Below are 72,089 nucleotides of genomic sequence, written 5' to 3' on the forward strand. Positions count from 1 at the left end.
TGGAGGAAGAAATGGAATGCTAAGATATTGGATTATTTATCACATAATTTGTATTACAGGCTGCCGTTATCAGAAACCAGTATAGATATCAGACCATACCAGCAAGCAGTCTATATCCCTACAAAATTGATTCCTGGTACAATATCCTAGTTCCAAATTTCCTGAACTTGAGGGACACCTGCATTTGCTGCCAAGTAGGTTATTATATGAGAAAAGGGTTCAAGTTAGATCATCAGATATTTTCTGACATATCACCTATCTTTGGATTGAGTCTCCCAATTAATATATTCTTTTATTCAGCATTATTTACATTTCAATAAATGTTTTAAGCATTAAAGATAAGTCAAGGACAAGACAGAAATTGACCCTGTCCATATCAATTTTATGTTCTAGTGGGAGATATGAAAGCACATACATACGTACATGTCAGAATGATAAGTACTATAAAGAAAAATGAAGTAGGCTGGGGCATGACAAAGCGCTACTTTAGACAGGGTGCAAGGGGAATTTTTCTTGAGCAGAGAGACATGAGAGAAATGAGAAAATGAGCAATGTGAGGAACACAGGCAAAGAAAATTCTGAGTGAAAGTTCCTGAGTTAGAAGCAAGTTTGGCTTGTTTAAGGAACCACAAAAAACCAAAGGGACTAGAGTTACATAAGCAAGGAAGGAAATTCTAGGGGAGTAATTCAGAAAGACATACCAGCGGTCGGCCATGTAGGAGAGTGGTTTTCAATTCTGGGGAACCATGAAAAAATGACTACTCAGGCCATTCGCCCAGAGTTTCTGGTTTATTTGGTCTTACGTCTTGACCATAGGTACATTATCCAAGCAGTTCAGGTGAATTTAATGTAAATCTAAGTTTGAGAAAAATTGAATTAGGATATAAACCTTTCTCCTACCTCCTATCCCCCCTCCCCACTCCCATAATGTGGCAAAAACTCTCTGTGGATTTTGAATGAGAACAGGAAAATATCTGATTCATCTTCTGGCTAGAAATTTTTGGAAAGTTTGCCAAAACCGCAAATATCAAAAAGATAATCTTGTGAAAACTGAAAGTAATCCTGGAAATGGTTGAATTTACTCTTTAAGTTTTTACAGTATACATTGTTCAGAAAGCAATAAACAAGAAAAAAATTTCACCGCGGACCACTATGTTTGTTGGAAGAGTTGGCAGAGAAAATTTATTTCTCAAAATATTGGCTAATAGTATAATTCATTTAATCTTCTTCAACTTAGATTTAAATGGAATGATTTCTTTACTCATTGATGATAACTGTTGTTGCTATAGGCATTATTTGAACCTTTTGCAGAATAAATTAAGAATTATAAGTCAGGCATTAACTTGTTTTTAATTAATTACTCATTTATTTATACTAACATAAGAAGCTCGTGGAAAATTATCTCCCACAGCCACACAATTAACTCTAGACAATCATTCATTAATATACATCTAGTGAGAAAATAAGACCAAAATACAATTCCCTCCAATTTGCATCTATGTTCCCAAATTTAATGTCCCTGAACCCTTCTTTTCAATTTTAGTTCCTTTTCTCAGACAAGAGAACCTCGTTTAGACTTAATCTTGATTACTTCATTACTTGAGCATCTTGAGTCTCCTTCCAGTGTAGCATATTGAGCTAACTCAGCACTCCACAGTGCTTACATTGAATAAGAGATATCCTACAGAACAGAACTAATAAATGTGTCTTAATCATTGATTATTTTCTGATGGAGTTTGGACATCTCGCCTTCATATGTAATGACTGCCATTAAGAAAGAATAGTTCCCGGAAGGTTGTGCTTGATAATACTCTCTTTGAATAGCAGATCCACATGATCAAGATTGAAAAATGCAAGAAGTTTAATTCATTTGATTTTAATTTACTAGATATGACGGGTAGAAGGAGAAAACTCTAGGTCACCTCACTAGCAATACAAAATCTACATGGCCCACATTGCTGTTGGTCAGGACCCATGACAAAGGTAAACTTACTGTTGTTGGCAGAAAGGAAGGAAACAGAGACAAGGGATAATTGCATTCCATTCACAATAAATTCATTTGGGCTTATGAACTCCTTTCTCAGTAAATGGTTTTTTAAATGCTTCTTTCTCCTTATGAATCTATAAGTTGAAAATGTATATTATTGGTAGCTCTGGTCTACAAATCCTAACTATGGTTCTTTACTTCCTACAGTTGTTTTTCAAAAACCTTTAAAAACTTCCACATTTTATCTTCCATTTTTTCCTTTTGTGTTTGTGTGTGTGAAGTGCTAAAATGAACGTGAGTTCAAGGCAGAATATGCTCTCTGAGCAGGGTCCTCAAAAAGATACATGTAAATCCTCTATACTAATCAGTCAAATCTTTTCACAGCTCATGAAACTGCACATTATGACTTTTAGGGATTTAAAGGTATGTTTCCCCATATATTTGTATCTATTTTTTCTTTTAAAAATGTGAATGGCTCTTTGGATCAAATAACTGTTTATAAATATAATTTAAATTCATTTTTTAATCCCTCTATTCTCTTATCTATATGTGCCTCTATGTATTCTACCTATTATCTATCTATCTATTATTTATCATCTATCTATCTATCTATCTATCTATCTATCTATCTATCTACCTACCTACCTATATCTTTAGGCCCACTTATCCTATTTGATCCAAAATTAAATAGAAATTGACTAAAACATTTTTAAAATAAGGTAGATAATAAGGCATATCTATTCCTTGTTTCAAAAAATAAATTTCTACCCTAGACATTTATCTTAAGATCTTAAGCTCTCAACCAGTTTACTTCTGTATTTTAAATCTAGATAGATATTTATCTTGATAGATGATAGATAGATGATAGACAGATGATAGATTTTTTTCTATTATTGTGTGTTATAACTCTGGCAATTATCAATTTTTTTTTCTCAACATTAGCTGTTGTAAAACTTAAACTCACTCTGTATCTCATCTCAAGCAAGTCACTTATTTACTGCATAATCAAAATAAATCCTTTATTTGACTCCCCCCCACCAAACACACACATTTTATTTTGGACCATTATTTCAAGGAAAAATTTTTTGTGCCCCTGATTTATCAAACTTGCTCTTTTGTGCTCCAGAACTAAATCAGGGCATCGAGAAGAGTAGGATGTCTCAGGTACATGTCATATTGACTACCCTTATTTATATTTTTTATCATTGTTAATTCTCCCTTTTATTCAATCCCCTGAGTTAAGAATTTATCCCTTTAAGTCTCCTTCTCATCCTTCCCATTTTTCTCAAGATAGAAAAACCTTCCAACTAAAATGACAAGCCTAGTTCATTAGATTCTATCTCGTGTCTGAGACATTTTTGTATTTTGCAGCCTAAGCATGTGCTAAATGTCATCTGCTTTTGTTCTCTGTGTAATTTCTAATGGCTCAGCAAAGAAAGTAGGGAGAAGTCATCAAAATTACAAAGAAGTGAGGGCTTTCCGCAATAGACTGGCATTTATTTCTTCGCCAGATACCCAAATTTAAATAAATTCGCATTGCTACCACGACCACTAATTTTTTTCAAATTCTTTCATTTGGCCTATCTGACAATTTCAGAATTCTTTCTGAGATATTACAATGTTACGTGAACTGTTACTGTTTCTTGTTAAATAAAGAAATCAGTCTCCCCACCTTCTCATGTGTGGTCTCACGATGAGGAACCCTCACAGTAATAGATAGTAGAGAGTATCATGCTGAAATTTGGAAGGCTTGTCTCTATTGATTAGATCCTAGAAATAAGCATAGTTAAATACTAACCTAGGTTCTCTTATCCCAATAATAACAATCCCATAATCATTTAAACTACTCCCACTCTCCTCTCAAAACAATTGACAGAATTATCTAAACCAATACATATCAACTAAAAGCGAACTGAGAATGTCGAGCCTCTTAAACAGGAATCTGGTATATCTTTTCTTTTATTTTCTTTTAATGTATTTATTTAAATTAGTTTCAAGTATACAGAACATTGGTTAGACATCTATATAGTTCATAAAACGATCTCCTCAATTGCTCCCTCTTTCCCCTGGCCCTCTACCTAGCCATCTTATTAATGCTAACTACATTCCCTATGCCATGCTCCCCACCCCCGTGACCATCTATTAACTACTAATTTGTACTTCTTTAACCCTTCGCTCCATTCTTCCAGCCCTCCTAACTACTCCTTCAATTGTCACCAAATTGTCCACTATATTTGTGAGTCTGTTTTTGATTAGTTTGTTCTTTTTGTTCCTTAGATTCTACATATAAGTGAAGTTGTATGATACTTATCTCTCTCTGTCTGACATATTTCACTCAGTATAATAACCTATAGGTACATCTACATTCATAAAGATCTATGCACCCCAGTATTCATGGAAGCACAATTTATAATAACCAATATACGGAAGCAGCAACCTAGAATATCTTTTCTACCCATACTATACCACCTTCCTTTCCTTCTCCTCCTCCCTTTTCAGAATGGTTGTAATTCTTCCCTTCTCCACAATACTGAACTACAGAAACAGGGACCTATAAGTTTAGCAATATACTCATGAATGTCATCAGTATACAAATTGAAAGTAAGTGATTTTCCTGGTATTTTCTCTCTTCTGATATCTTTTACCAACATTCTACCTAGAACAGGCCCCATAATTAGCAGGGCCCATTGCAAAATAAAAAAGCAGAGCTTTTTGTTCAAGAATGATTCAGATTGTCAATAGGGAGATATCGAAGTCTTTCACTAACAATGAGGTCATTCTGAGGATTGGGGCCCTATGTAGACTGCACAGGTCACTCACCCAGACGTCAGCTTCAATTCTATCACCTTTCTTTTGGAGCTTTTACTCTCTCGACTTCCCTCTCCCCCCTCGTTATCTCCCTGCTTTCGCCTCTTGCCTCCCTTCTTTTCAATTTTTTTCTCTCTTTCATACCCCTTTTATTTTTTTCTTTCTTTCTTGTTCTTCTACCTCAGAGAATAATTGTGAAGATAAATATATTACATAAAGTTAAAATGTTTTGCAATCTAAAATAAATTTAGTAAGGATATTTAATATTACTATGCTTTCCCTTTCCACAATGGTTAATTTTCTGATTTATTGTTCTTCATTGATTTTCTTTTCTTTTTCCTCCAATTAGTTTACCAGGTTTCCTTGGAAACTCTCAACTTCTACAGTGGCTTTCCATTTTACTTTTTTTTCTCTAACTTCTCTCCTCCCCCCCAAGCCCTCTTGTTCCAGTAGATCTATGGTATGTAAACAAGAGTGGAAATTATAGAAGAATGACAGAATTGGAAATGTCTCCCCACCCCCGACTCCTTTGGAAGCTGAGCTGTTCAGTAATTGTTGGGTAGAAATACAAACATCGAAAAAAGAAAAAGAAATATTTTAAATGTCAACAAAATCAATATAAGTACAAACCGAACTTTATTCTGAGAAAAAAAATAAGTGAAATCCAGAAATAATTGAATCCTATTGTTTTGCTTCTAGAGCTCTTAAAACCACAAAGTCACTTCTTTCCTTATACCTGCCTTTACATTTTTACATAAACCTTAATCATTCTTTAAAGTTTAAATTTGTTTTTATTTAAACATACTTTTGAGACTCAGATACAAGATTAATTATTCGCAGTAATAAATCCAGTCCCTAGAATGTAGGAAAAGGAAGTATTTGCATTTGGTGTGTATGTCTATCTGTGTATACATACAGAACTGTGTAGTTTAAGAACTAGGACTTCAGAAGTGAATCCAGACACAAATAATTTTTTTAAAAAAAGCCCTTTAGCATGCTGTTATTGAACATACAATGTTCTTTACGTAAGTGTCATATGACATGTCTTTCATTGTATTGAATTGCATTTGCATTTTAATGATAAATACATATTTCATAGGTTACTGGCTCAAAGGCAGTTGACAACTGTATCCTCTGGCCACCCAGAGGATTCAAAAGAGTCCAAAACTCAGGTAAGGAGAGTAACTTTTAAGATATAAAGTTTTTTTAAGATTTAAAAACTTCAATTTATTTAAGATTAGTGAATGAAGGAGGCCCTCCCAGAAAGAAGTCTATCATTTGATCCCACTCACTCCTCATTCCCCAGCCGAAAAGGCATTCAGATTAATTACAGGCATGAATGGGGCTAATTCTTGCACTCAGACAAGAACAAACACTAAGGCTCCCTGCCCAAAGAAAAATAATGCTTTCTCAATACATTTTGCTTTTAAATTTTACTTTTTTAAAATGAAGAACATTTATAAAGTATACCAATTACAAATATATAACTCATAAAATATTTTTAACCTGGTAGCTACAGGAAAAGAGAATTGCTACAAGAGTCAGCTTGTGTGATTTTCCTGCTTTTGAACTTCCCTTCCTCAGTTGATTGATAACTAGCAAAATGCCAAAAAAAAATTAATATGAGCACTGTATTATAGATGAGAAGAGACTATGATAGTTTGAAACTTGTGGGCAGCATCAGAAGCAGCAACAAAGAAATTATATCTGAAGTTAAAAGAACAGTAGAGGACAAGCAACAGCCATATGCTGCCAAGTGAATACCAAAATAATGTACTCACTTATTTGGATGATAGTATTGAGGTTTCGAAGGTTCTGCCTAAACTCCAGAAAGTCATCTATAGTATTCTAAGCTACTATCACTTACTGGCACGTGGCCTAAAAAACCTTTACCATTATTTTATATCATTTATTTTATTATTACAATATTAGATCAATGACAGTACACAAAAAAAATTCAAGAGAACGAAGTAAAAAAAAAAAAAGTGACATGAGAAAGAGTGTGCCAATGGAGATAGAATAAAACATGAGACCCATAATGGACAAGATAAGCATGGCAAGAGCAAAAAGAATATTGCTTAACTCTATTTTCCTACCTAGTAAGCACAGTTTTCCCATTGAAAGAAGCCCCTCTAACTAAGAAAAAAAACAAAATTACCATTCTCCTGTAACTTCACCATTTGAGCTTTTATGAAAGTTAATTAGAGAAGGCAGAGAAAATCCCTTTACTTTTATCTGTTCTTATACAAAAAGCACCTCTAGTTGTTTAATGGAAATAGGCACTTACTCTCTTGTCATTATTTTTCTTTCAATAAAGATTTTTTTTTCTGTTTCTAAACAGTGATCTTGAATTAAATGCATGTGCACACACACGAGTGTGTGCGCACGCGCACACGTGCACGCGCGTGCACACACACACACACACACACACGTTTCTATTTCTTTAACCAGATATGTTCTTTCATGTTCATTTTCCAGTAAGATGATTATGGTGAAGCACATAGAAAATAAGAGTATCAAGAGCTGCGCTGTCTGCTTGGCTTGCTGAGGTCAAAGTGTGTAACCCTGTGGAGGAAAGCCTTTCGCAAGAGTACATAGGGTCAGGAGCAGCAAAGATCACATTAGCTTCCCTCCCAGAGCCTTTATGTTATTCCCCTGTGCTGGGAAGGGATCATCTGTAGAGGACATCGCTGAGGAAGTTAAATCAGCTTTGGCTTGTTTCATTTGTACTGGCATTCAGAATAAGATGATATTGTCACTGATGAGTTTCTTTTAAATGACCATTTTCTCCAGTAGTATTTTATAAATAGTTGTTGCATTAAATAGTAAATAAAACTTCCTTGAAGAACACACTCCACCATGCCTTTAGTGTCTTTACTGACACATCTGCAAAGATGGATGGACCCTAAAGAGCTAGCTGCAAACTAAGTGGGTCATTTTTGTCTCCTAGGAATGTTTTATATGCTGCAAAATGTGGCAAAGGCCATTACAGAAATTATATTTCCCAGCAATGAATCCTCTGTCCATCCTCCTCTATTCCAAACTTTCAGACAATTGCTGTGGAATTACTCAGGGCCCAGAAAGCAAGCAGTCATTGACATGCTGCCCTGATATCTTCCCTGAAGATAGGTCAATGACAGTAAATTTCCTAAATTGAGAGTTGAAAATATATTTTAAAACAATAACTTTCTAAATCCTACTTCTGTAAAGTTAAAAAAATGTTTTTCAGAGTTTATGTCGATAACTAAGTACATTTTTGATGATCGATTAAATAAAATTTTTTGATTCCACAAACTATATGTTGTTAATTTTCCCCTGAAATAGCATCTGTGAAACCTATTTTTGTAGATGCTAAATTGGTCAAGTCAACGAAAACCCTTTTACTATTTGTTGAGAATTTCTAAGCTGGAAACAGGGCCTCTGACCTTGAGGAGATTATGATAGTGAAATTAGATTACACATATGCAGCAAAAATGTACAATCGAATAATGTATTATGTGATACATCTGAAAGCGTTCACAGTAATACACTTACCACATGCAATCATTATTAATGTTTCTGAGAAGTAAGTTTACTTCAGGGTTGTTGTTAAAGAATAAATTGGTGATTTGACAATTGGTGATTTGACCTCAGAAGGCCAATCAACAGTGTGAAATTGGGTTGTACTTTTAAGACACCTGGATGCAGTAAAAATGCATGCACTATTTATTAAAGCCACTTAAAACTCAAGCATGAGCATTGCTATTTGGCCCATATGCCTTTCAGCTCAGACTGATTTCTCATGCTGTTAGTGGCTCACATCCTGTGTCTACATTCCCAAACCCCTCAGAGTTTTGGCATTTTCTGAACTGTGACTCATAGCATCTTCACAACTTTGTCCTTTCTATCTCCTATGAAGTTTCACTTTGTAGCTCTCTTAAACTCGGTTGGTTAAATCTTGGACAGTCTCCTGTTTTCATTTACTTTTGGTGCTACCTTTATGTGCTCCTGGAATAGGGCCATGTTGTACTAAGGGAAGCAAATGATAAGTGGTATTTTACTCAGAATAGACTCCAAAATAACAAAACAAAACAACAAAACAATGACAGTAATCCATGTTTTTTACCTGTGCACTTATTCTCCTGAAACTAATTGTTTGTACATATTAGAATTACTGTAAATCTGATATTATGGTATAGTTTATGTTCATCTTTTGAATAAATAACTGAACCCTAGCATTTTTATCTGACCCGTTGCCACTTAAGTAAGCTAAGAGAAGCCATAATGCTCAGTGGAGAATGTGATGCACTCCCACCAGGAAAGTTACATGAAAACAACAAAAAGTAGTGAATGAATCTACTTTCTTTCACCTCAGAAGGCCAATCAACTTCTTTCAGGAACATTCTTATATTCAAAGAATTTGGGATCGGCATGGCAGACAGGGGGAAACTTAAAATGGTAGAGACGGGATATAATAGAGAATTAGTCTTTCATTCCTGTGAAACCTCTAGCTCCTATGTGTTCCCTTAATCTGGGAAAACTTTGAATTTATTGCTGCTACCTCAACCCAAACTCACTTGTTATCATGCTGTGTAGCAGTTACTTAGAAACAATATGATTTTTTGTAATGTATTTTTTCTCACCCTTAAAAAAGGTATGTGTGTGTGTGTGTGTATGTGTGTAATATGAGCATAATATGTAGCTATTCACCTTCATTATACAGTTTAATTAATTATGATAAGTAACTAAGAGAGAATTAATAATTAAGGCTTGTCGTGAGTGGTGAGAAAACAATTTATCTTCCAGGAACTAGATCAGGAACAAAGACCAATTGACTGAATTGACTTGGAACAAAGCAGAACACTGGAAGTAATGCCAGAAGCTCAGGAGAGCGAAGTCAGGTTGATAATTCAGAATCTTGAATATGAAACATAATTGTCATAAAGAACACTGAAAAGATCACAAAGTGTATAGATAGAACTATATGAAAAATATTTAAACAGGAGCTCTGGAGATCATAAGTTGTCAAAAAATATACCCTCAAAAAATATAGGGGAATTGTCCTACTATCCAAGAATGCTGTGGAGGAAAATAAGGCATAATTCTTATGTTATGTTTAGAAAATATTCATATCCATGTTTTACCAAATAGTTATATAATATCAAAATATTTGCATCTATCTTATAATTACTAATGTGTATAATCTATTTCTTTACAATTAGAGAAAGAGAAAGGAAAAGTATGAAATTGGGGAAGTCTGAAACATTTTGAAAGGGGTTATGTGGGAAATACAAAGAGTAAATGTATCCGAAAACAATTAAATAAATTTAGAAGAGATAAGAGATCCACATCAATGGTGGGCAACTGTATCTTCTTCTAGGGTTGAGGAATAATCAGATATGCCTTTAGAGATTGTCTCTACCTAGCACCTTCTTATTATCCACATACTTTTATTAATACCACTAGTTAATAGTGAAGGAAAACTATACCTATGAATTATTTTACCTGTGCACTTATTTTGTTACATGTGCTTAGCATTATCTCAGCAAGTGACTGCCAAATAGCTTTCCAATTTAAATCTATGTTATTCATTTAACTGTGGACTCTAAAGAATAAAATAAACAAAACAGAAATAGACATATAGGTATAGAGAACAAACTGATGGTTGCCAGATGGGAGGGGCTTGGGAGGCTAGGTTAAAAAGGAGAAAAGATTAAAATGTAAAAATTGATAGTTACAAAATAGTCAAGGAATATAAATTACAGCAGAGGAATACAGTCAATAATATTGTAATAACTATGTATGATGCCAGGTTGGTACTAGACTTATTAGGGTAGAGCACTTTATAAATTATATAAATGTCTAACCACTATTCTGTACACCTGAAACTAATATAAAATAATATCAAACATCAACTGTAATAGAAAAATTTAAAAAAATTAAATCCCCATTGTTCATTATTCTTCCAAACTTTATTCTTAGGATTATAGAAGTATTCCAGTGCAACTTCATTTTATAGTCGTTCCCACTTAGGACAGATTGCTTTTAATTATGTTACAATGATTGAAGTGGAATCATCTAGTATATAATGTCATTATGTCACCACTCTTTAGGTCATTTTATCTTACTTAGCATAACTGTAACTTCTTACAAGTAAATGCACAAGAATATGAAATATTTGTCCCTAGCAAATAAGGATTACAGGAAGACATTCAATTTTATTTCACAAGGAAATCTGAATGTGATGTCCCTGAATAGGCAATAAACAGTCTAGAACACTGTTCTGGAGGGTCCAATAATGAGCTCAATTGATGAAATAAAGGTCAAGCTTCCAAAAGAAGTTGTTTTACAATCTTCACACGACTTCTTGTTTTGATTTTCTCTGTAGCGTCCCAAGAGAGGAGCCCACTTCACACTTTAGGGTCTCTCTAAGGGATGGAACTCCCCCTTTTCTCAGCTCCTATATTGTATTTATAGTCATCTACTTAGTTTAACTCTGGGAGAGAAGTGATGTGTTTTAGAGAACATAATCATATAACATTATAGGATTTTAGGAATTCCTATAGTTTTTGAGTTATTGATTATTCTATTGTGCACCTTTTTCTCACTCAGGAGTTCGCTATTAAAAGTATTCCTCTTCAATTTATGATTTAATTTTATGCTAAAATCCAAAAAAAAAAAAAGGTCCCCTAGATTATACAACCATAAGGTGTCCTTTATTCACTATACTGCATAGTAATTGAAAGACATGAAAATTATTATTTATAGGAAAGTCAAACTATTTTTTGTTGTATTTACTCTCTCCATGATAGTGAGGGACAGACACCCATTCATCTTATGCATTTAATCAAAAAATAATACTTTATGAAAAATTGCTAAAAAAATAAGTGTAAAGCAGGCATCCAAAGTGAGCAATTATAAATACAAAGGTGACTGGTATTCTTTGCATTTAGCATGTTAAACTATAACTTGCAACTGATAAGTCTATTTAAGTAGTTGAAAAATTAAGTGTACTACAAGATAAAAAATAATTTCGTGTTCAGGAACCGAAAAAAACTTGGCCTTCAGATTTGACCAAAGCAGGATTGGAATCTCAGTTCTCACAGTGATTTTTTTTTTTTTTTTTTACCTTGAACATATCACTTTACTTTTCTTAGTCTCCTTCTCTTAGCCTATAAAATATGAGGAATGATTGATAAGCCATAGTCCGATGCAATGAATTTGGTGTATTCTGTAGTATATGACAGGTGCTCAGTGAGAGAAAATTATGCTGGAAGTATCCCAATGGTGAAGGTTCAGAAAACGTTTACAGGGCATCATGAACTGCCGAAAATCAGCATGTTAACTACAAACTATTATCTGCACTTAATCCCCTGCAATGTCTAAATTGCCCCTCTGGAGACAAGAAGCGGAAGTCTCTCTTTTTATAGTTTCAATTAGGAAACTATAAAAAGAGTTCTTAAGAAAACCATTTTACAGTTTCAAAGAAAACATGCAAAATAACAAAATAGAGTCAGCCATTTGAGAATCAAATCAAGAACCCAGTTGCTAAAATTAAGATTTAAGTATTTTTTGCTTAATCACAAGAGACAGAAAACCCATTATTAACTATGATGATGATGATGATGATGATGATGATGGTTATCTGATATTTTAGAAAATGTATTCTTTACTAGGCAATGTATTAAGAAATCTTTACTCTCACAACAGTAAATGTAGACATAGGATCATCTCTGTTTTACAGATATACCTTTGAGGCACAGCGAACAAACAGATTTCCTGTGAATATGTTGAATAATTAAATGAGCATCTGAATGTTGGAAATATTACTCAGCGTGCACAGTTTGAAGTTTGGAAACACTTAAAACTAGGATTCTACGTAGGAATTAAACCAGCAGTAATATTGACTCAATTTAATGTTATTGGTCAGTGCCATTACTAAAACTGAACTTAAATCAACCTGGACCTGTGTCAGACTTGGGCCTATGTGTGTGCAGGGGGAGGATTTGAAGACAAGAGCTGTCGAGGACTTTGCACCCAATTATATCCAGTTCCACAGAAATTAGTGCCTGTGATGAGTTGGTACGAGTGTTCCTGTCCTACATTTGGAACACTTAGACATACTGATTCCCGAGTCCCACCACGAAGCACGAAGGCAAGATGGCAGGACGTTTCCCCATGCTTAGCCAGAACTGGAAACAGCTGAGATTCATCCCAGACCTGAGGATAAAGGAGAAAATTAAATTTTTCTTCTTTCTTCCCCATGCCTGGAGAACAGAGCTCTATTACATCTTTTGAGTAAATATTGAAGTATTGAAGTAGGTGAATTAATAAAATATTCCTGACAGACTTCCTAAGTTAGCATTCGCATTTACATGTCTGAGCTTAAACACACTCATGGGCTTTCTGTAATCGCTCTGATCAGTTTTCTAATCTCTCCCCAACTTGGCTCAGCCTCAGACGTCTTAGTGATCACTGTCCCTTAAATCTTTTCTCTAGTCGGTATCCCACAGGTAAACAATAATAAAAGGTACTATTCCTTGATCATTGTAATTATTTGAAGCACTTTAAAATCTAAACACTGTATATTTTTAAAGTCTCATTTCTCAGTTACAACCAACAAATCTACGGTCTGCTGATACCATAATATTCACCTGCTGACGTACAGCCTCACAGCTTCTTACTCAAGGCTTTTGCTCATGTTGGTTCTCTGTCAGCCTTTATTTGCTAATAATACAAGCCAAGGTTCTCTTTTCCCATTTCCAAGGGACCAGTATGTAAAAGCTAAAAGGAGTTGGCTTCATAGTCTTTATTAATCTTGATCATAGTCATCTATCATTCAGATAGACTGCCATTGACCACATGCCTTAAGAAAATGCTATCTGCTCAGGAAAACTCTCAACTACCATGGTGAACATTCTAAAGCACACCGGTGAATACACAATATTTAACAGACATTTATTAATTCTATGTTCTTGGTCACCTCTTATTCTAGCTAAGCAGTAACATTTTAGGAACTTATTTTAAGAGGGAAAACGTGACTTAAATTACACATCTATGATGCTTCATCTCCAGTAATGCTGATGCATTTTGAGATATTCGATTGTTCTTTCTTTTTCAGTATTGATTGTACGAAGCATGGTAAAGGATCTCTACTTACATGAAAGCAGTAGAGTCTGAAACTTTATACCAAATTAACAGGATGGATATCACAGAAGAGATAAAATGTAGGGCTAAATTAATTTAAGATCTGAATCCAGGTGTATTTCCTACATATCTTGCATATCCTACATTAGTGGGGAAAAAAGCATTGCTATTTAATAGTGATGCTGCTGCTGATGGTGACATGATGTCAGTGACAAAGACATGATGATGATAATATTAATCACTGTAATTTTTGCCTTCTGAACTAAATTCTTTTAAGTCAAATCTCAACATAATTATATATTACATAATATCATTTTATTGTTGAGTCGAAGATTCACTAAGGAAGTTACTTCATTTAACTAATACGACTGAGTTGCTTGACTGACTCCACGGTTTGATTCAGATATGTGGTACTACCCAAGATGACCTGCCTCCTATTAAATGTTTCACACTTCTGTGGGTAGAAAAAATAACAGTATTTTATTCTAAAAACCCTCATGGTTTCTAATCATATATAATCGAAAATTTGATAATTAATTAATTCTGAAATCTAGTTGTTACTAAAAATATTTCAAAAATACTGTATTAACTAGAAAAATAAGCTAATGTCAAACATTGAAAATAACGGCTATATAGAGATTGTTTGAAATGTCTCTTTGGTTGTAAGTCTTTCTCGTTTTGGTTTAAATCTTTGCTTATGTGCTTAATTTGGACAAATGTCCTTCAGCTTTCTAAAAATAGAGGAAGGCAAAATATAAACTTTAAGAAGAAAGTCTCAAATACAACAAGTTCCTTAAGGTAGGAATAGGAATTAGTTATGCTCTAATTATCTTAGAAAAAAAGAAAAATAAATCCTATTATGGTTTGTGTATATGTCAAAATAATGTGGATAGAAAAAACAGTTTCACATTACTGTTTACCTTTGTTTAAACTTAGGCAACATCAAATATGAAAATATGAATAAAAATTCTTGTGGTTCTGGGCTCACTGAACGAAATAAATACGAAAATAGAACAGAGCAGAATCTTACTAGTCTCTCAAAATAATTTAACATGAATTAAGAAGAAACAATGAAAATAATAAACTTTATGGAGAAGAGAATTTTTTTTCTAGTTTGTACTCTGCTAGCTCTCCAATGCTGAGAAGAATGTTTGGCACATTTTAAACAATAACTATCTGATAAGCGAAGGACTGAAACAAATAAGCTTATTTGTTATAGCATGATAAAAAAAAAGTGAGTGTACTGTTAAAGATAAAGCAGAAAATATAATTTAATGAAAATAAGGCTGCCAGACAAATACATATCATGTTGGGCTTTTGTGGTTTCTTTTGTTCTGTAAGGTTAATTACACTTTCCTGAAGATCTATATTCTTACATACTTGAAAGAGAAAAAAAAAACCTGAACTGACATAATCTTGAATCAAAGAAATGAGCTTTTAATTCACATCATCAACTGTGACTTTTAATGCCTTCTGACAAATGAATTGGTTAAAATTGTATTTAATTCTAGTTAATTTCATTCTTTGTTAGAATCAACTATTTTCCCACTTAAATGGCTCAAAAATATACCTAATTCTAACAGAAATCCTCTGAACATAAATGTGTATCAGCAAGTTTATTGGCATAAACAACTCTTGCAAAAATCTAAACCTTATGTGGTCTCTACTACTTAAAGTTAGAGCTGTTCAGTGATTAAAAACATGAATATTCACACTGAGAATATATGAGTTTGAATGGAAACTTCCTGACAATGTGACCTTAAGCAAATAACTTAAAAACACTAAATCTTGATATACTTAAGTATTAAAAATGTAGATAATATTACCTTAAATATTTTTTGTGTGAAAATGAATAAAATTATGCATATGTGGCACATATTAAGAGTTTCATAACTGGTGCAATATTAAAATCATCATCATTATCAACATAAAAGGATATATTCAACTTAAGTATCTACTACATACTATTCTTGACATTACAGATACAACTATGAACACAATAAATTAGATTTTCTACTCTTGTAGAGCATTTCTTCTTCTGGAAGAAAATATACAAATAAAAATTAACAATAATAATATGTAGTCTATTAGATGGAGAAATAAAACAAGAATTACCATCCAAGCTTTAAGATAGGAAGAGAATAATCATGATTTTAAATGAGTTGAAGAGACAAGGCTTCATTTAGAATGAGCTATTTAAAAATATATATCTTCCCAAATTTGAATGTTTGTCAAAACATAAAAGTTTAGATATAGGGCATTTCCCACTCTATTTTATTTTTTATTTTGGTGTGGAAATACATATGTCTAATATAAATTATTACATATTTACTTCTATGCTACATTGGTCCTCTTAATTTGCACAAACCTAAGCACACATATTTATATTTATATTTTTGCATTATTATTTTATTTAAAATTATATATTTCATATGTTTATATATTTAAACTTTTTGTTTTATACATAACTCATATATTTATAGGTATTCATGTACCCTTTTTATATGTGCTTCATATTTTTTATAGCATTTTCACAAACAGTTTTGAATATTGGTTGCATCAGGAATGGACAAACCGATTTTACATTTTAGCTTAGTTTTTCCTAGATAAAGTTGTTCTCTAAAAGTAAGTAATATCAGCATTTTTCCACTAGCATCAAGGAAATTCTAGATGTGTAATGGTGCATATGGCAGATACAGGAAGGCCTAGGATGGCATTCTCTGAGAAGCAAAATTGCACTGGGCTTTGAGCATTGGTAAAATGGAAGGATGAGTATCTATCCGAGCCAGTTACTGGAGGTCTAAGACAAAAGTAGGCATAAAATTTTTGGGAATTCCAGAGAACATCATGTAAAATATTAAATATCAAGTCAGTCTAATTCAAGATAATGCTCATGATATTAAAAGCAGAGGGTGAGAGAAAGTCAAAAGACATTTTTAGTGCAATGATCTCTATCTCAGTCTCTTGTGTGACTTTCACTGAATCTTTGAAGCCAAGGATTTTACCAAACACCATCCCAGGAGGCTACTGCTTCCCACAGCCTGAGTGATTCCATGACTGACAGATGGAGTCGGGGAGCCCTTGACATTCATTATCAATGCAAAATTGTACTGAGTAATTGCTCAATACAAGAAAAACACATCTGCTCTTTCAAATTAATGAAAATTGAAAAAGAAAGGAAGATCTAGATAGCATATTTTTTTCTTCAAAAAATGGTAATCAGCATTTTGCTCAGCAATACAAGTTTAATTATGTTAGTTAACATAGAAGGTGAAATGGAGGATTAAGGTCTTCTGTTGAATTAAAATTGATTGACTCTAGAACTTGTCCTTAAATTGAAGAAAAGAAATAACTTGACCTTTGAAGCCATCGGAGCTGAAAAGCTTCCTTTAAAAATATAATTTTCTCTTGGGGATATTTGATTGATCGCTTCTAAGCGGGCTGTCAGCAAATGTTATAATTTTCCAATAATTTGAACAGGCCTCGTCTAAAGATGGAGACAGTTGTTCAGACGAAAGTGGAGGAAACATTATTTGCAATCCCAGGTAGAGGAAAGGAATAATTTCCAATTTATATGCAAAACAACAAATATGTATAATCCATTCTGGCTCAATTAGTTAAAAAATAAAAGAGAATGAGAGAGACTGACTTAGCAACAGGGTATTCCATAGGTTTTTCTAAAGGGAGCCAACTAACTGGTCACATTAGTGCTTTGCAAGCCTAGCAAATTACATATGAGCTATGCCATTTCTCTGACTGAAAAGCATACAAGCCAAAGCTCAGAGAAGACAATGAGAGTGGAACAGTGGAATATATTCCTGAACATGTACTTGGAGACTTATCCGATGCAGGATAAATCAGACACTGGATTGGCAAAAAAATAATATTGATTTAAATTGCATTTTCCATTGTACTTCTCTGAAAAGAATAAATATCAGTTTCTTAATTTTTAATTAAATCTCATTGAAGCTTTCTGTTCCCTAGTTCCTGATTCTTGTTCAAGCTTATTCTTGTTCTGCTCCCACCCTCCGCTCTCTCATTCTCTCTCTCTCTCTCTCTCTCTCTCTCTCTCACACACACACACACACACACACACACACGCACACACAGACAAACTAAACACTAAATTTACACTAAAGCAAACTTAATAGAGAAATTAGAGAAACCTTCCTGCTCTTGCATTCATACAGTTGAAAAATATCAGTATAATGTAAACTCACTTACTCGTATGTAAATATCAGACAGTTCAATCATTGCAGAAAGAGGACATCTTTGCATTTTAATGCAAAACTGAGCTTAGCTATATTGTAATCAACTGGGAAAAGAATGTAGGAAAGCCACAGTTGGAAAAATGCAAGTCTTGGCTAAATAGGAAAATGTGTCTTGTGCAATGGATATCTTGAAATATTCAGTGGCTCCAAAATTCTGCCAAAATGTCCTCATAATTTTTGACCAGAATGGCTTAGGTCAGTTCCAAAACTCTGATATCCAGCACTCTTTTCTTGATGTCCATCCTTTATTCTTAATGTGTGTCCTCCCTTAATAGATAGGTCCGGCCATACCATACTTCGCACATTCTTGATCTCTTTTTGCTTCTCTTACATGTGCATGAATGTTTATATGTGTATGTGGCTATCTATGTTGAGCACGTGGGTAGGTGTAATAAAAAAAAAAGTCATAATAATAATTGAAGAAAACCTGGCTAGACTGAGTGTCTGCAGGGGACAGCATATCTTACTCTGTAGCTTTATTTATCCACCTCGTGTGATACTAATATATACGCTATTGGCTTATAAGCATCCTGTATTTTTGCCATTTTTTAATGCTCTCACAAACCCTATCTAAATTCCCAAGAAGCCTTGTGTAATAGAAATAACAATAAACTCTGAGAATAATATCATCTAAGAGTTAATATGGTTTGTTTAGGAAAACAAAGTTTTTTAACCATAAAGGTTAGGAGTTAGAGTTCTAATTATGTCAGTTGCTTGATGTAGTGGAAGATAAATTTTCGTCATGTGTAAAATGAAAAATTCTGAGTAATCGTTAAGGGATTCAATTGAAATGCATTTAGAAAGCAAAGAATGTGTTATTAAATTTATTTATTAAGTGGAGAAAACTTACAGAAATGTCATTTAATTCCTCATTTTGTTTTACCTCTTAACAAATTCATATAGACAATAGTATCAAAATGCATTTTACTTGCAATTATTAACCATTATCATGATCACCTTTATATGACATTAACGATACAAAGAAACTTTAGAGTTTTAAAAAGCCTTGTATATTTTGATGTTCTTCAGCAATGAGGCAAGATTTAAGATATAGTTTCACTTAATTTCAATCTGTTGCCCTTGATATTAAACACATTATTTATAATGTCATTCTGTCATAACTCCTCGTGGCTAAGAGTTCCAAGTCCTTGGAATGCAGCTAAAAGTTTCCAGAATACAACATGCATTCTGAAATGGAATCTTATTAAACACATTTGTATTTGCTGTAAAGAGCAAGTACACTTTCAAATGTTCGCATATTATGAGTACATTTCTAGGAGTAGTATAATTTTCTCATGGCAATGTTAAATTAAATGGTTTTATCAGTAAATACTTATCCGAGTGCTTCCATGAGCATCAGACCATATTTACTGTAGGAATTACATAGAAAAGCTGTGATTGTTGCTATGGAAAGTGTGAAGAAAATAGTGTAGTTTCATTTGTATAAATAATCATTTACTAAATGCCTACAATATTATAAGGCATTGTAACAGGCATTGGAAAAGGAAAGCAGAAGGTAAGAAGGCAGCTCAGGCTTTCAAGAAGCTTAAAATAAAAATAGAAAATATATTTAGAATAATTATATTAGGTAGTAGTGAATAAAGGCCACCTTCCAGACTACTACTTCACAGGCATAGTGTTGTGTAACATCACAACTTTCTTCACCTAATGCCTTTTTTGCCAGGAAATTACTTTACTCTCATCTTCTGTTTGGAATTTTTTTTTCCTTAATTTCTTTCTTTCTTTCTTTTTCTTCTTCCTTCCTTCCTTCCTTCCTTCCTTCCTTCCTTCCTTCCTTCCTTCCTTCCTTCCTTCCTTCCTTCCTTCCCTCCCTCTCTCCCTTGTTTGTTTGTTTGTTTGTTTCTTTCTTTCTTTCTTTCTTCTTTCTTTCTTTTCTTTCACCATATTCTTTTCTTTTCCTTCATTTCCTGACATCCCCTAATTTACATCCTTTTATTTCTAGAATCTCTCTTCGATGCAACAGGGCATACTTTGAATAGAGCTATATTTTCTCTAATAACATACTTGCTTTAAAAATGCACTTATACATATACTGTACCATGTTGTGCATCTGCAAGTATTTTGCTTTAATGGCAGTTTGCACTCAAAGTGTTCAAATTGGGTATTAACATTTTAGAAATCATATTTACTCTTCAAACTTTTTAATATACAATCTATCTAGCTAATTATCTTAACAAAAATAATTTTAGAATTACATTTTTGTGTGAAATGAGTAATTCTCAAGAAGAGTCTTTGAAAACATAGTAAGGACTCCACCACATTTTATGAACTAAGCATAAAAATCTAGCAAATACAATAATTCATACCATTGGGCAGTCACACTGGTTCTTTAATCTTGAAAAACACACTTTTTTGATCTTCCTACAAAGCTTGCTTCTCTTACCATTGGAATTTTGTTGTATTTTCCTGGAGTGAGCCCTTCAAACTGTGTGCTATTTTGAATGTCTAGTGATGTATTCCCTGTGATACCAACACATAATATACTTTTTAGTGAGTCCTATTGCCTATTTGCTAGAGTTTGGTCTAAGAACTGCCTTTATTGTTGTTTACCATTTATAATGAAATTGAAAAAAGAAGAGATTTGTAATCTTCAACTACCTGCAATCATGCTGTATAACCAGTATTTATGAAATTCTTTGATATTTCCTGACAACTAAAGGAAATTAGTTACAGAAGGCCCACCAGCTTGGTATGGAACATTTTCTTGTCTAGAGCCCCTCTACTCCTCTCCTCTCCTACCTAGAGAAAAGGGACCACTCTGACACAGTATCTTGATCTGGACTCATCACTGCAGGACTCCAGTTATATAGTTGGTTCTATCTAAGTTAACTATACACTATACAGTTTAATTTTTGTAATTTTTTTTCAAATTATATTTTACATTAAAGATCATTTTATATTAGTTTCAGGTGTACTGAATAGTGATTGGACATTTCTATAATCTATAAAGTGATCCCCTAATTAGTCTAGTACCCACCTGATACTATACATAGTTATTAATATATTATTGACCATATTCCCTATGTTGTATTTTATGTACCCATAACTATTTTGTAACTACCAATTTATACTTCTCAATCCCCTTACCCTTTTCACCCAGTCTTCCAACTTCCTCTCATGGGTATTTACCTAAAAAATTCAAAACACTGATTCGAAAAGCTATACACACCCCTATGTTCTTTGCAGCATTATTTACAATAGCCAAGATATGGAAGCAACCTAAATGTTCATCGATAGATGACAAGGTAAAGATGTTGTACATATATATAATGAAATATTACTCAGAATGAAATTTACCATTGGTAACAATAACAATATACTTTTGTAGTGAAACAGTTAATGAGAAGCAGTAGACAGTTTCACGGATGAGTTTATTTGAGATGAGCTTTAAAACATGAGTATGATTACTGTTAGAGTATCACTACAGATGATTTTGGACAGAGGAACTTGCTTGAAAGAAGGCATAGAAGCCTGCAAGTGTTTGATTACCTCTAAATTTGGATTAATACAAGTTTGGATATATTCGAAGATGTGTGTTGATTCTTGCTAGATTAAGTGGACGGTGTCTAAATCCTTAACACTGCTTGACAAATATTTTCCTGTATTTATAAAATATATAATAAAGTTAAATTAATGCATTTATTTTAGTTTTATATCACATAGAAAATTGGCATATAGGATTATGAGGAACTGAAGTTAGTAGAGAAAATCAATGGGCATTTTTTTTTTTAATGGTAAGAAATAAAGGAGAGATTTCAGAGACTCTATAAATTGTTACCGTGTAGGAAACCTATATATTCAGTGATAGAGAATAACATGGAGAAACCCACTCTGGTTGTTCATGCTGTTCTATTCAGTATTAAATTCCTAAATCTCTCCTGTTTTTATTTAAACTTTATCTATATCTCAAGGACCCATTCGATCTTACCTGTTCTGAGCATCATGCCCTTTCTAATATTATCATTGTGTCCTGAAAATTACTTTTAGCATTCCTAAGGTATCTATTCAATGTATAACACCACGTGTTATCACTTAAGAATTTCAGAGAACACCTTATTTTTACAACTGCACTATCAACTATTAAGGTGGTAGTAGCAATGATTACTTCAAGTATAATCTTGTAGCATATTAAGTCTTTGTCAAATATTTGTTTAGTCATGATTGCAGAGATATTAGAAAGTAATATAGTTCTTAGTCTACTGCACCTTTTAAATGCAAGTAATTTTAAAATATAATGATACTTCCAGAAAATTGATGTCAGAAGAATCCTTTAAATAGCATATTTAAATAAAAAATATTTGGAATATTTTGGCATTTTGTTCAAGAAAATGACTTCTTAGAACTGAGAAGAGTCAAAACTACAACAGAGTACAGCCTTATCTATTCTCATCCCCCATCAGTTAGAATGATGCATCTCCCACATTTCTTCCTTTTTAGTGTGTGAAGGCCATTTTATTTGATGAAAACAGTTACTTTGAGAAGAATTTAGGACAGTTACTGTTATTAGAATTTTTAATATGAGAAAATCTGTTAGTTCTTTAAATCTATATATCTAGTGAGAATAGCACATTATAAAACAGAGCCCAGGTCTTATGCATCATGTATGATTTCCTTTCTAAACAAAAGAGTAGACTCAACATTTTATAAAGATTACTAACAGGAAAAACTATTTTGAATTTAACTCTTGGCTGGTCCTATCTTTTGATTAATCAAGGTCCCCATTCATTAAGCCATTCTTTTAGTTAAAATGTTCTTAGCTAAAATAGATAACAATATATTTTCTTAAAAAATAATAAACATTGAACTTTTAGGCTATATTATTTCCATGAATATAGCCTATTATTTAGGCTATATTATTTCCATGATTTTCCATTTCCATATTCTATTTTCTAAATAAAGGAGAGTTTATAAAATAGAAAATGAATTCTTAGAAAAGATATCACAATTTTGTCTTCATGTTTAATGCCATGAACAAGCATTGCGAGTTTTATTTACTTCTTAATGTAATGAAATTTATTATAACTTTGATATTCATCATAGTAGCTTAGTATTTCCAAATTTTGATGGCTTGTTAAGTTCATTTATAAAGAGCAACATAGGTAATGCTGTTAAAAACATATAAATCATCTCGAAGATTATTCGTCTAACACATATATAGTGAATACTTACGAGTGAGAGGCACTATACTATGTGTGTGTAAAACAAAGAAAAGCAAGTCTGAGATGGTCCCAATCCCAGCAGAACTTCATTTCCTACCATTTGAGTATATACATATATTTTTCAACTCTACTGTATTCAGTCTTATTTATCTGAAAATACCACATGCGCAAATTTAGGGAGAAAGTGTAATTTGACAAACTAATTGGTATTTTGTGATTATAAACCACACATTCATAAATAATTTCATAGGTGGAGTTTCTTCTAATTAGCAATAATATACATTTTTTTTTTATTGATTGTGTCTCTGGAAGTAGCTATTGGTTGACCAAAATGTTAATCCATGTAGTATTGTTGATTCAACCATTCTACTGTAAAATAGTTTTTGTCGTAAAATACAGTCACAGAATATTAACCAGAAGGAAACCTCATTCATGTAATCCAAATCCCAATTTTACTATAAACTATTCTCCAGAAAAACAAAGTGAATCATCAAACATTGCAAACAAAATGATGCAGTCATTTTGATTCACCATAGTGGAATGCAGTGAGAATTCATTGCATACCTGATATTTAAACAGCAGATGATATCAATTTATATTCTTGCCATTATGTTTTATAGCCCTCAAGTAGGTTATACAGAATTTAGTACTATTTTGAGAAGTTTACTTTTAATCATCAATGACTTGACTTGTGCTTTGTATGACATAAGTATTTTATTTAAATATTTATTTTAAATTAATAATTGACAAACAATAAAAACTAAATTCACCATTTACTTTATTTTAACTTTCTAACATAATAAAATGAATAATAAATAAAATAAATAACAAAATATTTTTATAGCTTTTTACTAAATGAACACCATTGTATTCTTTAATGAGAAAGGAAATCGAGACATAATATGTACATTTATTTTTCTAGTGTAACATTAAATAATAGTTTATTATGATTTCTTGGTTCTACAGACTCATGATTTTAAAAGAATGCATCTTCTTTGAGCCAGCTGTAATATTGCTATAAAGTTTCTATGAGAGCAGGTAAGAGGCACACACACCTCTATTTTCTCATCCAATGTCCAAGTCAGAGACATCTTAACTCATCATTGTTCTCTCCAGTGCCAAATCAACCCCAAAGACTCTCCAAGACTTACAACAGAGTAGACTTGGTAGCCACTGTTAATTAATCAATTCTGACAAATGAAGTAAAATCTATCTGATTTCCCTCAGAAAATCATTTTAACATAAAATTATCCCCTAGATAATCATTTTAACATAACAAGTTTTAAATTTTTTTTGTTTAGCTTTTATTTTTTTATTTTTTGTAATCTAGCACTTAAGTTTTGATATAATAGTAAATCATATACCATTTTTGTGGCCATCATGGTGCAATATAAAGTAGTATTTTATGTCCAAAATCGATATCTAAAAAATTCAAATTAACAGGTTTTCGTAGTGCATTTTGTATCTGCCAAACACGGTTCTATTATTAACATCAGAGATCAGATTCTGGGGGAAAATATACAAAGACACAGTATGTAATTAAAAGGCTGAAACAAATTTTAAGGTCTGTAAATTCTATAAAAGTTCAAAAATGGGGAAAATACTTTGGTTTTAATAGTTTCAAAGCCTTTATAGAGAAGTTGTCACTTAAATTAGGCTTAGGAGAGTTGGTAAATTTTTAATTTTCTAAGTTGAAATATCATAAGTCAAAATGCTTTTAATTCATTTAACTTACAAAACATCATAGCTTAACCTAGTCTACCTTAAATGTGCTTGGAACACTTATATTAACCTACAGTTGAATTTTTATCTTGAGTTTCACTCTAGAGTAAGTGCCTTCCTCTTCTCAGCAGAAGCAGGACACACAGATGGGCATTTTTAGACATGATGGATGTGCATCACAAAACACAATATCAAGAAAATACTGGCAACACAGTATATTGTAGAATATTGGTTGTTTATCCATGTGATGGCTGGGAGCTGCTGCTTGCTGCCAGTCCAACATCACAACAGAGTATTGTACCATACATGGCTACCCTTGAAAAATTCAAATTCAAAAGTTGAAGTATGATTTCTATTGATTGTGTATTGATTTCATTTCATCACAAAGTCAAAAAATTGTAAGTCAGACCATTGTAAGTCAGGGAATATCTGTACATTCTAGTAGGTGAAATTAGAATATACAGTAGTCTCCTCTTACCTACAGTTTCACTTACTGTGGATTTAGTCACTTACCTATAGTCCACGGAAGTCTGAAAATATTAAATGAAAAATCCCAGATATTTTGAGAGAAAGAGAAAAAGAGACCCCATTCACATAACAATTATTATGGTATATAAATATTTTTAATATTTTATTATTAGTTATTATTGTTAATCTCTTACTATGCCTAATTTATAAATTCATCTTTGTCATAGGTATGTATATATAGAAAAAAACATAATATAATAAGGTTCAGTACTCTTTCTTGGTTTCAGGAATCCATTGCAGGTCTTAGAACATATTTCTCAAGGATAAGGGGGGACTACTGTGTAAAGCAATTTATTATTTTTTTTAAATAAGAGGAAATAAGATGAGCACTTATTTCACATTTACTTGGGGATCACTATTGTTACAATCTAGAAGGTAGGGTTTATCTCATTTACAGATTTTTGAGAAAATTAGAAAAAGCATTTTCTTGAGTAGAAAGCAACTCACTTCTATACTATTCACTTCTTCTTATCTACATGTAATCTGAAAGTATGGATTTAGGTAAACCTAGATTAATATGAATGGTAGCCTTGAATAATTAAAATAAAAACAAAATACTTCAAATGATTACTCTTGACAAGATACATACATTATTTTCATCTTCATAGAAGATGAAAACTTTGAAGATTATAAAGGTTATGATCACCTAGTAACTACCAAAACCTGGGCTGGATTTCGTGTTTTAGTAATTACAAAAAGAAGATACTAAGGGTTTGGCTTTAAACACATTAAAATTTGTATAGAAAGTTAAAATTTTTATGAATATTTTAGAAGTCATTAGTTTTTATAGAAATATCCTACTTTAGGAAAAATCAGATCAAATCTATGTTTCCTAATTGTAAGACTATGGTATTTTTTAAAGGTATATTTATAATAATTATACTGTAAGACTGTGTTGAAAACTATGCCCAAAGGGAGGAAAAATTAAAAAACATAAAAAAATAGTTTTCTCAAAAGACCAAAATAAATAAAATCTCAATTTGAGAATTGGTTTTATAACAATATCAGGGTATATGTTATAATGCTGTGCTTAAGTTTAGTGGTATCAGTCTCAAAATTAAGAAATGATTCCTAAAATTCATGTTCATAATGTTTTGCTAAAGAGAAGACTCCATTAATAAAAATAACTTTTATTAGAAAAACCTTTGATGAAAATAATTTCTTAACTTTGGACATTATTTTTATTTGTTTTTATTTTTTTCCTTTTATCATCATATATTTGGCTTTATTTTTAATTTAAAACTTTTTACAATTGCAGATTTTATCATTTCTTAAGATGCTGAATTCAATAAGGCCATACCTACTTGGTATGTAAATATTTGTTTAATTGAGCTTTCAATCTTCTAGGTGCTTGAGGTAGAAGTCTATTTAAGATAGTTTATTCCAGTAAGAAATGGAATCATGTTTAATTTGGTAAATGTCAGATGAATGACAAAGATGCTAAGAGGTATAAAATTTCAGATGTCTAATTAGTGAAAACTTTCATCTCATTAATATACTAGGCTAAATGAAGTCTTATTTACCAACTAATTATTCTCTGACGTTTATCTTTTAAATGATAAATAGCTTAGAAAGATAAATAGTTGAAACTATCTAAATTAAATAATTTCTAGATAAAACTAAGCAAAAAAGTTGAGATGGATTAAATGAATAATACCACATTAGTGTATGATTACAGCGAAGCCCATAATTCAATGATCCTAATAGTTTACACCTCAATTTTGCAGTTTTCAGGATAACCAAAGATTCTTAAGTATGTAGCCGGTATTTAGCAGCATAGCTTTGCTCATTTCTCAGGTCATTTTAGTGTTTAATTATGTATGTATACATAAATATAAACATAAAGTATAAATATACATTATATGTATATACTGTCCTCGCAGAACTCTCTTGAGCCGAGGTCACCAGAACAAAATAATAAAGATGTGCAATTTCACGATGTATTTTTATTCCCTAAAATTCTGCATAGCATAAAATAAATATTTAATTAAGAAGGTATTTCTTGCATGAAAAAAAAGGACAATTTATTTTATTGCAGTTACCTTTGTTCTGTTTGAAGATGTAAAAGAAAAGAATGCAAGATTTCTTATGAGCTGTCTGCTCAGAAAACACAGTAAACTATTTTATTCAGAAAGACATGAATAGATTATTTTGAGATTCTAGGAGCCATAATACCATAAAAGGAAATGTCCTCTTAAAATTACAGATTATTTTTACTTGTACTAATTATAATTAAAAATATCAGTTCACAAAAGCGGCAGGTTTATTACACATTTATTTTATAGTCTCAAGGACTACTTATTAAGCATTCTGTTGTGCAATGCTTTTTAAAAATTCTTAAATTAGATATGTACATAGTTGCTTTGTATTAAACAATGTTGGTATTTTAAATCTATAATTTTTCATTAAGAATCTATTTATGTAATAGTTAAGAAAATTCCAATAGTAATTTTCTTAAAATAAAAACAAACTCAATAATTTTATTTCATCTCTTCTTTGGGCTCCATGATGAAATAATTATGCATTTAGTAGTTAATCATGCCTAGCCAACAATAATCGTAATTCTGGAAAATAATGCATTCAGCTAAAATGGTTGGATAATAACCAACTAAGCTTAACACAAACATTGAGATAATAGAGAAGAGACATTGAATATAAGCTGTACTCTTCTAGAAAACCAAAGACAAATTAAATTAACATGCACATATGCAAATTAGTGGATGTGATTCCTGAATGTACATGAAAACAAAAGTAACTTAAAAAGTTTTACTTGAATTTTCACAGGGATAGTCTCCTTCTTTGCCTATGCCTGTTATAGATTATTAATACTGACTAACAATTTAAACTCTCAGAAATATTTTGGATGGTCAAATACCATAGGCTAAAAGAAAATAAAAATATGTAACTAAAATTAAATGACTTTTGATTTATAGTGACTATCGTGATAAAATAAAACATTACTCCATATGCACAAGCAATTGCTATTTTTCTGACTACCAGGAAAAGGTAGCTTCGCTTAACTACTGCATATTCTCTTTTAGAAACAATTGGGAAATAACAAAAGAATAAGGAAATTCTACCTCTAATTCTCATTTACTCATTTACTTGGTATCTTGTATAAATTACTAAGTCCTCAAAATTTTAAAAGCTATTCCACAGTGTCTTTTTTAGATCAGGTGTGATCATTTGTAGGTTGAGCTTTATGATTAGATAGACTAGTTAGATAGAAGATAGATAGATGATAGCTAGCTAGCTAGCTAGATGGATAGATAGCTAGCTATAGAGACAGATGATAGCTAGATAAATAGATATTTATTTTTCTTACTTACTTCTTCTATAACTCTAACCATTAAATACTTTCTCACCTACTATGTTTACCTTAGCATAAATACTTATAACTTTGAAAATTAAAAGAAACCGATGTGTATTTTTAGAGCTAATTTTCTTGCTTTCTATAATTATATAAATTTTTAATGGGCAAAGATAATTTTTAAGCTTTTTCATATCCTGAGCATTACATATATATTTTTGGTCATATTCTCAGATGTAGTTATATAGACAATGTTGCAATTTCATAAGGAAATAGAAACATATAAGACCCACTGTTAAACTAAATAAATAAGATTTTCAATAAATAGATTCATTTCATGCAAAATTACTTTGATAATGCCAAAGGAACTCAAACCTGTCTCTTTTTTCTTAAGAATATATTTATAGAGATTTTTGAAATGTCATTTTTTCTCCTCAAGAAAATTTGGTGCTGGTGGCTTTATAATGATATAAAAATTCAAAATTGATGTGAATTTGAAAATATTTTGAATAAATATGTATTGACTGACATTGATGTAAGAAATATTTGAGGTGCTTTTTACAAATAAAATTTTCAGAATGCTACACTCATGTTCTAGGAGTGGAGTCTAGGAGTCACCCTTTGGTGACAATCAGCTTCATGAAATTTGAGAATTCTTAGTCTTGCTTCAAACATAATGTCTTGTGAGTCTCATTGAATTCTACATTTTCCAGAGGAAGAAAAGGGAATCCTTATAAGTCACCAAAGAACACTGGGTCACACCTAATTATAATAGAAATAATCTATAGTTTCAAAAATTTATATCACATTCCATCACTTAAATGCTGTGTTCCCTTTGTTAGCTCTCTATATGGCCTTTCTTTCATTCATAAAAAAACTATGATCTAAGTTGTTTTTCTAATGACAAAACAGCAGGTATATGCACACACACACACACACACACACATCTATGTATACATATACATAGGTATAGGTATAGGTATGGGTATCAAAATAGGTATAGGTATATATATGAAAAGCCAAGCACACCTTTGGAACATTTTCTCAAAAATACCAAACAAAGGCATTGAAATTTAAAACAGCCAAGTTGTTGAAGTCCAGGCATTGACTCTAACTGCTTCACAACAGATCTTCTCATTCCCTTAGTACGACATCTTCAACAGACATCTATTTTAAGTTGTTGGCTTCTGATAAGATTCAATATCTTGTTTCCAGGGTAATAATGGTGAAACTGCCTCTTTTGAGTTCACATCCAAAAGAGAAAATTACTTGGAGAAAAAATATATCAACTTTGTGTTGCCAAAAAAATTATCAACAAGCATATTTATGTAAAGTGGAGATTACCACTAGAAAAATATGAGGTAACATTTGAGGGCTAGAGTTACAGGGAATGAATTAAATGAGAACTTATGATTTAGAGCTATATGAAGCAAAGACTTTTCTTTTCCTTTTTCTCATAATTGCTTCCAAAGTTGTGTTCAGTTATCTATTCCTTCATCCAAAGGATTTATTGAAGACAACTATGTCAGCCCCTATTGACTGCTAGTTCCTTGTAGATTCTGATGCTCAGCTTGTGCTCAGTTTTCTTCCTGAACTAAATTACTAATGTTGCTTTCACAGTTAAATGTAATCTGTTAGACATTCAATAAGATTATACACACACACACACACACACACACACACACACACACCCTATATTTACTTAATCTGCATTGGAGAAAATGTAGAAGTTAGTAGTTAGAGATGGGAAGTGAAGGGAGGTCTCTTTGGATCTCACAAAGACACGAGGCCAATTAACTTCATGGCTGAGGTGAGACCCTGGGTTCCTGATTGGTGGACAAGGTCTGGCCATAAAAGATTCTGAAAAGTTTTCAGGCCATACAGTGGCTTATTTGAGATTGATGTTTTTTTTCTTAACGTTCCATTAAGATATAGACTATTTTGGTAGAATTGTGGGAAAGAGAATCCTGAACTCTAATGCCATGTTTTCATTTGAAAGAAAAAAAAAAAAAAACTATTACAAAGTTGTGTGATAGATATACTGAATACAATATGTTGTAAGTATTACTTCTTTTGGTTCATATCCCACATAAATTATTTAAATATTTGCATTCCATTTAAAGATTTAGTCTCTAATGATGCTCCTTGAGCTTACTGGTCTGTAAAGTAGAAAGAGGATCAAACCCACATCGAAGAGATAACTGAATAACTATGAGTTTCCAAAACAATAAAACAGATTTGAAAACTTCGATAAGATTAAGACTTCATTCTAGATATTAAAATTCAGACTTCATGAGTATAAATTCTAAAAATTTAGATAATAAACTAAAAACCTGAATCTTCTGTTCCCAAACAGAAGAAAGTTTGATGAATATAAATGGAAATGATGAAATGTGAGGCCTGATGAATCTGGACCTTCTGTACCTACACTATTTTTGGTAAGGGGAGGGTAAAGCCAAAAGCAGAGGATTCTTTGATGAGCTCCTGTCTGGACCCCCTGGTAAAGGAGGGAGACCCCCATGGCCAGGTAACTCCACAGAAATCTAAGGAGATTATGTAATTAGGCAGAGAGTAAGCCCATATCTGTATTTTCAAGTCACACTGACCCCAGTGAGTGGACTTCAAAGAAAGAAATACACATGTCCAGGTGTCCTATTACTGGGAAAGAAAAAAAAAAATCTCAAAAAGAAGAAAGATCAGTATCTTGACTGGATCTAAGCCCTCTTACAACTGTAAAACTTCTCAAAGAATAAAAGTTAATAGGGTTCATTTTAGTCAAGTAATATATATAACTACAGTCATTGAGATGATCAAGTCACCTTCTGATATTCCATTTCTGAGTAAAATTGCAAAAGCTTTGGAATCAGTACTACTAAACTCTCAGCTTACTTGAAATACAGTTCACAGATATGTTGCGAGTGGAAAGAATAGACAATTGTTAAGATAATAAAAGGATAGTAGGGACTGAATGAGAAGTTCTGTGGAATCAGAAATCTTCCCAACAGCAGAAACAAGGCTCTGGAAAAAACATGCCTTAAAAAAGGAGCAAAATGAAAATGAGAATGGATTTCCTTCTGAGATGCCATTGGTGTAATTTTTTTTTTTTTTCTGACAAAAGGAAATTCTCATTATCTGATCCCAGGAATCTTGCTTCATGAGAACAATTTTATTGCAATTAAATATTAAACAAGAGAAAATGGATTTTTTAAAAAAATATTCATCAAAACTCCTCATCTTTTCTCCTACCACTATCAAGCCCTATGAGAAGAAGGTGTGGTAAAGGCCATTTGAAGAGAAAAGAAGGGGAAATTTTTCTCTACATCACATGTATATTCAGACAAAAACACTGGGTCTGAATACTTATCTAGAAATATTTGGCTTAAAAAGCAACAAAGATAAACTCTTTTCCTATACAAATTTTTAATTGATATTTCATCGATAGGCAGATAGAAGCTAAATAGATGATGATAGATGATAGATAGATGATAGATGATAGATAGATGATAGACAGGCAGACAGACAGATAGAGAAAATAAGGAAGGGAGGGAGGGATAGGGAAGAGAAAGAAAGAGAGAAAGAGAGAGACACAGAGAGAGAGAAAGGGAAACAATCAATCATTTTTCCATATTGAATCACAAAAAAGAAAGAGCTGGGAGAGTCTGTACACCAATTAATATCAAAAAGAAATCAATATCAGGCAACACATGTCCTTCCAAGCAGGTGTGAAGCTCGTAGGAGGATTTAAAAATAAGTTAACCTGTTCTTGAGGCAGTTCTTAAAGCATGAAACAAGAAGTAAATGTTTATCAGAGAATGTATTATCTGATACGACCTCACTAAAAAGCAATCAACCATTCATGCAACAAATATCCCTGAACACGTAACTTCCTAGCACAGGAGCTGTAGTCCTGACATGTGCCTACTCTTTTTCATCTGAGCACTTTTTCATCTGAGCATGACCTTAGCTCTGCCCTATTATTCCCTTTCCCCCAAATTCGTGCATATCTTGTTTGATCACAAAGATATATTTCTAATCTTCTTCATCCCAAGACAGGGGCCTGTAATTAATGATGTTTTGATCAGGTGTCAGTTTCATCATCTTAAAGTATAGAAAATGCCATTAAATGGTGACAAATTGATAATGTGGTAGAGAAGTTAAAGACAAGGCTTAAATATTTTAATTTATTTGGTAAAAATTTGGGTTTCTAATTGGACAACTGATTGATCATATTTGTGTCCTAGAAGAATAAGGGGAAGTGTTCAGATTCCACTCTGAATAGCACCTCAGAAAGAAGTACTACTGCCTCTACTTTTGCAAAAAAGGGAATCTGGTGTTCAGTGAATTTATATTACTTTGTGAAATAAAATGCACTAAATAAAGGTAGAGATGTGAGTTAATGTCTGCCTTTATAACTCAAGTATTCAACACTAGGGCTACTTTCAAGAAAAGACTAAAATGAGTTGGGTAGTCAAGAAATTTTCCAAAATTTCAGAATAAATAAGAGAAGGCTTGGAGTAAGTCTTTGGTAGTAGAACATAATCCAGCAAGCAATTTTTCAGTGATTTAGGGGAAGGATATTTGATTAATTAAATGTTGGATAGAAGTGTGAAAGAGCAATAACAGTTAAGTATGATTGTAAGCACTATTACTTGGAAGACTAGGAAGTAGATTAAGGAATATAGAAAAATTTATTCAGTCAATGTAAAAACCCAGAGAATAATTTGAGACAGGATGAGTAGCCTGTGGAACATAGTCAGTTGGAGATCATATCTACCACTCGAGTTTACGTTTCTGTATACTTGTAATTATCACAAATCACGTGAGTATTTAAAGTCACTCAGATCCAAAACCAATGAAACCCTAATTAGAGAATATCTGTTGTTTACTCTATTAGTCAGTGGATTTTTGGAATTAATTGCCCCATCTTTAGCTGCCTTGTTGTCATGGTCTGGTTGCTTTGAAGTAAGCAGAGCCCCAGTTTAATGCCATTGTATAGTTAGTTGCCTTTCCACTTAGATGGTCTACCTGACAGATTCACTTGTTTGCTTTTATGCCTGCAGCCCACATAGCTACATCTTTTAAAAGCCCATCAGTTTGTTTCCCCTGAAGGCTCTTGCCTTCCTAGTCTGGGTGTGAAATGTAAGTTTCAGACTTTTCGTTCAGTCTTTCAGTTCCTCTTTGAAAGTTGGCTTATTTCCCCCCACTATTTTACCCATACTTGCTTGGAGACCTCACTTGGCATATGCCCCCTTATTTCTGGGATATGGTATTGCTCATGAAATTTGTATATTTATGAGGGAAAGCTCCAGAAATCAGTTCAGTGATCAATATGGATTTTGTCTTTTAGAAGAGAGTTAGCAAAATTTAAATCTGGTAGAACAGGAGATGTTATAGGTCATGAGAGGACTTTCAAACTATGAAAACAGATTTAAAGTGAAACTAAGTCAAAATTCATAAAGTCAGAAACTGCTGTGTAAAAAACAAGACCATTTTTATATTTAAGTGTCAAAAAAATCTTGACTACTGTAATTGTTTTATTTCCACTTAATCAAAAAATTGAATTGCCTAGCAACACTTTTTTATATATATAAATGGATTACCCATGGGTGTAAGCCTTCATGTGCAGGCAAGAGAGGGAGGAAAAAAAAAATGAGAGAGAGCAAGAAAAAGAAAGACAAAAAGAGATTCTTTCATCTATATTTCTATATTTTTAATTTAGCCCACTAAAATAATTCTAAAAAGTCTCATTAAAATGTTCACTTGTTTGCTTGCCCAGAATGGCTATAAATAGATGCCAAGCAAGTAGAAAACATTTTGATGTTATTAGCATTATCTTATATTTGTCATAATAATAATTTCAAACATTTTCAATTCTATTATCTTATTTTTTACTATGGTATATTCCATGGTCTTAAATATTCCTTCTATCGTTCCCAACATAAAGAGGTACTAATGTATTTCAATGTCTTCTATAGATAGTTCAATGCCTCCTGACTAAAAGGCCATTACATAATTTGGATAGGTTACCATATTTACCTGCAAATATAAAATAATACAGATGCAGTAAGTAATTTATCAAATGAGAAAAGTATCCCCCAAGAAAATGGAATACAGATAGGTGAACTTTAATTATCATTATGCAAATGGAGATGAGCTCAGGGGTTTTCAGATATTGCGGTATCTCCCAGGGAATAAGGTCCGCTTTGGAATTTAACAAATCTGCTTTCTAATTCTGGCTTTGCCACTTTCTACCTGTGCGATCTTAGGCAAGAAACTTAATCTCTTTGAATCTCAATTTCACTCTGTAAAACTAGAAGAACATTTGTTTGCTCAAGTCAACATAAAGATTAAAAAGTATAATGTATATCGTGTGTTTAACTCAGTACCTGGATCAAAGTACTTAATAAACAGTTCTTTCATATTACTATCTTTTTTTACAGGGATAATGTTTTAGTATGTATTCCTGGAAAACTAACAAGACAACCGCTGAATATATAAGGAAAACTGGGTGAGATGTAAGGGGGAACTAATACAAACCAATACCCACCCATTTCACAGAGCTTCCTGGGCTGTCTTGGCCTGTTGATACTTTAAGTACGCCTTTTCCAAAAGTTGCCTGATGTATTGATTAAAATTTGGTCATTTATACAAAAACATCTTTCTTTACAGACTATTCATATACAGATAATTAGAAATGGGAGAAGCTGGCTTCTTCACCATTCTATCTTAATAGACATACTAAACTCAAATGAAAATAGAATATAGACAAAGGAAGAAAGGACAAAGTAATCACTGTTTTTTGCTCCGATTCAATTAAACTCTAACTGACCTGTTTATCATTATAATTAGAATCATTGCTTTGTTTTTCAATGAAGGGTTCTGTAGATAAGTTGCTATTATTCCTTCATTATCTGTATGTGCTAAATGAATTTAGATACACAATGTTTGTGTGTAGGGTGAGTAGTCTTGGACATTTTCAGTCCCATCCTTATTCCTCCACCAAGGTTGAGGAATTGTCATAGGAAAGGATGTTCTATTGAAATGCAACGTATGTTAGTAAAAATTTCAGTGTAAGAATTCAAGTGATTCAAGTTTTAGCCTGAATAACATTTTTATACCCTCTTGAACTTCTCTCTCTCAAAACCTGTGAAGTATGGACTGGGAGGATAGTTTCTGTGGTGAAATATCCCGACCTAAAAATGTCCAAATAAGTAGCTTTTCTTTGATGCCTTCTCATACTGAATCATTTACTTTCTCTTAGATGATCTGACCTGTTCTTACTGTATGCTGTTAAGTTGCAAAGGATAATATATTAGGTTCTGGATTAATTAAGAAAAGGTCAAAGTTGGCACCTCATCCTACCTCTAAACAGGCAAAATAAATTCTCTGCTTGAGCGCACAGTAGATCTCAACTTTGCCAACATAATAGAGCCACATGAAGAGTTTTTTTTTTTTTTTTTAAATCCCTATTTCCACTTCTTCGCACAAGCCAATTAAACCAGAACTATGTGGGTGGAGCCCAAGCATGGATATGCTTTTATAAGATCTTAAGGTATTTTAAAATGCAGTCGAGTTTGAGAATCCTTCATATATTGCCTTAGTTTGCTTAAGTTGTACACTATGATTTAGGGATGAATCTAATTCAGGCCTAGAATAGTATTCAGCTTAGGTTTTTGTGCATGTTTCTCCATTGTTCCTTTGACAAGAGTAAAAGAAAGCCATTTGTGGCTGGGATTTGAGTATCCAGGTTCCTGAGTTCCTGCCATTTCTTTCTATATTTCACATAGCATATCTTTAAGCAGAGTTCAAGCAGCAAAGCATAACCAATGGAATATACATGCATATCTATTTATATAACTGAATTGCTTAGCGACACTTCTCTTTTTTTTACAGTTGGATCATCCATGAGGTATAAGTATTATTGTGCAGGTGAGAAAGAAAAAAAGTAAGAAAGAGAAAGATTTATATAAATATAACATTCATGTGTATATGTATGTATACAATATATTTATTTATTATTTATAAAATTTAACAAATTATTTATATATTTGTAATGTATAAATCATATATGTATATATTTATATTTGTAAGAAATTGTGGAGGCTGGCTAAGTAGTCACAAGACTGTCTCCACATCAAATGCTATAATGCAGAGTTCACAGATGGGCAAAAAGGGAAGATTGTATGTAGCTTGGACTCCCATGAGTAAGATCAGAAACACTAACAAGGGAGAACTGAAATACATGCCAATTCATGTTGCCTCTGACCCAGTAAGGTATCCTGCAGAAGCTGGGAATCTCTGTCATGGCGCTGATCGCACATACCCCTCTGGCCCAAGAGTCATAGAAACTGAAAAAAGATACAGGAACAATTGCAGGACCAGCTGTTGCTTTCCACCAACAAGTGCATCAGTGGAGCAGCAGCAGTGGGTGAGGGTGGAGGTCTTAGAATGCAGAAACATTCTACAGTTTTCTCTCCTTTTTGCATTCTGGAGTCTCTGTATCTCATATAGAGGGCTTTAGTGCCTCCCAAAGGGCTTCCACTTAATTAACTCAGGAGTACCCCAAATATTCTCCTTTTGATTAACTCAAAATCAACCAATAAGAGATTTAAATTACATTTGCAAAATACCTTTACAGTAGCGCCTATACTAGTGTTTGACAAATAACTAGGAAAATGCATGTTCGTGTGACAAAATGGCTGCTGTCTTTCATTGCCCACAAAATCTCAGGATTGCATTTCCCTTGTAGCCTACCCTAAGAAAAATACTAGAAAGGGAATTTGGGGGATATATATTATCCTAGCTAAGTTGACATATCACAAATCCATTAGTCATGGCTTTCATGAATCAATCAATGGCAGTGTTCCAAACTCTTTGGGTGTGAAACAAATCCCTAGTTTAGATCTATAAATATTAGAGTAAACTTTGTATACCACACTACTTAAACTGCATGGCTCATGTTCAGAAGCATTGATTCAGATTTAGTGATTGCTGCCCTTCTAAAGAAATGCAACTCAGATGCAAACGTTACATCTCTCTAGTCATTTCTTTCCTGTTTATGTTCTCTGAGTCTTCCAAGTTTCACACAGCTAATGCATAAAAGTATTGGAACTCAAAATAGCCTTTTGTGTTTTAGTTTAGTTCTCTTTCCCTAATACATCTATCACTAGAATGAAGAAATCAAAAGGCCATTGATTTGTTAGCAAAATTATACAAGCACCTCACAACTCCTATGAAGTCCTTAATGCCAATGATATGAGATACCTGGCTTTTCTGAAATATTGTCAATATTGCTTGTGGGATTGAATCAATTGTGCAATGATCTGTTCAATTGCTCACTCAATGACCTGCAGAGAATCAATCTAGTTAGCCAGGTAAATATTCTTCCCACTCTCACTAATGACTACAAAGGAATCCAGTTTCTATTTAAAATACTCCAAAGAGGAGAGAATTCAGCAAAAATCTTCAGAAATGAAGAAAATCACTCATTCTGCCCCATTACAATTGCAACAGGCTAGCGAATGTGTTGTAAAGAGGGGGCTGCTTAAATGTCCTCAGAATGAACTGATCTTAACAAAATTTATAAAATGACATTTTATTTATTTTTTTATCCTATCTAATTTTTTCTCTTGTTAAAACTAACAGTTTTGAATCTGTATAAATATGAGTTTGAGCACATTTAAAGCTTCATGTCCTGGGAGAATCTATTGCAAGGTTGACATAATACCTGCCAGGAGTGAATTGATAATAAAATTTTAATAATGAAATTTAAAGAATAATTAGTAAGTGGTAACAAACACAATTTGTTTGGCAGAAAATATTTAAACTTTAGTAAGCAGTAATTTATAGAAAAGAACTCAGAGACTACCAAGAATTTATTAAATTATTCTGAAAGCTCATATAAGCACTTGATAGAAGGTATCTATCTCTGCATTTAGCAGACAGGGAAGTGCAACAGATAAGACATTAAAAAAAGTCATTAACATGGATTTAAATTTAGTCACTTAGATGTATGACCTGAGATAACTTATTTTCCCTTAAACTCAAATATTCGCATCTCTGAACTTAAAATGCGACATTTTCTTTTCGTTTGTCTATTCATCACATTTTTGTTAGCTTCAAAAACTCAAATACAAGAATACATTGGAAAAAGCTATGAATGTTATACAATATTTTAACAAGTGAATGTCACCTTTAAATTTCCTCTACATTATATGCACTCAGAAATATAAAATCTTTGAAGAACATGTACAAATAATGGATGATTAAATTCATGCAGTGTATTCCTGCTAGGCCTTGCATAATCAATAAGAATATTCTATTGATTATTGTCTTTAACAAGAATCTATAAACTAGAAGCACTATAAACTTTTCAGATACATTATGTCTGTGTCTGCACTGTTTTAAAGACTGCAACTCTCTAGGACTTAAGTTCAGTGGACTACAAGTAGCCCAGTACCTAGTTTGTTACAATGGCTGGCTGAATAGGATTACATGGAGTAGCCATCTCTGCTTCAAAAAAAGTGACATATTTTAAAGCAATAAAAATAAATCTAACTCAAAGCCAAAAAACCCCACTCTATTATTGTTGACGTGGTCATGAAAATTTGTTTCCTTTTTCTTTAGGGTTATACTAAAATTATACAAAAAAATATAAGGTATAAATCCACAAAGATATGAAAAGATGGAGTCATCAGCTACTAAGCAAGTGAACAAATTTTTATATCAGGACAGAATAAATAGAGGCATATTTGGCAAATCAAAGCAGAAGGAGCTACATCCTTGAGCATGTGATGTATAGGATCAGAGCCAGTGGAAGAGGCAGTCAAGACAGCAGAAACCTGAGAAAGTTCTGAAGTACCAGGTCCCAAGGGGGTGAACAAAAGAGATGGAATTGAAAGGGAGAGGGTAAATGAAAGCTCTGGGTATGAAACAGTTCAACATTAATGATACTTTTATCTACTTACGTGGGTTTCTGGGCAAGAGAACCTGAGGTGAAATTTCCCATTCAATAAATTCTAGAGGACTCTGCTATCTTTTAATAGCTTCATATTGAAATACACATGCAAACACATGCATGCACTTATATGCGCGTATATGGGCACACACTCATAGTTAAACTTAGTTAAACCAGAAGAGTCAAAATAAAATTGGTACTTGAGATGTAAATATTAGAAGGCTATGAGAGAAGTGAAAGTGCTAATAGGAAGTTTATAGATATTATCTAAATAATTAAATCAAGAGATAACATTAGAGATTTGATAATAGCTACAAGAAACAGCTCTCAGTGGAGAAATCTGAAGTTGGAAGTGTTGCTTTTCCTTATAAACCCTTTTATAATATGAAATGTTTTAAATAAACAATGTATTCTTTTAATTTTAAAAATAAAACTCTTGTACAAAACTTAATAGCATCTCTTTAGAAAACTATATAATACATCACACTTGAGGTTTTTCAGATCAGAATTAACTGAAGCAATGATTGACCTCTGTATGAGATCCACACTACAACAACTTTCATGTTTCTGTTCTTTTCAGTATCTGTGAATCACTGTTTTGAATTAAAAATTATATGACTAAACTGGGAAATAGAGTTTTTATTAGTGGGATGTCAGAAAAACTATCATTATTATTAAATTGTTAATTTCATCATCTTTTTTCTTTCCTGTTAGCAATCCCTTTTAAATTTGTAGAATAGATCCATTTGCTATCATAGCCAAAAGAGAGTGGGACAGCCATGTTTCCTCTGTCTAAGGGACAAGTAGAAAGATGCTATCTCATTATATCCCAGAATAAAGTCATTAAACATCATGTAACTTAGAAGATTCTGCTAAAGAAAAGAAAATATCTTCCAGTCAGGAGAAGGGGAAATTTTTCATTCATTTTCCAATAACAAGAAAAATAGCCACCAAACTTTTTTCCCTAAAACCAAGAGCACATCAGACTTAAATAAAAGGTTCTAGATCAATACCTAGTTTTAAACCTTTTTCTCCTGAAAATTAGATTATTTCACTGTGTCAATTTGCTGTTTTATTTTAAAATATATGGATTAGAAGCATACTTGCATATCTAATATGTAGTCAATAAAAGAAAATAATAAAGAAGAAAAAAATACATTTCAAAACAAAATGACATTAAGTTCATCTGAAATACGTTTTCTATATTTTTAAATTCAAAGTTAATAATAAAAGTCAGTGTTGTGTGTGGATTTCCTTGCCCTGAGACATCTGCATAAAAACAAACCAAGTTGAGCAAAAAAATGTAAAAGACTTAAAAAAATGCACATTAAAATAATCAAAGCCATTGGAATTATATCAGATCTAATAGACTAACTGGGCATAGAAGGTGAAGTATGTAATTTTTTTATCTACATGGTCTTCTTCAAAAAACACAGAAATTTCTAGGTGAATAAGATACATATAGAATACCCAACCCAATGACCTCCATACACTCTGACACTGTAGAATTAAGAAAACAGTTGGCAGAGCATTCTTGAAGTTCTGTTGTATTGGATTGCTATACAGAATGTCCTTTTTACCAGAAACTGTACTAAACAATGGGAATAAGGAAAAGTCAGTGTGCTTGGTCCACATTGATTGAGTGTCTGTTGCTGCTTTTAGCACTGTGTGGATACCAAGACACAGAAGTATACATGTCCTTTGGCTTCCAGTCCAGCAGGCAGTCCCTAAACACTTATTTGGGGATCACTGTATGTTAGACTTTGTGTCTGGACCTATTAGACACCTAAAGATGGCCAATGGTGGACACGTCCACCACCTGTCTTTCACAAAAAGATGCTTACCAGAAATATTTAATCATGTTCAAACTTCTTTCATCTTAAAACCAACAAGTTTAAATAAGCAAAGGATGAAACAATCAAGCAAACACTATTGTGGGGAAGAGCACGATTAAGAGTGGTAAGATTTCCTCCCCTCTCTTTGGAGCTAAATTTATCAAAATAATTATTTTCTTCTCTATTTATTTACCTCCTACCTTCTGCTCCTCACTCAGTCCATAATCATTTCCCTTTGGCTTTGTCATGATGAAAGCAAGTACCCTTGATGAAATCAATAGTTACCTATATGTTGCTGAGCACATGGAATAAATGTTGATCTTTCCTTAACTTTATTTCTCCAAAGCACCTCAAATATTTCCCATTATCATTTCTTAAAACTCTCTCCCTTTATCTTCCATGACATTGTAGCTTCTTTTTCCTGCTCTAGAGGCTCTTTCTGTCTCTTATGTCACATTATTCTCAACAACGACAATCCATGACGAAATTTCCAAGGCTCATCGCTAGCATTTCTTTCCTTTTCTTCCTTCTCATTCTCCTTAGTCCATCTGATCTGTGTTTATGGTTCATATTAATCAATGCTGACAATTTATAAGCTTTTATTCCCTGCACAAATGTCTTTTTAGACTAAAGAAGCATATACATAACCTGCTAGAACATTTTATTCAGACGTTTCAAAAGTACTTCAAAATTAAATCCATGCTTTTCCCCAAGCTTCTCTCCTCTTTTCTATCTTCATAATTGGCACCAATATTCATCAAATTGCCCAACCTGAAAACCTGGATTATCCTTAAAATTTCTTTTTCCCTCCCTGCCTATACACAACCCAGAACAAAAGTCTATTGATTTTGTCTTATAAAACTGTTTTGAATGCGTCCACTTTTCTCTTTCACCTATGAGAACACTTTTATATATAAATATATTACTGGCTTCATCACCTAATTCCATCTTGTTAAAAATCATTATCCATTTTGTAACCAAAAGAGACTTATGCATACAGAAATTTTATTGTCATTCTCCTGTTTGTTTTCCAAACTTATAAAGAAGTCTTAAAATTTTATTCTGTGAATCTTTGTAATCATGGAGAGCTTGTCAAATATTTGTAAGCTCTTTGGTTTATCATCTTTATTTGCTTCACACATTAAATAAATAATTATTGAATTTCTGATACACAAAAAATGTTATGTTATGTACTAAAAATACATTGCTGAAATAAAACAACATGTAAAAACCCTTATGAAAATTATATTCCCAGGTAGGGTAGTAGTACTGATGGCAGGAATATCACTTTTGTAATTGTGATAAAGGAAAATATCATAGGAATAAAATCTATTTATGCACTCTCATGAGACATCAGCTCCAAGTATAAGGGCAGTTTCTCAGAACTAAGGAAAAAGCAGTAGGTCAACTCTGAAAGAAGGATTCCCCTTAGGCCTAGACAAAGGCTTAGATTCTCCATTCCTCTGTGCCAGTTTTCCTTTTCCAAAACAGGTTACACGGTCCAACAACATTGATGCTGCACCAAGTCCATACTTTGAGGCCATTCTAACAGTTCCTAGAAAGAAAATGCAAATTAGAAAATGCAAATAATTTAGAGATGGGATGTTCAAAAATCAAATGATAAATTAATAGATATTCTCTACAGACACAACATTTAATGTTTCTTTTTCACACTCAAACTCTGTCTCTATCCCATAATGCCCAATATTTTGCCAATCTTTGAAACATCTCAGAGTTGCTCCTTGTCAGAGACTAGGTAGTGTGGAAGTGGATTAAAACAAAACAAAACAAAAGACAAAATAAAAAATATATATATATGTGTGTGTGTGTGTGTGTGTGTGTGTGTGTATCTACATGCACACACATAATTGTGATAAAGGAAATATAAAGTTTAAATATTATTAAAAAATAGGAGAAAGATGGAAAGAATATCATTATCAATATGAAAGTAAGCTCACACATAGAAAACTTAGATAAACAGGAAACTGATATAACTGGAGATGAAGAGATTTTGTTAGAAATGAAGATTAATATATACATAGGGACCAGATAGTCATTATTCTAAATGTCACGTAAAGAAATATGGATTTTATTCAAAAGGCAATTAAGAGGTGGTTTATAGATTTTTTAAAAAGAATGCAATAACATAAAATCTAGGAAGGCTTTTTAAAATCCATAATATTAATATTTGTATTAGAGAACCAATTGAGTACTTTATACTAAAAAACAATTTGGTTCCATTAGGGACCCCAGAAGCAAAGTGTCAGATTAGAAGATGATTTCATAAGTAAAAAAATAGGAAATAATAATACAGTCTATTAGACCACTCTTGTCATAATTTCTTAATTTTACTAGTGGCTGCATTAACCTTCCTTCCACCAAGTAGATCTTGAAAATGACTTCTTAGTCTCATCACTCTAATCTGGTCATTCCCATATTTGTATTTTAATCGAGGAATTCTACTTCTGTTTTTTACTAATCAGCAAGTTTCTTTAATGCCTGACTTAGGCCACATTTTCTCAAAGAACATACTGGCCAGCTTCATTTTGAATATGATTCTATTAAGTACTTTTGTGTTTGTTCTTACTCCTCTAATTTTATTATAACTTCTCCTTATATCCATTTCCACACAGCAACTATTAGAATGCTGGGCATAAAAGAGGCACTGTGCTTTATAATAAATGAATGAACCAATTATTAGTTCCAAATTAACCATTTACTTTACTAGGTATGAAAAACTATATGGCATCCAAAAGAAAAGATGTTGTCAGGACTGTGCGTGTATGTGTGTGTGTGTGTGTGTGTGTGTGTGTGTATATGTGTGTTTTACCTTGGCTTTGGATACGTAAATATGGTTTAATGAATAAATGAATCAGGATATTAAAAAAAAAGAAATAATGAGGACATTCATTTTATTGTGTAAGTCTCTTCTTGGTGGTAAATTTGATACTAAGAAATGTTCCTGAAAATTTTATTTTCTAGTTATTTTCATTAAGAAATTACATAGATACCTAATGGGCCTGAGATAATACTGTTTCTTTAAATAATTTTAAAAAGCAAAGAGAAATTTAATTTCCAACCTCTATTATTTTAAAAATGGACATTTTTTTTCAGCTATGAATGCTGTACTTCTCCTTTTGTCTCTGTTTTTATAGTAATTAATAAATATAACTTAAAAAATATATTATTTCTTATACATTTTGGTAGGGCCAAAGGTGAAATAATCACAATAACTGGCCTATACTCTAATAAGCAATTTTTCTTGTTTCTTAATATTGTCATTGATTAACGGCTATAATAAAGAATCAGACTCTATCTTTGACAGTTTTCTGTGCATACCTCAGAAGGCCCACCCCTCTCTCTTCCCCTTCTTCTCTACGTATATCCTGGCAGGCTAGAGAGTAAGCCCAAGTGCTCTGGGAAGTTCAAATATTTTAAGACCGCTTTAGCACAAGAATCCTCACCCCAGGCCCATTCTTCTAATTATCATAGAAACCCCAGGTTTCCACCCCTTAACCTTCTCTGCAGAACTGTTTTTGGATCAGTTTGGGAAGCCTGCCCGGCTTTCAGGAAACCACACTATGTGAGTGATAAATCTTTTTCTATCCTGTTGGTGTGAATTACGAGTCTCAACACTAAAACCAAATTGTTTATGGTGGTTCTCTCATTCTGTGGAGGAACTACATCATGGCTTTTCTTAATTTACTAACCATCTTTCCAGAATAATTTTCGTTTTTCTTGAAATAAATCTATGAGATTTACAGTTAGATTCTGTTAACTTATTTTTGGAAAGTCAAAACAATAAAAAATAATTTTAAAAGATATATAATTATAGTGTTTCAACTATATTCTTTCCATAGTCAAAGAAATCATCATGCTATTTTCCGATAAGCTTTCTTTCTGCTGAACATTCAGTTTTCATTGTAATTATTGTTCTTTTTGAATTATCTTTTATCAGAGGCTATTTTTTTTATAATTATCTTTGTGTCTGTGCTTTACTACAGTTTCATTAGGTTTTATCAGTGAGTGTTTGTGTCATTAGGGTTGTGCGTGTGTGTGTGTGTGTGTGTGTGTGTGTGTGTGTGTGTGTGTGTACCTTGGCTTTGGATACATTAAGCTTACTAAAATGGAAATGGGCTATTTCATTCATCCACACATTTCTCAGTCATATTTCTACAAATATCACTTCTACTCAATTTGTTCTATTTCCTCTTTTTTGAAACTCAAATCACGTATATTCTGGACCTTCTGAATCTATCCTTCATATTACTTTTTTAATATCTGTATTCAATTTTTTAATATCCTTGTTTCTTTTCTCACTGTGTGTAATTTCTTCATACAAAAGTCTAGGTGACTAATTTCAGCTATGAAAAATCTGAAGTTTAAACTCACTGTTTTAATTTTACTTAAATTATTTTATTTTTCAATACTAAAATTTCTCATTTAGTTTATTTTCGAATCTGTCATAGATTTATTTGTATAGTTTACCTTTATTCTCATTTTATTTTATTTTATTTTTTATTTTCTTAAATGTGTAAAATCCATTTGTATTATACTCTATAACTCCAATATTCGATGTATTTTTTAATCCATTTTTATTTTGTAGTTCTTTCCTTATGACTTCTGTTTATGGTAGTAAACATCTTCAGACATTTAGTTGCTTTCGAATGTGAGCATCTATTTCTTGTATTTTCAATTCTGAGAATTATTTCAAATCATGATTAAGGGGGCTATAATCTGGAAAAGATACATTTGCTTATGTCAAATTTCTGTGAATTTAAACAAGTTACCAACTTTAAGCTGATTTAAAGCTCAGGGTATTTTTTATGAATGAAGGCATAAATTCTACAGAAAAAAAAATTTTTTTTCTCCTTTGTCTTGGGAACAAGGTTTAATGACTCAGGCATCCTTCCCATTTCTATAAAAGTAAATTTTATTTCAAATTTACCTATTGAGAAGATTATTATTTGAATAATTTTGTGTTTGTGTGTGTGGGGGGGGGAGGGGTGATCCTTAAATCTGAATTCCCATCCTGTCGAGACTCATTTTTTTGTCTCTCATAAACTCACTTGTATAACTCATTCAAATTCTGGTTCTAGGCCACCAGGTATTGATAAATGAAATAAGGGAAAGGCCAACTAGACTTATCTGCTTCTTTTCATAACTTTCATTTTCTTATGGTTTATGGTAGCTGTTAAGTCTTTTTTTTTGCCATCAGCTAAGCCAAATATTTTTTAAAAATATAAATTATACTGAAATTTTGTGTGTTGCTTTATATGGAGTGATTGCTTTAAATAACTGGTTTGTTCTATGTCCATAAATGGAACCAGCTTTAGAATTACTTATATACTATTAAAGTAGCCTGTGGCATTGATGGTGCATTTCACATATTTTATTTCAAACTCTGGATTTCACATATTTTATTTCATAGGTATCAAACTCTGGATTTCACATATTTTATTTCATAGGTATAGAAAAATCTATCAACCTATATATTTATGTATATATACATATTTATAAATTATATATAAAGATAATTAAACATAATAATATTTTTCATATATATTACTGGATAGTAAGAAAAATTTAGAAGTTTTTAAAAATCTATATGAAGAAAATAATTTACAGGAGCAGAGAGATTTAAAAACCAAAGGCCTTATAAGAGCTGAAGGCCAGGCTAAGTGACAAAAGGAGAACATAGACAATTAGAAAGGAAACACAAATTTGATTAGGTAAAATTGATCAATTCCTTAAAAAACATAATTTATCAAAACTCACATAAGAAATAGATCTAAATAGTCCCATATCTATTAAAGAGATTGAACTGATAATTAATAAATTTCTCAAACATTAAGCGCCAGGCCAGAATGCATTCACTGGTGAATTCTACTAAATATTTAAGAAGAAATTACGCCAAATTTGTACAATCTCTTTCAGATAATAGAAACTCAAGGACTATTCCCCAATTTCTATGAGGACATTACCGCAAATATAACCAGATAAAGACAGTACAAGGAAACTACAGTGTATATCACTCATGAGCATAGATGTAAAAATTCTCAATAAAAATATGAGGAAAATAAATCCAACTTTGTATAGAAAGAATTACACATTACAACTAGGTGAAATTTATTCAAGGAATGCAAAGCTGACTCAATATTCAAAAATCAATTAATGTAATCTATTAGATCGATAAGCTAAAGAAAAAAATTACATGATTATATCAATACAGAAAAAACATTTGACAAAATCTAATACCAATTCATGATGAAAACTCTCAGTAAACTAGAAATAGATTGAAACATTCAAATTTGATAAAGAATATCTACAAAAACATCATAGGTACCTATTCTATAATGTCAAATAATTAGAATTTACAGTTTGTAGCCTTTCCAGGCTTGGTTTCTTTCATTTAGTAATGCGTGCATTTACTGGTGAGAAACTTAAAGCCTTCCAACTAAGATTAGGTAGGTACGAGGCAAGGATATCCCTTTTTACCTCTTCAACATCATGTTGGAAATTCTAACTAATGCAATATGACATGAAACAGAAATAAAAGGCATATAGATTGGGAAGGAAGAATAAATTATTTATATTCTCAGTTGACATGATCTTCTATGTGGGAAATCCTAAAGAATTGAAGAACAACAACAAAAAAATTCATGGAACTAATAAATTATTATCACAGGATGGTAGTATACAAAGTTAATGCATGAAAGTGAATTGCTTTTCTATATATCATCAAAGAATAAGTTGTATTTGAAATAAAAGAAAAAACACAATACTATTTTCAGTAGCTCTAAAAAAATAAAATACTTATGAATAAATCTAACAATATCTGTATAAGCTCTATATGAAGAAAACAACAAAACTCACATATAAAATCAAAGAGCTAAATGAATGAGAAGGAGGAGGAGGAGAAGGAGGGGAGAATGACAACAACAGCAGCAATAACATAAGAGAAACACTCCTCTAATCTATTCTTTCCACAGCAATCTGAAAAATCTGGCTTTAAATAATCTAACCCTGTCTTTTCACTTAAAGATAATCAAGGACTTCTCATTGAATTTTGAAATTTAGATTTGTTAATGTGTCCTAGAATCTACTCAACAGTCTCAGTTCATCTGATTCTCTATTTTTACCTTTGCTTTTTCCTCTCAAACTTCTGCATTCTAGTAACAGACTTTATTTTTAATTCCTTAGTTGTTATATAAACTGTAAAGCCTTTAGTTATATTATTCTCTCTGTCGAAAAGGCAAAATTCTTATTTCTGCCTTACTAAATTCTCATAATTAAACTGCTTACTAAGCACTTCAGCATTCCCTCCAATAGCACTAGCTATCTTCTTTTTTGTGTAGAAAGCAAACCATGTGACCCTGTATTATAGCCCTTGCTAGATTACATAGTAGTTCCGTATCTATTAGTATTTCACACTGTTCTTTTAAGTTATAATAGAATGCCCCTGTTTCGCAATTAAAGACCTTAACACTGTGTCTTTTATGTGGCAGATAATTAATAAATATTTGCAGTATTAAAAATTTTAAAATTTTTCTATTAATGTAAAAATTATATGGAAAAATCTATTTATCTTTTATCCTAAAAACTAACTTTTATATATCCTGTTAAAGTCTATCTGTAGAAAATTGTCTAAATTGAAATAGAAGCTACTTAATAGGTTAACACAACATTCAGGTATTTTTCCCTCTAGAGTTACAAATAACTTCTTGATGACAGTGGCTAAGGGGCTGAAAGAAGCCTTTAAGGACCATTGTTCCCTTCTGTACAAAAAATGATTAACATAGAAGAGCTGACTTCTTGTAACATTGATCCTTAGCTGGCACCTAAGATCTTAAATTTCAGGAGAGTTCTTATCATCTTAGAACTGATAAAAATGCTTTACTATATCTAAACTGTTTGTATAAATAGTATAGTTTATGATGAACACCTGGTTTCCTCTGGGTATCTGGAATTTTTGTAGGAGATAAGCAGAAGCAGCCTGTGTGACCAGACCCAACAAAACTTATGGATGCAAGTCTCTAATGAACTTCCTTGGTAGGTAACATTTCACAGATGCTGTCACCACTCACTGCTAGGGGAATTAAGGGCATCCTTTATGACTCCACTGGGAGAAAACCCTTGGGAAATTGGGCTTGATTTTCCTTAGACTTCACCCCATATGTTTTCTCTTTGTTGTATCAATTTATCTCTAGTTTATATCCATTCACCACATTAAGTCATAATCACAAGTAAAACAGTATGGTGGGTCTATGTAGTGACTCATCAAAACTAAGGCTTAACTTGTGGACACTTAACACATCTTTATGCTACCTCCTCCTCAATAATTTTCTTCTTTTTATGCCCATGTAAATCCATCTAATGCTTTCTTTCATTCCTTTTTACCACGTCCTTTTCAGCTTTCTTGTTCTTTTTTCTCTCCATAGAAAACAGCATCCACTAGCTAAACACTTTCAGGAAACTGGATTTATTTACGTATTCAATCATACATCCAACTTTAACAATTCATTCAATAAGCATTTAACAGGTATTTTATTTATTTTTATTTTTTATTAGAATTATTTGGGTGACATTGGTTAATAAAATAAAATATGTTTCAAGTGTACAATTCAATAATACATCATATGTATGTTGCATTGTGTATTCACCATCCAAAGTTAAATTTACGTGTGCCACCAAATAGTTGACCCCCACTTTATCCTTCTCTACCTCCTCCCCACTTTCCCCTGGTAACCACTAATCCACTGTCTGTGTCCATGAGTCTCTTCACAGATATTTTAGATGCTAGGCTCCATGAAACAAGTTTAGTAGGAGAAAATCCTATTCAGTCATCTAAACCTTACCTTGGAATAAGTAAAACAAATTAGCAAAGAAGCAGCTATTTGTTCTTGCCATATATTACATAAAAAACAAATTACCCCAATGTCTATTGATTTAAAACAACAATTTTATTTTACTCATATTTTGAAGGTCAGAAATTTAGAAGGTGCTGAGTTGGGCGGTTTGTTTCTGATTTATGTGGTGTCAGTTGCAGCATCAGGGCTGGAAGATCCACTTCTTCAGGGGCTTCTTCATGCATATGGCTTTTGTCTCATCGCCCTTTTGCTTCTCTCATCACGTGTCAACTCACTCTTTATGTCCTCATCATGTAAAAAGCTAATAAGCAAATTATTGCATGATAGACCTAGGACAGTCGCAATTTTTACATAGAGACTGGCTTTGATGTGGCAGGATTACAACCTGCCAGGCCTCTTAAACAATAGTGTCATCACTGATACAGTGCCAATTCTGTCATATTTTATTCGTCAAGCCAGTTACAAGTCCTGCCTAGATTCAAGAAGTGAAGACATCGACTCCACCTCTTCACAGAGGTATGGCAAATTATAATGCAGAAGAGCATATGGAGAGGGCAATATGGTGGCATTCACTTTGGAAAATAAAAATTTCCACAATAATTGTGGAACAAGTACTATACAGATTTTTTAAAAATGAGAGTTTGTCAGAAAATATAATTGCTACCTATTTTAGAATGATGAAGTTTAATAATGTTTTCCTGGAATTGGCAAATTTAGTTTAAACAAAGGAAGGGCTTATCCTAATAATAACGATAGCAGAGGTAAATTTGTTCTGGGCCCTGGCCAAGGCCCAGAGGTGAGAATGAGCATTGAATTTTCTAAAACTTTAATAATTTTCAGAATAGTCTTGGTTGGAAAGTAGATGTCAATTGTGTGGCAAAAAATAAGGCTGATAGGATAACAATGTATTTGCTAGCTTTCTAAAGGTCCTCAGCATAGGGGTCCACAGCCTTGTTCTATAAAGGGTCAATGAGTTAATAATTTAGGTTTTACAGATGAAAGTAAAATAAAGGATGTTGTGTAGATAATTATATAATCACTTAAAATGTAATGTTTTTTAAAAGTAAATTTATTCTTAGTTTTCAGAGCTTACAAAAACAAGGAATTCCCTGGGTTTGGCCCATGGGTCATAATTTGCTAATCCTTACAGTAGATGTTTTACATTTTAGTCTATAAGCAATTGTAGAAAGTTTTATTTAGAAAAAACACATGGTAAGATATGAATTTTGGAAAGATCAGTCTGCTAACACTACAGAAACTGAGGTAAAACTAGTTACAGCAAAACTAGGTAAGAAGTTCTTGTAACTATCTAGTGTATATCATAATAATCTGAGCTAGTCTACGGCCATACTACTCTGAACAAGCCTGATTCCATCTGATTTCGGAAGCTAAGGTCAGGCCTGGTTAATACTTGGATGGGAGATCGCCTAGGAAGACCAGGTACTGTAGGCATTAAAAAAAAAAAAAAAAAAGAGATTGTAAGCTGACAAGATCCTTGCAATCTGTGAATCAACCAAGGGTTGCCTCACCTAAAAAAAATAAATAAAATAAAATAAAATAAAATAAAATAAAATAAAATAAAATAATAATAATAATGATAATCTGAGCTAAAGAAGTATAATAAACAGAATGTGGTATCTTAGAAATTCTCTGAATTTTAGTGTATACAAAGAGCGATTAGTCAAAGATAACTCTCCAGTCTCTTACTGATGAAATTAGGCATTTGGTGATGCCATTTAAAAAGGAACACAAAGGGGAAGCATGTAGAAATAATAAATTATGTTTTAAATAGAATCAAACTGCTTATGAATAATCCAGATATGGAGATTTGTGTGTGTGTGTGTGTGTGTGTGTGTATTTATTTCAAGATAAAACCCTTGTTTGGTGATGAAGATGTGGAAGTTTAACATATCAACAATAATTAAAACCACAAACATGACTGGGCTTACCAAATGTAGATATGCAAGTTAAAATTTAAAGAGTCTACCTCTTTCCTGTAAAATTGTTAAACATGTGTATTTGTATTTTAGAATTGCTTAATTTAGAATTTCCATTTGTAGCTTACCTGTATCTCCCCCACCAGTAGCAGCTTTATTATTTACTAGCATTGATTCTCTAACTTCAACTTGTCATACGTATTTAGCAAACCTGTCTTTCAGCGATTTATTTAAACTCCTCCATTTGATACTGTGCACTTAAACTTGGTTAGTTGTCTCTTAATTTAAGATGCCTACACCCAAGATCTGGATTGATAAGGGTCCTCCTTTTGTTTCATATATTTTTAATCTTTGATTTTTTAAAAAGGTATTTTAACTAAATGGCTCAAATCATGATTAGTTCCAGATTGCAAATAAGTGTCCCCAACTACTTTCTAAACCTTATCATGTTTTGTGATTGAGGAGAGCAAAGACCTCAGAGTTTTCTGTAGCTCTTTCTTACAGAGAAAAGATAAAAATGAGTATAAAAAAAATGTAATGCTTACCTGATTAAGGCTCACATAATGTCAGAAATAATGTTGCAGAATTCAATTCCTCTTTAAATTTTTATTGGGTATCCATTATGTTACTAGGCATCACCAATATCAAAACGCATTTCTTTCTTCTTGGAATGTTGCTAATTGACATTAATTTAATCCTTTCCATTTAGTTGGGACAATGTAACCTGTTCTTATTAACAAAATGTTCTCCTGAAATGAGGTGATTAAAAGCAGATCCAGCCCCCTTCTCTGAAGGCTATATGTGTAGTATCAAGTGAAAGAACAGGAAGCCATGACATGAAAGAATATTGGTTCTTGAATGACCCATAACAAATTGAGATTTATTAAGAAATAAAACGTTAATGACTGAACTAATGACATTTTGGGGAATGCTTATTTCAGCAGTTTTCATTATTTACCTAAATTGATTCAGCTTTTCACTTGTTACTATTGAAATAGAATTTGAATGACCATCACACTCATTTGGTGATCTGTATCGGATTTACCTAAAAAAAACCTTTTTTAAAAAAATGAATATCTGGCTCAGTCAACTTAGGTTAACAGTGAATGCATACTGAGCATGTGTATGTCTCAAAAGAAGTACATATAATTTTGATGTTCACGTCTGGTTAAGAATAATTCCATAAGCTTTTTGTCTTATAAGGGGCATATTATCTCTAACAATGACCAGCTTAAATCAGTCAATTAAATTTCACTATACATGTATCTATACTTATCACGGTAACATTTAGAGATTTGGTATTTTTATAATTTAAAATAATTATTATTGACTTCTAGATCAAATTTTAGATAACATATTTCATGAATATAAAATGCATATAAATAAAGTAATAAAATAATGTATCCATAAAGTAATCTCTGAATACATGTTCAGACAAAAAGCAAATCTAAGCTAGTATGGTCATCTGGCTTACCACTTTGCTGTTTCTCAAGATGCTATTTAGACTATTATTCTTGCATTTACTTCATTTTCTTAATTTCTACCAAAAAAATAAATTTAAACTTATTTGGTGTTATTAAAAGGAAGGTTGTTATCTTAATCTCTTATTTTATCTCAGAAACTGAGTATATGTGTTGGGGACACAGGAAGACAAATATATATTGGATGATAAGATGACATAAAATATTTCAGGTGAGTCAATTGATTGAGAAAATACATTGATAATTGACAAACGTTCAGATGTATTATCCCAGGGTATGAGGTGCAAATTAAATCATCAAAAACATTCTTTATTCATTTACTTGTTTATTCATTTATAATTCAACATATATCTGTTGAGCAACTCCTATATTTTAGGCCTAGAAGTCAATAACAAAAAAATGCTTATGGAATTTTTTTCTCTATAGTAAGACAGAATTTACAATATTTTTACCTCTGGTGTTAAAGAATAAGCATTATCTTAACAGTAAGCATGATGGCATAGGTTTATGTACGGAGAAAACAGTTCATGGGTTCTAAGCCATATTGGGCCCTTCTTGGTGTGAGACAGTATCCAGACAGCAAGGGAGGAGCTTGTGCTGGGAGAAATTAAATAAGAATTAAAATTGCTACTCATATACTCATTTTTTTACTATTATTTATATTATTGTTTTATTTCAAAAGTAATAAAAGTAATATTTAGCACCAGAAAAGTAACAAAAGAATTTGGAAAAGAAGAATAGTGACTTTTCTTGTATCGGTTGTTTGCTAAGTGACTCCAACCTTGTGGGTTGAAGGTACGTGGAAACAAGTCTTAATCAGATTACTACACCAGTTTGGGTGCAAAAGAAAAACTAAATAAAATTAAGAGGGAGACAATTTAATTAATTATTTTCAAAAGTGACATTAATAATCAATTGAATAGTTTTATGCAAAGATATATTAAACCTGGGGTTATTTTATTGATGAATTGTACATATCAAAGTCATTAGTAGAAACTTTGTAATCTAAGAGCATATGACAAGATAAAAATGGTCAACAGAGGCATGTGTCACATATGGCAACAGTGTATTCTGAAATATGTGATCGGACTTCCACCTGACTGTATGCAAAATCAGTATGTTTGTGTCAATTTAATTGTGGTAAGTAAAAACTTGTGCAGTATGACAAATTGCTTTACGTATTTTGGAATGAGCTTTATATGTGGTCATTGACTTCACCTGGTTTCTCTTACAGTCCTTTTCTCTGTCAACTTATCAGGCCTGAATATGTGATGTCCTGTGATACAAGATTAAATAGGATAATTCATGTGGAAACACTCTGAAAGTCATAGGTTGCATATTTATTTATGTACTGCATTATGCATGAACAAGTGTGATGTTTCAGACCAAACAAGCTGGGTAGTAGATCACTTGTTATTTTGTTGGCCCTGGAAATAAATCTCTGCCTAATATTATTCACAACCAGTTGCCGTAAGAGCCTTTATTTTGGTGTTAGAGATTATCCTTAAAGGGAAAACAAGTATCCTATTTAAAATGTGATACTCTTGGAGATGCTAACACAATATTATTGGTCATTTCCACATCAGAATAAAGTACCATATTTTTCTTTCCTTTTGATATTTCCCTTTGACAGCAAGACACTAAAGAAAAGAGGATCTTGTAGGAAAAAGAAATGATTAAGAATGTGTAGCAGAGTAGAATTCTCTAGAGAAGGCAGAAGTACATAAGTGTTCCGTATAGCAGGAGGAAATTAGAATGAATAAAACTGGTCAAGGAGTCAGGAGAATTCTTTCTGCATCTTGGCTTTCCCACTTACTGTTTTTATGACCTTGGGCATCTATAATTTATTAAAATATACATATTTTAATAACAATATACAGAAAATTCTGAAAGTCTATGCAGTTAAGATGTATGTACATTCTAAGAAGCATTTGCTTATGCAAAAGAAATCATAAATAGATTTATGATTATTTCCCCTTTGCCTTGTACATCTATTAACTCTAATAGTTTTATGAATCTTAAGTTTGCCTTATTTTTCCCTAAATTTATTATTCATTCTAAATCCTGAAGCGAAATTTATACCAGGCTAGTTATTAACATTTTATTGTTTTTATGTTAAATATAACTAAACTTTATTAAATAGTACTAAAATTTTATTTTCCAGGTAATGATAAAAGGGCCAGAAAAAAAGAAAAAGAGGATTCAAACAAACCTTAGTAAATAGTGCTTCCAAGCTTACATGCAAATAAGTCAGAAATAAATAGATTAGGTGACTTTAAAGGGAAGTAAAAGAAGCATTGCAGACAAAACACTTTTGAATGGGCAAATGTGTAGAGTTTAAGATGTACATGTATAACATATAAGATACATATATTTGTTCTGATTAACTTGTGCTTTGCACGCTACTACAAAGAATTTTTTTTTTCCCCCCCAGGGAGTATCCTCTATGTGCTTCTAGGGAGTATTTAATTGGATTTACTATGAAGTATCCATTCATCTAAATTATCTAGTATACTCCCAAGGTTTAGCACATCGTTTAAAGGCAATGATCTAGTAGTTAGAAGTGGAAGACAAGCAGAATTGATTGGAAAATAAAATGTAGAATTCAGAGAGAAATTTATGCTCTGAAACATCTTTCCCAGAAGAAACTCAGTTCTCTTTACATGTCACAATTCTTCTTCAATCTACTTTCCTGTCTCCTAATAATGAGCTGCTTTCATATGTTTGGATGTCTCCTGTCTTGCGTTCATAAATTAGGTTTATAAAATAAAGATCAAATAGTAAAAGAAAGGAATTCAAACCTTTGTTTTAGTTTATATATTGCTTAGTACCATGTTCACACATCATACAAAATACAAAATTTTTAATACCTTGTACTTTATTTTTTATTTTATTTTTTACAAATTACTTTTAAAAAGTGCGACTAGAACCTTTAGGCTTGCAAGACTCCTTTTGGTAGTTGGTCAGCTATCACATTGTGCTCTGACTATCATGGGAACAGGGAGTTTCTATTCATATTGACTCATACTCTTGATTTCTTTCACACATCTCAGTCAATTTTGCTAATTATCATAAACTCTGGTCTCCCGTTTAATCTTCACCTCATACTTTGTAATTTGGTAGATTTTTTTTTTTAGGATTTTGAGTTTGCTCATTGTACTTCTGTTGACTTCTATGTCTGTATTTCATTGAAATCTACGCCCTTCTGAGACTGAATATCTCATCATAGGCTGTGTCGTCTCCTTGTACTCATTGTTCTTACCAGGAGGAAGAGGCTCTGTGCAGACAGAGCTTCAGCATATATTTTAAGAAAATATTTTGAATTTCTGTTAAATGAATCCAAATATAACATGATGTGATTAAATCGTTTAGAGATAACATCTATGTATTAAATTTAATGACTGCCCAGGCATGATAATTATTATACTTTATATGTCTTATAATTTAGTTCATGAGATATTTATTTAAAATGAGGAAACTGAGATACAGAAAGGTTAAATAACTTTCAAGCAATCTGACAATTTCATAGAATGGGTAAACAAAAAAGTTTAGATTAATAAAGATAAATAACTCTGATTCCAAAATCTATGCTCCATTCTTTCCCTTTAAAAATGTACATTAGATTAGGTAGCTTGATAAATCAATTGATAGATCAATAGACAGATAGATGTAAACTGTATAGATATAAATAAAATAAAGATACATATATAATTTCATCACATAGGTAATATTTGCTTAATATGGAAAATTTATAAAATAAGTATAACCTGAAAGAACATCAACAACAGAGAGTACTTATGGAATGGCAATGTCCTTTAAAAATTCATTTTTCATGAGGACAAAGGAAACACTAGCAAAACTGTCAAAATGAACTTTTTTAAAACTGGAAATTTACTAAATACTTGCAACAATCTGAGAAGTATGTATTTTTAAAAAATGGTTAATCTTTGAAAGAACAGCTGGATCTGTAACATTTTAACTTGCCCTAATCATATCATCCTCTTCAACTTTGCAGTAGCTCTGAAAACCAACAGATTTATAAGCTATGAAAACCAACATTTAGCAACGAATGGAGGAGGCAGATTTAATTTGCTATTTCCCCAAAGCCCAATCTCTGGAAAATTTTTGCTGTTTTATCTGATCGACAACTAAGTGAAAATTTCAATTCTGAGAGATTTTTTATTTCTTTACCTCTGTCAGAGTGTACTCTCTGTAAACAGCCCTATCTTGTCAAAAACAATTAGCAGCAATCGTTTAAGATTACCCATGCCTAAGTCGAAGATATAAACCACATTTATAAGAGGCTGACCAAAAAACTTAAGACAAAATTTAAAGAATGAAATGTCTCAAGAAGGGTTTGATAAGTACCAATATGTGTTTTTAAATTTTTAAGGACTTGTACACGCTCAGAGCTGTGCACACGTCCAAGAATGACCAAACAGGGTTCTAACCTCTCGCTTCTAACTGACCTTAAGTTTGTGAACATACAGGAAGTGAAGATTACTCTTAGTTGCCTGATAAAGATTTTAAAAAGTATCACAACTGACACACACAAGCTTGAACAACTATATGTCCAAGATGTTTAAGGATATTTAAGGATTGTCACTCTTATCATTAGCTGACCCAAAAGTTATCCTAGAAGAGACTTGGACACAGAAGAGAATAAAACATAACAAAATTAGTCTAGAAAAGTCACTAAGAAACAAACAGCAAAAATAACAACAAATAGCAACAGCAACAAAACCTGGGGATCTAATTTCCAGGATTGACATATTATATTATATTAAATGTCCAGTTGTAAACAAAAATGTATGAAAACTACAAAGAAACAGTAAAATATGACCTATGAAGAGGATTTTGAAAAGCTGTTGATAAAAATCATCCTTGAGGAGACTCAGATATTGAACTTACTGGACAAAAAATTTAAAAGCAGCCATTACGAAAATAGTCAAAAAACTAAAAGAAATTATGTCTAAATTAAAAAAAAAAAAGCAAAAACAAAACAAATACACAAAAAACATGAGAACAATGGCTTCTAAACAGAAAATACCAATAAAGGCATAGAGATTATAAAAAGAGAATACAGTTCTGGTGCTAAAAATCAACAATAATAGAAATAACAAAATTGTATTGAGCGGTTCAGGAGCAGATTTATACTTGAAGAGGAAAGAATGAATGAACTTTAATACAGGTCAATTCAAAATTCTTAGTTTGAAGAACAGATATTTAAAAGAGTAAAAAATGAGTAAAGTATTAGTGCCTGTGAATGTCATCAACCATAAAGCATTTGTGAAATAGTTATCTCAGAAAAAGAGGAAAAAGAGATAGAAGAAAATATTTTTGAAAATTTAATGTCTGAAAACATCCTCAGTTCGATGAATGATAAATCTACACATTAAAAAAGTCAACGTAATCCAAGGAGTTAAAAATTGAAAAGACCCACACTGAGACACATCATAATCAAATTACTAAAATCTTAAGGCAAAGAGAGAAACTATTTTTTTGTTTAAATATCTAGGATTTGAAAAAAAATCTGTCAGACCAATAGCTGAACACAAACTAAGGAACAGAGACTTCATTGAAAACACACAAAAAGGAATACTGTCTCTGCAAAAATGGAAAACCAGCCTTCAATATTTAAAAAAGTGAAAAAAAAGTAAGTATAATAATATGGTTTTCATAGTTATCACATTACAATATTCAAATATTCACTTTTCCAACCCCAAAACATTATGCAACATACAAAGATAAAAGAACAAAAATAGTCCTTTTATAGAAACAACAACAAAAATTTGATAGAAACCATTTCGAGTAAACCCAGATATGAAAATTATTAGAAAAAGACTTTAAAACAACTGTCTTAAATATGTTTAAAGAAGAAAATAATATAACGGTTGAAGAACTAGAGAAAAGCAGAAAAACAGTGCATGAACAACATAGGTATATCGATAAATAGGTGGAAATTAAAATAAGAAACAAAACAGAAATTCTGGATCTGGAAAGTATAATAAGTAAAATAAAAATTTGCTAGAGGAGTTCAGTGGCAGATATGAGCCGGCGGAAATCAATAAGTACCCTTTAACATAAGATACCTAATATTCATTCTGAAGAAAACGAAATAAAAGTGAACAGAGTATAAGTGACTTGTACAGTGTACAGCATACATGTTATGGGAGTCCTAGAAAGGGAATAAAGAGAACAAGAGACAGAAAAAAAATAATTGAATAGTGTCCAAAAACTTTCCAAATTTGAGGAAAGATATAAATCTACACAGTACTCAAAGAGATCCTTTCTGAAATACATAAATTGTCAAAAGACAAAGACAGAGAGATTCCTGAAAGCAGCAGAAAAATAAAAAATAAAAAGATTCATTACATGACAAAGATCTTCAATAAAATTAATAACTGATTTTGACTGGCAATCATGTATTCCAAAATGCAGTAAAGTCATCACTTTTAAAAATGCTAAAAAGAAGACTATCAAACAAAAATTTATATCGAGAAAAGCTATTTTTCAAAACAAAAGAAAATCAGACATTCCTAGATAAATAAAAACTAAGAGCTTACTGTCAACTGACCTGCCCTGCAAGAAATATTAAGTTTTTCAGAGTTAAATGAATGAACATTAGACAGTAACTTTCATCTACACAAAAAGAAAAATAAAGAATAAAGTTGTATACATAGGTAAATATAAAGATAGCATAAATGTGCCTTTATAATTCTGTTATCTGAGTTAAGAGGCATTTGCATGCAACAAGAATTATAAACTGTGTTTATAGCATTATAACATATAAAGATGAAATTAGTATGACCATAACTTTACAAAAGAAGGCAGACAATATAGATATGTTAGAATAAATTTTATATATACTGTAGGATATAAATTGATATCAATCTAAACTGAATTGTTATAAATTAACATGGGAAACCAGTAAGTAGGTACATTTTAAACTATTGCCAAATTAACAAAAATAAATTTAAAAAGTGTATTACAGAATATCTATTTAACACAAAAGAAGGCAGTAAGGCAGAACAAAAGAACAAAAATGTCTGACATATACAACAGAAATATTAAAATGCACACCTATATCTTATATCAGTAACTACATTTAATTTGACTAAATAGAAAATCAAAGAGGAAATATTGTCTCAATAAATTAAAAACTATATGATCGAATTGTTTCTTGTCCTCAAGAAGTACACTTTAGATATGTAGACATGAATATATTGAGTGTAAAAGGATGGAAAAGTTTACCAGGTGAATGACAACCAAAGGGGAGCCAGTGTCTAAATTAATAACTGACGAAATAAACTGTAAGACAAAAATTATTACTAGAGGAAGAGTAATTTCAATTTCAAAAAAGACAATTTTTAGGAGAACAAAATTACCAAAACACATGTGCTTAAAAGCAAAATGCTAAAATATATGAAGCAAAATCGACGGAATTAAAGGAAGCAACATATAATTCAACAATAATAACTGGACATTTTAACACTCCACTTTATTTAGATATAATTAACACATAAAAATGTATATATTAAGGTATAACATATGGTATTTTGATATATGTTATAAATTGTGAAATTATTGCCACAATCACAAATTAACATATTAGCACATTAACATTTCCTTACATAATTATTTTGTGTGTGTGTTGAGAATACTTAAGATTAATTCTCTTAGCAAATTTCAAGTATATAATATGGTACTATTAACTATAGTTACCATACTATAAATCTTTAGAAAGTGTTCATCCCGCATAACTGAAACTTTGTAACTTTTGACCAACATCTCTCTATTTTCCCCGCTTTCACCTTGGCAAACTCAATTCTACTCTCTGCTTTTATGAGTTCAACTTTTTAAGATTCCCCATATAAGTGAGATCATGCAGTATTTGTCTTTCTGTACCTAACTTATTTCACTTTGCATAATGTTCTCCAGGTTCATTCTTGTTCTCACAAATGACACATTTTTAAATTCATTTATCCACTGACAGACATTTGGTTTGTTTCCATATCTTGGCAATAGGGGATAATGCTCTTTGAGACTGTGATTTCATTTCACTCACATATATACTTAGAAGTGGAATTCTTGGATCATTAAGTAGTTCTATTTTAATCTTTCTGTGAATCTCCGTGATGTTTTCTATAATGGCTATACTAATTTACATTCTCACCAACAGTGTACAAGGGTTCATTTTTCTCCACATTCTTGCCAACTCTCCTTATCTTCTGTCTTTTTAGATAATATCTATTATAACAAGTGTGAGATCTCATTAGTGTTTTGATTTACATTTCTTTGATGATCAGTGATGTTGAGAAACTTTTTATATATTTGTTGGACATTTTTATGTCTTCTTTTGAGAAATACCTATTCAGGTCCACTACCATACAGTTTTGATTACTATAGCTTTGTAATATATTGAAGTCAATAAGTACGATGTGTCCAGCTTTCTTGCTCCCACTTAAGATTGCCTTGAATATTCAAGATCTTTTCTGATTCCATAGAAATTTTAGGATCGTTTTTCTCTATTTCTTTAAAGAACATCATAGGGTTTTGATAGGAATTACATTTAATTTCTAGATCTCTGTTGGTGCTATGATCATTTTAACAATAATAATTCCTAAAATTCATAAACATATGATATCTTTTCATTTATAGGTGTGTCTTTTTTTAAATTTCCTTCATCATTTTATATTTTTACTCTATAAATATTTTGTATCTTTAAGTTTATACTTTAGTATTTTTTTGTTTGTTCATTTTTATCTTGAATTGAATTGTTTTCTTAATTTTATTTTTAGTAGTTCATTGTTTATGTAGTGAAACACAAATGATTTCTGTATTTTGACTTTGTATCCTGCACCATGACTAAATTTATTTTTTTTAATTCTAACAGTTTTTATAACCAAATTAAAAATTCTTTTGGAAGAGCCTTCAGGCTTTTCAATATATATAGTTATGTTATCTTCAAGCAAAGATAATTCTACTTCTTCCTTCTTTACTTCTTTCTAAATCTTTAATTTCTATATCCTGTTTGCTTAATTTATCTCTCCTGGCATTTTACTACAAGCCATCAGGAAGAACTAAGTGTTCTATTAACACTTAGTTTGGAGATTTCCTTAGCAAAATATTCATTTTTATTACTCATAAGTTCAACCTTCCACAAAACACTAGGATACAGACACAATTCAACCAAGATCTTTTCCAATTCATAACAAAGATGGTGTTCCTTCCATCATCTAATCATATGTTTCTTATTTCCTCCTAAGACATCATCAGAATAGTTGTAACCATCCATATTTCTACCCACATTCTGTTCAGGATTATTTATGTATTCCATAAGAAGATTGAGATTTTCTGTACAGCTCTCCATTTTTTTCTGAAACCTTGCAAGGTTTATTCATAACGGTCCATTCACAGAAATGTGAATGCATCTCCAAAATTTTCAGCCTCTACCCATTTGTATGTTACAAAGCCACTTCCACATTTTTTGGTATCTGTTACAGTATCATCTGGTAGTGAGACTGATGAAATCTGAATACCTATACATCTGTTTCCTTCTCTCTTAAGAATCTTATTGCCCAGCGCCTTGCAGTATCATTATTGCTATAATCTGTTCAACTCTTATTTGCTATAATTCTTGTGCTCAAATTGTTTTTCACAATTTTTTTCAAATATCCTGCAGTCAGAATATAATTATATACCTTAGTGTCACAAAAGACAAAACAATTCTAACACTGGTGTAAGAACTCATCTATCTATAGAAAGAATAGGAGGTCCAGGTTTAGAGTAATTTGAATTCTCTTAAGATAGTGGCAGTAGAAACAGCAGAAATGAGGTATGTAGTAAAACTTTGGAAGTGGAAATAAAAATCCGGTTTAGATAATTGTATATGTGGCAATGAAATGACCTGCCCAAGGTCATTTTGGGCATCTTCAGGACCTATGTAATGCATCAAAATACTTGACTTTCTGACAGCAGAGAGCTGCTTGAGGAGAGACACTCAGGAGCAAAAGTGATGCAGAAAAGGAATATCTGGAAGAAGAATTGCTAGGGTGAGATTCCTCCCTTGAGATATGCCAGTAGGCATTTTAAAAAACACAGTCCCTACAGAACTTTTACAGTTTCCTAAGTGTATGATTCATAATTATAGAATGTGAAATATTTGTAGTTAGCATTTTATAACCCCATTACCTCATTTGTTGTAAAGTTCAAGTAACATTTTTCTCATCGTTAATATACACTAGGCACAAGAGGAGGAATGGAAAGTGAAGGAGAAAAAAACAAGACACAGCTCCCATTATCAAAGTGTTTATTGTCTAGATGGCTTAACAGATAAGTATGATACAACATGATAACTGCCATAATGGAGGTGCTTCTAGGTGCAAGGGGCTCACGTGCTAGCATTCTGCCTAAATCATTTGAGAAAAAGGACAGCTTGTAAATTATGTGATCTAGAGAGAGACGAGAACTTTCTTTCTCCAAATATCTATGACCTGATTGAAATTTTTAAAAAAATGTTTTGGAGCTATATATGGGAAACATGAAGTCAGTAGCAAGGAGAGCCTCTGACAAAATCTAACCTGCTTAGTTAGGTGCAATACCAAGAGTCCTTGGGCTAATCTTGTTTACAATAACATATTGCTGACTTTATAAGGATCAGAGATTTTATTAAACTTAACAATGCTTATTTCATTAATTAATCCTATTGACACATGCATTCTTTATTTTATCCATTTTTTAAAAAATTAAATAATTCTCATAGGTATTTCAAGCTATCATCAAAGTAGACATTTGTTTAAAAGTCATTTTAAAACCCTTCACTATATGCTTGAATTCATATAATGAAATATTTATAACAAATAATTTTATAAACTGCTAACACATAATCACTTTCTCTTAAATGCTTGAAGTCAAATTATTTTGTTCCCATCATCATAAAAATCACCAGGCTGCAGCAAACCTTAGAAGCTGTAGAGAAGCAAAACTGAGACCTCAGGAGGAAGAGTGACTTGGTAAAGGTCACACTGCTAATTGGCAAGGGTGACATTTAGAATTTAAGGTTTGCTTCACAAAACTTCTTTTGGAGAAAATAAAGTTTTGCAGAAACCAAACAAATAATCTGACAGTATAGACATTTCACTGATGGTGCGAAAAAGCGTCAGACAGGAGAGTGGGAGAGACAATGAGAGAAGCAGCAGAGGAATGGGTGGTATGTGTGATATATTAGAAGTTACTTACAAGGAACCTCCTCCTTTCCTCTGTCTGTAGGTGAGCTAGCACAGCATACTGCTTATAAAGACAGATGCTGGAGTTCTCTGGGTTTTCAATCTCACCTCAGCCTCTTTCTAGCTCTGTGAACTTCACCTATGTGCTAAACTCTCTGTGTCTCCAATGCCTCATCTGAAAAGCAGGGAAAATAAACTATCTCATTAGTTACTGTGCAGATTTAATATGTTAATACCTTTTGGATGAAGTACATGGCATACTGTAATCCCCAAGTTGTGTTTATTTTTAATGACTATGGCAATGATCTTGAGGACTGTGTCTGTGCCTGTCTGGTTTTAATGAAGATTTAAGAATTCTTAAAGAAAGTTTGAGAGATGAAGAACTTAGAGACCAACTGCTCGATACATAAATTTGGAGTTCTTTAGTGAAAGATGAAGTCGTGGAGTGCATGTTCTTCTGTGTCACTAGAAAATTGATGTGACAGATATGAGTAGGAACAGCAATACAATCTAAAGATAAAGGGAAACATTTAAAAAAGCATTTCGACACAAATAAAAGTGAAGAACACAATGTTCTCATTGTGTAGAGTATAACTGCGGAACCCTAAAATATCAGACATAGTAGTGAGATCATTATAAGAATATTAGAGATCATTTAATTCAACAGACCCTTTTTATAGGTATGGAACTTGATTTCCAGGAAAGTAATTTTATCAATATCAATCTTGCTTCACAGAAAAATTGGAAGAGACCCACAGGTCTCAGTTAAGAACAGCTGGCCCTATCCAAACTGGCATTGGCAATAAAAGTCCATTTTACATGTGACTTTCCTTTTTCCTTGGTAACTCCACCCTGACACAATAGTCTGAATTTTAGTTTTATCAGCTGGATCAAACTAAATGGTGTTGGAGGATGGTAGCTAGTATCCAGAGATAGCACAATAGCCAGGAATCTCAGGATTCCTGAGATTCCTGGCTATTGTGCTATCCCTGAGCTTTTTCATGCAGCAACAAGCCCTTTAGGCATACAGGTTATTAACAGAACCACTGGGGCTCATCTTGAGACTAGCACATAGTGTCTCTGCTCCAAAATGTTGTCAGATAGATGTAAGCAGAAGCACTTCCTCAGAAGTACTGCTGTATTGCATTGTGAATAAACAGTGAGACGGTTACCCATTCCCAGGACAGGGAAATGATATGAAGTTGTGAGAGTAGGAAATAAAACAAGAATCCAATAATGAGTACCAGGACACAGGATCATAGTAGGGCTAGCAAACACATTGACCTAATGCTGAACCTCGAAGACCCAGCCTCTGTCCCCTTTCATTTCTGCTGATTTTAAGGATAGGTTGCTAAATGAAGGACAACTAGTAGTAGGTGAAGATTCTTTGACAGTGTGAATTTAAGTGTGTATGGGAAGAGCCAGGAGTCATTAACACCATTCAGCACCTCTGGAAGGATGTCCTGTGAGCTTATGAATTTGAGTGCAAGTTAGTTCAAAGGTTCACAAACTGAATTATGTAACCTTAGAGTTACTTAGAGATACCAGATTGGTCCTAAGGAAAGGCAAAAAGGTTCAAATGATTGGATACTCTCTCCTCATTCTCCTTTTATCAACTTTATATACTTTTATATATATTTTATTTGAGAGGCAACAATACTGTCAAAATATAATAATAAAACAAAAACTGTCATTGAATGTTCTGAATTCCCCTTTTCCCTATCAAACCTTTCTTGTTCTGAGTTCCATTCTTTTGTAGTCTTGTTCAAAACCTAGCAAATTTTATAAACTTAGTTAAACTCAGCTGTTTACAAGTGATGATAGCTTTATTCATTCATTTATTTATCTAGTTAGTATTCATTTATTCATCCTCTTAGAGAACATTGAGAGAATATGAAACACAGGAGAGTAATAATCTTCTATGAAGAGAGATACCCAAATGAACAATATGGCATTGCACAGTAAGATGCAGATATGGGCTCCCATGGAGGAGCAAGCTCTTTTGGTGGGGGTTGACGTTACAGGACAGTTAGAGAACTCCTGGAGTATATATATTAGGGGTGGAGGGAATGATGTTTGTATCATTACCCAAGAAGTAACTTAGAGTCTAAGAGAACAACATGTTCAAGGGTAAATTAGAGAAAAGAAAAAAATCAATATATGGCCTCTGCTGGTTACTACATTAACATTAAAACAGGTTCTTACTGACTAGAAGCCAAGTTTTGAGATTGTGCATGTAGTTTTTGTGGCAGGCTCTCTGGAAAGCTCCCTTGGGTGTGACCCTCAGACCAGCCTAGCTCCTTTGCCTATGTTACAGCAAGCTCTAAACAGTACAATCTCTTGGGTTTCTTGTACTAATGGATTTTTTTCCCCTGATTTTTCTTAAATGTATGAACTCCTACTTAATGCAATTATTTAAAAAACAAAACAAAAAAAGAAACCAATTTTTAGAAACATACCAGCCAAGTGAGATGAATATTCAGAGAAAAGGCCTGGCACTAGGCCTCTTTAAGAACGGTGAGGAAATCTTATGATCACAAATATTTTGGCCTTAATAGCATCACATGTACAGCTCCAGAGGGCATCGTTTACATTTTGAGTTCCAGCCTCAGAGAAGACTCATAGAGTAGATTAATGTGTACCACTTATTATTCACAATTGGAGACTGCGTGATATTTTAAGTTTTCTAAAAACAACAGAAATGTTCATTAAAATCTGGATTCAAGAATGGATGAGTCCATTTACAGACATGAAAAAAGAAACAGACTGAGGAAACTTTGAAGTAGGAATGTCCAGGAGGAAGAACAGAATATATTAGGGAAAAAATGGATTTTAAGAAATAAAAATGCAGAGCTGTTTTGTGCTTGGGTTGCCACCATGTCACAAACAAGGAAAATAATCCAGAATGTGTACATCTCTCCTATATGCTGTTCCACCCTACAGAATTATACTTAACTTCATTAGAGAAATCTAGGGGAGAGCTTCACTCTCACACCTGCAGAGCAATTCCCACTGTTGATGAATTCCATGGACAAAAGACTCTCAGCGGAAAGAGCAAGATGTCAGCTGTGAGGATCACAGAGCAAGAGTGAGAGATGTACACACCTGTGATTTAGAACTCAGCAGATAAAGAAATAGATTGTTTTCTGACTCTTGTTTTGGTTTGTTTTATTTTTTGTGTCCCTTGTAGTCTGAATCATAATTACGGTACTTGTACTCCTTTTTGAGGTTGTAACTGCTGAACTCAGATAGTTGAAGTGAGTATAGAATCGTAATGGGATCAATTACGTGGGGTCAGGTTGCTGTTAAATGAGCTCTGTTGATTATACAACTCCCCTCTTCCCTGGTCCCTTAAATGTTATTATATGATCAGGTAGGTGATGAGTTTAGGTAACAAATTAAAAATCAAAACAAAAGCATCACTTATACCAGAAAACGTAACTTCTTTTTTTCTCTGTTTTTCATTTTCAGAAACAATACTGGGTTTGTGAAGGGCTTTACTTATGGCAAAACGATGCAGAGAATTTCTCTGTCCCAAACTAGAACTGAAAGGAGGCAATAAGTGTTCAACTAAAAGTCTATTACAACTGCTTCTATACTATGTTTTCAACTACTTTGTGCTCCTTAGGAGAATTGACATCAATAAAATATTAAACATTGGCTAGCCACCGCCAAAGAGCACGTTTTGTTTTTGTCCTCGGAAAGTTCAATAGATCATAGAAATAGAAAAACAAAAACAAAAATTGACAACTTAAAACAATGCTTACTATGAAACTACAAAATGTAAATAAGTTACAAGAGTGGATTAGAAATCAAAATAACATCAGACTTCTAACATCACTACCTCACAATGAACCAATGCCTTCAACAATCTGAGAGAAAATTATTTTGAATTTTAAATTTTATATGCAGCTAAATGATCACATATAAGGGGAAAAGACATGAATAAACATACAAATACTAAAAAAAAAAAAAAAAAAAAAAAATCCTTCCCTGAAACTTTTCTTAGAAAAGTAGGAAGGTAGTATGTGGGCCTCAAAAATTAAGGAAATAAACCAAGAATGAGGAACTTGAACCACCTGCAAATCAGGAAACTAAAGGTAGAATTTGCATGCCTTAACTCTGCTGCAGGTCTAGAGAACAATGGGTCACAATAGGGCCAGAGAAGACAGATCCTATCACCAAAAACAATAACAAACTAGAGATGATTAACTCTCATGTGTTTGCATTTAGGGACAGTTGATTTAGACTTCTATCAAAGAGCTTGTGCATGGAGTAATTTTATTAAAAAAATAAGCGGTGATTACTAGTTACATGTAAAAACTACTCCAGAATAAAATGTAAACGTAGCTTGTAACTGAGCAGGAGAAAAATAGCTATACTCACAGTGATAGGAAGAAAACATTCATTTAACTAAACATGTGAAACACACACAAGGACGTAAAAAGGGCATACATATACATGAATGCAATGTATCTGTGAGTGTGTATAAGTGTATGTGTGTGTGTGCATGTGTGTGTGTGCTTATGTGTTACTTTTGAAGGGAACTGAAGATGAGCTTAGAATGAATTTTGAGAGGAAACAGCTATTCTGAATTCTAAGCTTTATTTTAAGATTTCACTTTATAATTTATACATGCTCTTCTTTGATTGAAACATAAAGCAAGATACTGGGCATTTCTTAGAGGCTATTGACTCACTCAGACTGTTGTGTTCTACTAGTGTTGAGGTTTTGAGGCAGTTATATGCTGTCATCGTGTTGCATAATGTTGTCAAAGACACCTGAGAAAACTTGTGAAACTAAGCAGGGATGGGTGAAAAAAAGGGAAAGGAAACAAAACATTGATTGCTACTTTTCTCTTTATAATCAGCCTATGTGCCATTCTAGCATGCTTGCTGCAAATTCCTCATCGCTGATTCTGAAGTATGTGTACAGCCTAGCTGGATCTTTTTATTTCTCTCTCTCTCTCTTTCTCTCTCTCTCTCTCAATCTCTCCCTCCCTTCTTTCCTCTTTCCCCTCCCCTCTTTCTCTCCCCTGCTGCCTAGTGATCTCTCATATTGCAGCTTTTTAAATACTCTTTCCCTTTTAAAAAACCCTAGAGATGATTCTCCAGTACAATGTAATAACTTGTTTCTGCATTTTCTATATATTTCCCTTTTACTTCATTAGGAGTAAGTCGGTTACTTTTTAAATACAAGTTCAAAAAATTTTAGCAGGGTTTTGTGGCTTGGGATTTTTAGCTAAATTTATTCATTTTTTCATAGCAGTTTTCTTCTTGGGAAAGAAATGGCACTAGCCAAATGAAAATTAGCCTGTGTTTGAGGGTATTTCTGCCCTCCAATTGGGCCTTTCAGATTGCATAACTTTTTTTTTTCTCTGAAAAATAATGATGTTACAAATATAGTCAGGCTTATTTATTGAAATTTAAAGACCCAGATGGACCAGTTTATGATATACCAATAGGTTACAGTAAACTGATTTCAGAACTTCATTTTAGGCTTTTATCTTCACTGATTCCCTAGCTTTATAGTTGTTGAAGGTGCCACTATAATAACGATTCATATGATGTGTTAGGGAAGTGTGTGACCCTCACCATCGTTAACTCAATTTGAGCTACACAACTCTGCGAAGGATCAATATATTGAAGAAATAATATGTGCTGCACAGTCTATCGTGAAAAGGTATGAAGAACAATGCCATTTGTAAATGACATTATGTAGAACATGTTTAGCCTACTTAAAAGAACAAAACTATCTAATAGCTCTAACGTGTTAGCTATCATTATGCAGATAAATTCTGCTACTGATGTGGCCAATAGATACTTTAAAGGATTGCTCCCTAAAAACAGCTCTTAAGCATTATGTTCTAGTTACTATGTGATTTTGAAAGGAAAGTTGTCTTTGATCTACAAAGCCTTTCCCTTCAGCTGGAAATTAACCTTCCTTTTTTTTTAATCTATCAATTTATTTATTATTTATTCAACACAAATTTGTTTGGCGTCAAGGTTACAAAGATGAATGAGACACACTCTCTTCTCAGAGTTTGTACAGCTTATTAGAAAACAAACATGTAAAGGATTGAAGCAAATTTTTATAAGTGCAATTAAGGAATGATAAGGCTCAAAGAGGAAAAAGTGCTTAGGCATTTTTTCCTAAATGGATAGATGATGTAGTGTGTTCCAGATGAAGAGAATAGCATCCACAAAGCTCAAAGGGAGGCATTTCTTAAGTGGAAAGTAAGTAATTTGTACCTTCGTACAGTGAGGAAAAAAGACAAGATATAATTGTATCCCATACCACAAAAAGTCCTTGTAATAAATTCTAAGACATTAAAGTGTATACAAAACAAGTGACAATGAAGATCCATTGAAGACCTTGAAGAAATAAGTAATGAAAATAGAATTTCTATCAGTTATGTAGAGTGGCTACAAGCCTCAGGGCGAGGGACTGAATTAAGAAATTAAATAAATCACACAAGATAAAATGTAGAGGAAACAAACTGTAGGTGAAATGTAGACCACCCGTAATGTATGAGGCTTCCAATTTCTACATCTTCATTAACATTTGGCATTTTCTTTTTTTAAATTATAACATCCTAGTAAATGCGAAGTGGTATTTCATATATTTTTATGCTCAATGTGTCTTACGCTACTTACATCAGATCATATATATATATACACATATATACACATACTTATTCACTTGTGTACATATTTACCAAACTATATATGCATAATTTACATATACTTGTATATGTATATAATTTAATTTAATGAAAATAAGAACTAATTTTTATAGTCCAGAAATTCTCCCCCCAGGTGTGCACTCAACACAAATTACTAATATTTT

Source organism: Rousettus aegyptiacus, unplaced genomic scaffold (assembly GCF_014176215.1).
Source record: "Rousettus aegyptiacus isolate mRouAeg1 unplaced genomic scaffold, mRouAeg1.p scaffold_m13_p_7, whole genome shotgun sequence".
NCBI lineage: Eukaryota > Metazoa > Chordata > Mammalia > Chiroptera > Pteropodidae > Rousettus > Rousettus aegyptiacus.